We start from the raw sequence: 72,089 nt of genomic DNA, 5'->3' as shown, positions 1-72,089 counted from the left end.
TTACTCATTTTGTTTAATATCTAGTTTCTAACTGCACCGCAGCATTGGTTAAAGTAAAATTTAAAGACGTACTAATATAAATATTTTATGCCTACAGACCCAGTAAAGAATAACTTCGTGATACACTTCCAAAAAAATGAGGGAGCACAAAAAGACATTGCCCTTCACAGGAACTGCATACATAATTTTCTTTTCAAGTACTTGGTAATTTATTTCATTGAATAAATAGTGGTGCACCATTTTAATTACATAGAGATTAAGATGTGAATATTCATTTCCCTTATCTGCGTTGTTGTCATTAGTGTACTATTTTTTCTGCTTGAGCTTTGTCATGTTTAGGTATAAGTTATAGCATTTGCTGCGACTGTTTGCCATTCATAGTGCTGCTGAATGTCACTTTGCATTTCTAGGTTAAGCCAGTTTTATTACTGATTTATTTTTCTTGTTTGCTGCGCATTGCCTTATATTAGTTGTAATATTGCTACCTTTTTTTTTGCCAATTTCCATTTTTTTTATCATTCTATTTGTATTAATTGTTTTGTGCTGCTGCATTGCCTCATCCCTTAGTTTAGCCTCTGAGCTCAGTAGGTTTAAGTTAGCTTAAGAGGGGGTAGACTAAATAAGAAACTAACTATGAGGAATTGGAAGAAATGCATTGACAAGTTACAAGAAAATGATTTGGCCAAAAAAGTAGTGTACAGTGGAGGAAAACTATTTTTGAAAGAGGATGTGAACAAAATACAGAAAGCATGCTTGAATATGATATTTTTGGTGGAAACAAATGTTGAGATAAGACGAAAGATCTACAGAATGACGTTTTGGGTTGGACTGTAGTACCAAATGTTACACTGAAAACAAACCCTGTCCTTTCCCTTTCTATTATTCCGCTATGTGTTTGTGTACTCTTGTATATTTGTGTTCTTCCTGTCTTTATGTGTTTAGCTAATAATATCTACATTGTAGAATTTTTCTGATGTTTAGACATTATTTATTCTCTTTTATTTTAATGCTAATGTGTGAAGTTGATGTTTCAATAATTATTCTGATTTTTTATGTATGTACTTATGTCATAATTCCTGTAACACTGCTGTATATGTTATTTCGATTCTTTTGTAAAGCCAGTATTACTGCAAATGTTATCTGTACTATTATGTTCTTTAATGGTATATTTTGTATCTTTGTTATTGTATTCTCATGTTATAAAATTGCAATTGACACCTGTTCATCAAATTAAGTAACTTGTAAGTTACATTTCACTGCACACATTTCTGTTGGTCATAGTATATGGACAATATGTGAGAAGTAGGGACTGTTAGTGTTTGCACGTGTGTTAATAATTCAGCAAGGGACTGGTTAACAGCATTGCTGGTTCTAAGGACAATTCCTAAAACTTTGTGAGTGGACAAGTGGTGGGTTATGGACTTGCTATGTTATCCGCAAGACTCTTCAATGGTGATTGTGCGCCTGCACAGTCAAACAGATGGCTGCTGGCCATCTCTACAAGGACTACAGTGGGTCTACACCTTTGATGACCCACCAATACCATTATTTCTACAAGGACTGCAGTTGGTCTGCACCTCTGGTGGCCCACCAATACCGTAATCTCTACCAGGACTACAATGGGTCTACTCTGTGACGACCTACCTAACAATATTCTTTAAAACTTCGACTGACTCTGCTGTGGGTTTGCTCTGTTGTGGCCCATTACCTGTCTGCATGTCAAGAGTCAGCACTGTCTTTCCGTTGGAAGGACAACGCTACTTCGTCAAGACTGCATGGAAATCCACTACTTCCGTGTGCATTTTCTTTTACTACTCAGACTTTGAGAAAAACACTGCAATTTTACTTTGATGAATGATCATGACCGTCTTTATGGACTGTGAGAAAATTTTAGCTTTTGACCAACATTGTATCGATAAGTGTGTGCATTTCATTTCTTTGTTATTGTAATTATGAAAAAAAATTTCAAATCTGTATTGGCCACTGCCCAAAACAACTTGTAAATTTTTTTGTGGGGAGTATGGGGGCTATGTAAGTAAGCTGTATAGGTTTTTTTTATTGGTAACGCCGCCGCCACGTAGCGATCTGTATGAAAATCACTGGCTGTGCCGTGTGCAGTCTGTGGCTGGTTGGCATTGTTGTAATACTCGCCATTGTAGTGTTGAGCACCGGCAGCTGGATGCTAACAGCGCGTAGCGTTGCGCAGTTAGAGGTGAGCCGCCAGCAGAGGTGGACGAGGGGAGAGAGATGGCGGAGTTTTGAAATTTGTAAGAATTGGTGTCACGAACTGATTTATATATTATGACTATTAAGGTAAATACATTGTCTGTTCTGTATCAAAATCTTTCATTTGCTAACTATGCCTGTCAGTAGTTAGTGCCTTCAGAAGTTTGAATATTTTATTTAGCTGGCAGTAGTTGTGCTCGCTGTATTGCAGTAGCTTGAGTAACGAAGATTTTTGTGAGGTAACTGATTTGTGAAACGTATAGGTTAATGTTAGTCAGGGCCATTCTTTCGTAGGGATTTTTGAAAGTCAGATTGCGTTGCGCTAAAAACTATTGTGTGTCAGTTTAAGCACAGTCGTGTAAAATTTTTCTAAGGGGACGTTTCACTCCTTACCAGCAACAGGTCCCAGGTTCAAACTAGTTAATTCCCTAAAAAACACGCTCAAAGCGTCGTTGCGCGAAAGTGGTAGGGAGACACGATATAGAACAAACAGACACCACCATGAATGTTTAGAATGCTCTTCATACTACTGTAGTACGATTCTGGCTCCGAGACAAGGACAGTTATATTGTTGGAAGATGACGGCACCGTCTGGGAAGACATCAAGCATGAAGGGATGCGATTGGATCGCAGCTGAAATGTCTTCAATTACTACCACAGGTCCCACGCAAGCGCAGGAGAACGTTTTCCGTAACATAATACTGCTTCCACTAGACTGCGCTCTTGGCGTGGGGCTTTTTTGGAGCCGCCGTTCACCTCGATGATGGCTTTCTCGACGATGGCGTTTGTGGAGACGTAAGTAGAGCTGGCGTAGCAAGAAACATGATTCATCCGAGGAGCAGACACGTTTCCAATGATCTACGGTCGAATCCCGGGGGTCCCATGCCCACCGCAGTCGTAACTGACGATGTCGTTGGGTCTCCATGGGAACAGGTAGGGGTCTTCTGCTGCGGAATTCCATGGTCAACAGTGTACCGTGAACAGTCTGCTCCGAAACACATGTGTGTGCCCCAGCGTTGTGCTCTTTCGGCAGAATACCACAAATCAACACCTACACTACTTAACAGCGCGGACAAGCCTCCGAACCCCAAGTTCTGTGACAAGTTCTGGATGTCTAACCACACAGCGCGCAGTAGAAGTTTCACTGTTCTTTTACTGCTTTCCCTAGAAGCTCACGACAATAGCCAGTTTCGCCGTTTTCGATATACTCGTTCACAGGATCGACGTAATAATAACTTGCCTTTGTCAGAGTCGCTTATGTCAGTTACCGCAGTGGATTTCCCCACTTGCAGCCCACATCTTCGCTAGAGTGATCTCCCATTCCCTCTGCTTCGCTTACACACTTTTGCTACCGCCTCACGTGGAAACAACGCTACCAGGCGACATCAAACGTCGTGGTGAGCAGTGGTCATAATGTTTTGGGTGTTCAGTGTAGAACCGCCTGTTTTGTAGCACACAGTGCACAAATGTCGAAAATGCAAAATCCTTGGTCACCTGGAAAACCTTATAATTGAGTCTACTGTGGTTAGTAGTTTCATAGGCTACTCTCAGACCAATGAAATCCACATCAGTCAGCTGCTTTATTTCAAATCCATCTTAAAAATTTGCCCAGTGCATGAACGTGCTGTCCTAAAACCGGATTTTTCAGGCCTTAGGACCTTCTCTACAGCTTTGGATAGTCTATTGAGCACCTTTCTCTCTAGGGCTACCACTCTTGTTTTTCGCCAGAGCCTGGGGATCTCCATCGTGTTCATTCAGCTGCTCATTAGGTCCGTTAGTCACCTAAGTGCTTCTCGCCCAAAATATTTAATTTATTCGATCCGTCTGGTGAACATGTTCGACTCCGTTTATTAAAAGGTAACACTACGCACGAACTCTTCACATTCGGGCCTTTCTTTACATGACAGAGTTTTCGGTGAGCTTCAGCTCGTGAAGTTTAAGGCCATAGCTAGCCGTTTTCGGTGGGGAAAACTTCCCATTTCATCCGACCGCGCGGTGGCGGACATAATTAGCAAGCGACTTCCGTATGTTGGCCAACCGCGGGCGCCGTTCGCAGTTTCAGTACGACTTCTGCTACCGCAACCGCAGATTCAGCCATAGTAAAGACGGTGCACTCTGCGTGATCTCGAGTGACGGTTTGGAAGATTTAATTAACTTCCAGGGTAGTCAACGTGGAGTTCATTAAGATGTCTCTGGTGAAAAACAGAACTCGAGCCTCTAGTGGGAAACTAACTACTGACTGCTCTAAAACAATTCAGAATCAACTATTTGCTCATTACGAGTCCGAATTAATGCCCTTTTGTTATCACGTGACAAGAGAAGTCATGGCACTTGTTCCCTTCGTCTGCCTCCACACTTGGAATTACATGTCGTAGTTTTTGAGGTTTAATTCTATAGTAATGGAACTTTACTCGGTGTTACACGAAAGATCGAGAGGCCTCACCAATAGTAATCGTGTAAGCTGCTTGTAACGACCCGAATTTTATGTTCGTTCTTACTTAATGAAACGTATTATTGTATCACATACTTCGTCCAGTAGACATTCAATTTATTATATATGATGTTAGTATGATGCTGCAACCACAACTAGAGTTACGGCCACAAGTGATTGCAGATTAAAGTCCAGGCAACATCTTAGTAGCGCTTTCGCTAATGCGCACAGACGTAGTGAACCCTGAAGTTCGTGGCAGCCCCTCCATCACGGGATTTAGTGTGTCAGGTAAGGGTATGAACATTAAATCACGTACAACTCGAGCGGTCATTCCCACAGTCTGCCGTTATTCACGATCCTTTGTAGGTATTCGTATGTTTCGAGTAACATATGTCACAAGTTTCTGTATCTGACACTTAGTCTCAATAGAAATATTGGTACATGCTGATCATTTACATAACTACCGAGAGGACTAAACAGATTAAGTACAGAGTCGAAAAATGCGAAGTAAACATGGTTAAGTGGGGTTTCTCCGTGTATGTGGAGAAACACAAACGAATGAACATTTGCTCATGTGGCCACGGATGGAGCTCGTCTGCACAGAGAAAGATCTGTTTTTGTGTAATGGAAATGTCATTAACGCTGCAGAATTTTGAAGGAAGAGACCTTACATGTTCTCGCCTGGACACGGAAAACGGAGTAACTATTTTCATTACTGATTTTATTTAAATCTTGATCTACAACAAAACGTAACAATTTTTAACATACCACACACCTCTTTTAATATACAGAAATCAACTCATGGAGCAAACGTAGAATGATTTCTGTTTGTTGTAAAAACTGGCTTGTTTGTCTGCTAGCACCACTATTTCAGAAATGAGGGTGGACAATTGTTTTTTTACGACTGCGTACCTTGCTTCTGTCTGTGCAACAGTAAGGTACTGGAAACTAGAAATCTCTTTTTTTATAAATGTTACAATTTCAATTTAGGCTAGTTCTAGTATATATACTGCGAGGCTGGTATGAACACAGCTTTCTCATTCAGGTGCATACATCAGTTTCGAAGATGGACACCAGATGCTATCATTACGGCAAGTTCATTGAGTACTTTACGTCAAAGGGCGGATCTACTCAAGAAAAGTATTTTGTATGACAACAGTGAGTGGAAATACGCACGACCCTGATGCTTTTGACGCCTACGCAGCGATCACACCTAGAGAAAACCTACCTGAACTCTAGACTTTGAGAAGATATTTAAATATGCTATTTCCTGTTCGAACGTGTATTTACTCCAGGTTATTCTGAAGATTCAGGTCTACATAATATATCATGTCCTGTGGACTTTAATTTTATCCTGATGTATCCTACCGTGCACCACAAATTTAATAAACTGTGTTTTTTCCAAATTAAGTGAGAAATCATTTAGCGAAAACAAATTAATAATATTTCTGAATGTCCCATTTTATGTTCCTTCTATTGTTGTGATATACAGTACTGAAGCGTGGGGAACTTCAGTTTTAACTTGAACCCACAACCACGAAAACTGATTTAGCAGTCTAACATAATCTTTTGCTTGCTCTCAATTAAGTAACAACTAACCATTGACTGATTGTGTATTCAAAATCATAAATCTCAAATTATCCAAGACATTTCGTGATATGTGCAGTTAAAAGCCTTAAATTACGTAATATTTCAGCTAGAGACGTTCTGTCAACCTGATATTTTAATACAAGGCCGTTGATGGCATGTCCAGTGGACAGGCCCTTCTAGAGTCCAAAGTGTGGCTGATTGAGTCAGTTTCAGATATGTCCAGCTATCCTATATACAGTGTCCTTCCTAAAACTGTTGAGAAACAATAGTAAGATGAGTTTACAGAATATCAGTCCTAATACTTTTCTTATTCAGGAATAAGGAAATTGTATATTGAATCTCTCTGGAAAACCTTTCTTGAAAGAGATACATTAGACGTACGACTGAGTACAACCAATATATTTTGGGAACATGTTTTTAATATATTGCTTATAACGTTATCAATCACACAAGACTTTATTTAAGAGGGGTAAGTATTTTCCTGATCATCTTGGAAAAAAGATTAACATGAAATTGGTTTAAACTTTGGGCTACTACTTCTCAAATACACTGCAATGATCTTTTTTTCCGCTGACAGTACCGAGTTTTTCATTAGCTCCCATCTTCCATTACTAAACCACCTTATTCCTTCACAGACTCGCCAATTACGTTTCTAACTATTGTTCATTGTATTTTGATATTTTCAGAATTATTAATTTCCATAGCACAGAAGATTTATGTTTTTCAGTCGATTCACCCCAACAGATGCGAGACAAAACAACAAGTTAATGGCCTAAAGGTATTTTACAGAGCTGGAAAGAATAAACGAGCCAGTCCAAAAAGTATGACTCAAAGACAGAGTGAGTAAATACAGGATGGTCAGCAACAGTCTGAAACGTTAGTAAGGGTTTACAGGGTAGGAAGCGCAGGGAAATAATTGTTAAGAAGAAAATTCGGTAAGTGGCACCTTTTCGAGTTACTTAGCATTGAATTAGCAGACCAGGCTGTTGCGCGAGCACGTTCATGGGACCCGCCAGGTAGAATTAGTGTCAGTTGTTCTCCTAGCGTAGAGACAGCACACAATAAGGTCCTGTCTTTGTCTCGAGTTCGGTCCTTAGTACTGTCCCATGCCTAAGTTTTGTATCGCTCTCTCGTTCGGTGTTAGTAAACCAAACGAAGAGCATGACTGGCGACACCGTTTCTCGTGAGATGTTTGAATCTGCGCGCACAACGGCGTGATTGGCTAACTTCAGTGTTAATTATCTCGGAAATGACACAACGTTTCGACCTTATTTTCTAAACAATTATTTCTCAGCACAACCTACCATGCAATCTTGTGAACTGATACATCCCATATAACCCTTATTAAATGTACCAACTTTATTTAGTCTTGAAACAAACTGACATGATCAGTGTGCCAATACATCGGTTTTAATATAATTGCAGTACCAGCCTTTGCAGCTCAGTAGCTTATCTAATTTTTAAATTATAATGCAGTTTCCACAATGTCGTGTGCATTTGAACTATTTAGTTCCTTTTAAAATAATTCCATTATTACTCGTAATAACATGAGAATATTAGCCCCTACCTGTTTTATATGATCTGCGCATTTAGTGTGGGCAGTAATTATCAATTTATAATGGAAGTAAAGTTCCAAAGCAGTCAATTCATTGAGAGAATTGTGTTCTGAAGTGGTAGTTTCGTGTGCAGCTGATGTCTCGGATGATTTTGACGCTCGGAGAGAGGCGGCACGGGTTCAGTGATAGGAACGGCAGGCCCCTAGGTTCCCGAGTTCGTCGCTGCAGCTGTGCACACTGGAGATGAGCCGCGGCGACGCGTGCTGTTGCAGGTCTGCGATCACCGACTGGCACTCGCGTTCCATCCAGTCCAGCTTGGCCAGCAGGGACCTGCAGCAGCACGACTAACTGATCACGTTCCTTTCCACGTTCTTAGTCATCGACATTAAGCGCTACTGCATTAAACTCAACTCATTTGTCTATAAACGTACTCGACTGATTGACATATGGATGTAACCTTACAGTTAATGCAAGTTAGTGTAAGTTAAAGAGTGGGAGAAATAATTCCGTAATGTTCGAATACAGTGTTAGTGGTGTGCAGCTTGAAATTGTCACGTCGATTAAATATTTGGGCCCAACGTCGAAGAATAATAAGAAATGAACTAGCCGTTCAGGACGGTAAAGGAGAATCCGGTTTACTGGCAGAAATTTAGGAAAATGTAGCTCACCCAGACAGGAGACCACGTGGATAATACTAGTGTCACCGTCGTTGTGTATTGCTCGAGTGTTTGGAATTCCCACCAGGCGGGATCAATGGAAAGACATCGAACGACTTGAGTTGTTCTGCGAAATTTGTTAACGCTATATTGCTTCAACGTGCGAGTATTACAGAGATTGATCTGTGAACTCTAATGGGAATCCCTGCACGATTACGTTCATTTTGCGAAACACTTTTGAGAAGGGTTGGTGAACCGGCAGCTGAAACTGACCAATCAGTCTTACTGTGGCCAACTTAAATGTCGTATAAGGGCGACGAAGATAAGACAAATTAAGGCTGGTACCGAGGCACGTAGAGAATCGTTTCTCCCTGGCCCTATTCGCGAAGAACAGGAAAGGCAATAACTAATAGTCGTACAAGATACCATCCGACATCCACCGTAAGCTGACTTCCGTGGTATATACACTACTGGCCATTAAAATTGCTACACCACGAAGATAACGTGCTACAGACGCGAAATTTAACCGTCAGGAAGAAGATGCTGTGATATGAAATGATTAGGCATTTCAGAGCATTCACAAAAGTTTAGCGCCGGCGGCGACACTTACAACGTGCTGGCATGAGGAAAGTTTCCAACCGATTTCTCATACACAAACAGCAGTTGACCGGCGTTGCCTGGTGAAACGTCGTTGTGATGCCTAGTGTAAGGGGGAGAAATTCGTACCATCACGTTTCCGACTTTGATGAAGGTCGGATTGTAGAATATCGCGATTGCGGTTTATCGTATCGCGACATTGCGCGTTGGTCGAGATCGAATGACTGTTAAGAGAATATGGAATCGGTGGGCTCAGGAGGGTAATACGGAACGCCGTGTTGGATCCCAACGGCCTCGTATCACTAGCAGTCGAGATGACAGGCATCTTATCCGCATGGCTGTAACGGATCGTGCAGCCATGTCTCGATCCCTGAGTCAGCAGATGGGTACGTTTGCTAGTCAACAACCACCTGCACGAACAGTTGGACGACGTTTGCAGCAGCAGGGACTATCAGCTCGAAGACCATGGCTGCAGTACCCTTGACGCTGCATCCCAAAAAAAAAAAAAGTTCAAATGGCTCTGAGCACTATGGGACTTAACTTCTGAGGTCATCAGGCCCCTAGAAGTTAAAACTACTTAAACCTAAGTACATCACACACCTCCATGCCAGAAGTAGGATTCGAACCTGCGATCGTAGCGGTCTCGCGGTTCCAAACCGCTGGGCCACTGCGCCCGGCGCTGCATCACAGACAGGAGCGCCTGCGATGGTGTACTCAACGACGAACCTGGGTACACGAATGGCAAAACGTAATTTTTTCGGATGAATCCACGTTGTGTTTACAGCATCATGATGGTCGCATCCGTGTATGGCGACATCGCGGTAAACGCACATTGGAAGTGTGTATTCGTCATCGCCATACTGGCGTATCACCCAGCGTGACGGTATGGGGTGCCATTTGTTACACGTGTCGGTCACCTCTTGTTCGCATTGACGACACTTGGAACAGTGGACGTTACATTTCAGATGTGTTACGACCCGTGGCTCTACCTTTCATTCGATCCCTGCGAAACCCTACATTTCAGCAGGATAATGCACGATCGCATGTTGCAGGTCCTGAACGGGCCTTTCTGGATATAGAAAATGTTCGACTGCTGCCCTGGGCAGCCTATTGTCCAGATCTCTCACCAATTGAAAACGTCTGGTCAATGGTGGCTGAGCAATTGGCTTGTTACAATACGCCAGTCACTACTCTTGATGAACTGTGGTATCGTGTTGAAGCTGCATGGGCAGCTGTACCTGTACACGCCATCCAAGCTCTGTTTGACTCAATGCCAGGGCGCATCAAGGCCGTTGTTACGGCCAGAGGAGGTTGTTCTGGGTACTGATTTCTCAGGATCTATGCACCCAAATTGCGTGAAAATGTAATCACACGTCAATTCTAGCATATTTTTCCAATGAATACCCGTTTATCATCTGTATTTCTTCTTGGTGTAGAAATTTTAACGGCCAGTAGTGTATGTACATGTAGGTGTTGGTTGGTTGGTTGGTTTGGGGAAGGAGACCAGACAGCGTGGTCATCGGTCTCGGGATCCCGGTATTTGCCTGGAGTGATTTAGGGAAATCACGGAAAACCTAAATCAGGATGGCCGGACGCGGGATTGAACCGTCGTCCTCCCGAATGCGAGGCCAGTGTCTAACCACTGCGCCACCTCGCTCGGTCATGTAGGTGTAGTTGTTTTGAAAAGTAAGGAGACTTGCTATCATGTTAATCTGGGCTGCGATGTGATGGACCAGTTCTAAGAACACTTTCATTAAATGCACGTTCTCTGGTTTCAGTTTTCATTCAATAGGCAGTACCAAACTGCACGAGTAATTAACCCGTATTTTTCGGTGATCGGTAAACTGGAATGAACACTAAATTATTTTGGGGGTGACTTGAGAGTAATGCTCGTGGTCTCCTGGTAGCGTTCTCTCTTCTCGAGCACAGGTTCCCGGGTTCGATTCACTGTGGGGACGGGGATTTTCACCTGTCTCGAGATGACTGGGTGTTGTTATGTCGTCCTCATCATCGTCATTCATCACCATTACGGTCGGAGGAAGCCAATGGCAAACCACCTCCGCTAGGCCCTTGCCTAGTACGGCTGTGCGGGTCTCCCGCATCGTCCCCTACCCTCTGTCAAGGAGTATGGGACCTCATCATCATTAAAAGTAATTACATTGGAAGGTACATAAATCATTGTCTTATTTTAAAAATGGAAAAGAAGTTGAAGGGTTTGACATAAAATACCGAATTAGTACAGCCCACGATTGAAACAAATTATTTTATTACATACCAGCACCTAGCAGCTGCTTTTTGTATGTATAAGCTGCAGTGTCTAAATGTTATACGTTTTATCATTTTCTGATTCAGTAGCTATTTACTTGGAAAGTGATTTCGTTTTTTGCCCTCTCGACTAGGTTATGATCGCCACGAAATTCATATGTAAAGCAGATGCGTTTTAAATCATCTATTTTCATGACTCGCAGTATGTAGTTAGAGAGTTCTTACAGCCTACAGAGTGAGCGAAATCGATCAGAGTTATTGGCAAAGAATTATTAATTGAATTAGTTGTCGTACGTGTTACTACATCTCTATCAGCAGGTAAAAGATATCTTACTCTCAGATCTTCTGTAACGGAACAGGACCACACAGCTGGTTTTTCCTGTCAGAAAATAAGAAAAAGAGGAAGGCCATAGACACGCAACATACGAACTATTAATTAGTGGAATAATTATGTGTAGACTCTTTAAAACACATTTGAATATCTAATACTCCACAGGAATTAAAAGTTAGAAGAGAAACACAATCTAACGAGAAATAAATTTTCGTCCAGACCCTAGAGAGTCCTAACAAGTGAGTCGTGGCAAAACAGCTTGAGAAACATACAGGATATATTGTTGTTTGACATGAGGGATATGAGATTCGAATAAAAAGGGCATTGAAGAGTAATGTATAGACAACTCACAAAGCAATTAGGCGTAGTAACGACATATTTTCGTGCTTCAAGCCAGTTTCTACCAATAACATTTTATACATGACTGATTCCAAAGTAATGGAAACCAGTTCATGTTAACTAAAGATCGTGGCAACTGCTGCACTAACGATGTAACACCACCAACGTGAACATGTGTCTTGAAAGGGCTCCATCTGAAATCTGCAATCGAATAGGGAACCAAAGAGCGGCTCTCTGATGTTTTTTGCCTCTGAGAAGACACAGTGAAGTGCCCGGTGTGAGAAAAAGTAGTTCCTGTGGCTACCTTTGCAGGAGGGGCCGTGCTCACCTTCCCTGCGGCTTTTTGGTCTGAGACTAGGGGACACTACCTAGCGCTTGTGTTGGTTTCTCTGTAATGGCGCCATTAGGGTGACTCCAAGTGGAAAAAAAGGTATCCTTCTGTGCTGGCGTGTCTGCATCTCCGATCTGTATACAACTAATCCATTCTTTACTGATTTACACCATCTTATGCATTTCTTAAATTAATTTTTCGGCTGATATTAAAATTAATTCTCCTCCGCCTATGTGTACACAATATATCTGAAGATCCAGAAGGCAGCAAAAAATCAATATTGTAATAAAAATCTTCATATTAAGGTTAAGTATTCAGTCAGTCAGCCCATGATGGTGGCCACTGGATTAGTGATTTTGTATCCTACATTAATCCATGAGAGCAAATATTGTTAATCAAATAATTGAGCATTGTTTCTTTGTAAAGGACTGGCCAACACAGCCATTGAGACCTTCCGACGTGTAGACGACACTTCATGTAAAAAACTCACTTACATGCCTATAATGTGGGAAGTTTGCGGATATGACTTATTTATTATGGACGTTAGATATCGTTTGCTGTTCTACAGTCAATGAGCCCTGACCTTTGTAGTATGTGGCGGGAAGAGTCAGCAAGTTATGCAATATACTTCTCGTAGCATCTTCTCCATCATGTTTCTTCCCACTCCACTTTTCATGCATTATGTACCCTTGCTTTAAATTCAGGGATGTGCTTGGATGCACTGACATTGATGTAAATATGGGCCATTTTTATGGGAGGGAGTGGGAGGGTGTCCATGACCTCACGTTGTAGAATGCCTCGGCGCACCACTACTCACAGAAAGTTCTCCATCTCAACCGCTTTCTGCATTATAGTCGTAGGGTGAACGTTGCTCTGGTTCCATACAACTGGGATAGTGACATTTAATAGAGGGGTAACGACGACTATAATGGCCAGGATGTGTGAAGTGGTCACTTCGTTTTATTCCCTTGAGATTGTTGTAGACTAGTGCCGAACATTTCAAACTATTCAAAGAGGCTTACTTTGTTGTCACAGTCATTTTCTTAGCTACAGTTGCTCGTGCTCCTTTGTGGTGATATACTGTGAGTTTCCTTTACGTCTGATGTGAGGTAGGTGACGAATTCGTTTGCCTGTATTCTGTGAGAGTTGATTGCCACAACGCTGGTAAAACGATTTCTTTAGTCTCCAAAATCAGTCTTTACCTATCTGCCTGGATGCAGACAACATTTAGCTGAATGCTGTCCAGACGTGCATAGTCGTCAGTAGCCTAACAGGGATTTCACAGCAAGAGTAGAAATAAAATTTTGTTGGAACTGATTGGAACTAATCCAAGTGGAACACGTTCACTGGGTTTGCAACGGTTGCTGTCCCAACGTTAGAGGACCCCAGGCAATACATGACTCGGCTTTTAGACAACAGTGAGGAGCAGACCAACATTCTTCTGTAAAGAGGCTACAGGTAGTAGCTCTACCTAGATATGACCCACAAAGCTTTTCAGGCTACAAATTTTGCATACAGGGACGTTCTGAAGCCATATAGTTAAGTATTAGGCCAGCCAAGAGAACTGGCAGACTAAAAAAGCGGGAGCACATGCGGTCACCCGTATGGGGAAAATCACGTCGTCGATTGCTATAAAACCCTGGACTTCTCTCCACTCACTCTCAGAGGTACGCCATTCCATCTGCATCACGTATACCGCTCTGGTAGTTGCAGAATGCCTTGGTGAATACAATGAACTGCCTAGAGTCGCCACCATCTTGTAGTCCACTGCTACGACTCTGCAGCTGTCTGGTTGTGACGGAAAATTCAACTCTGCGAACCGCACACCTGCCACTGACAATGGTGACTGACTAAAGATGAGGGCCAGGCTGGCCTTCAATGAATGAAGAACCAATCTTCCAGTCTGCGAACTTTCCAGTTTGGAAGCGGGTGCCTGTACCGCCACTCCTGGGAAGCACAAGCCCTGTCTTATCGGCTGTAAGCTGGGGCCGACAGTTGGCCAGTCCTTTGTGTCGCTCTTGGATCTTCTGCCTACATGCCATTTTGGCTACCAGCAACAGTGGCATGCAGATTTCTGGGGAAAGCCTAAGTTCAGCTTCACTCAGCAAGAGCGCTGACGCTCTGGCAGACGTCGACATCCATGCCTGACTGCAGTGACCCGCTTGCCGTCAGAACCTCCTACGGTGGGGCGGCAGCACTGACCCCCAACAACGCCAGAGCCTGTGCCAGAGAATTCCTTGCCAGGTGCTGACGTGCTACTCTGCACTTTCGTGCAACGTGGGCTCAGCAAAGCAACTGCTAGGAAGCGCTGGGAGCAATATCGTGCGAATGTGAAACCACTTACTAACAAACGACTCTTAATAGAACGATGCATCATTAGCAGCCTCACGCTTCACAAGACTTCACCACCGTACCTTCGCTCGTCTGTCCTATGCTCACTTAGGAGGCCGCATCTAGTGGACACCTACAAATATGGTGTCAAGAAGTAGCTCTGGCACTCTGCATTGACGCCAGAATAACCTGCAGTTCTACATGTTGGGTGGCCGAGGTGCCGACATCGGCTGTTAATGCTGTAGAGGAGCCACACATGCACATCAGCAGTCATCGACAACTGTCATTATTCAGTGTTGTGAGTGATCAACATTTATTGACCTGTCTTCTTTCTGTTTTATATGGGGCCATGTTGAGTAGAAAGGATGTGCGTATTTGAACTTGAAAGTGACATTGTTTAGTCAACAGGAACCTGCAGACCTTTCACAGTTCAGGGGTAACTCTAAGGAAGAGTATTACAGCCGAATAGGCACCAGTATTCTAGTTTATCAGGGCACGAATTACCCTTACTAAGGCAGTGCCTGTAACATGGGAAACTTGTAGAATGTTTGACAGTGCAATGAGTCCCACTGGGCAATGATACATTGGAACTACTAATATCATTTTTTTAATTACTACTGTGTCGGTATACTAGGATCCCACTTCTTCTGTGTTATAAGTCGAAGAGGAGGTTACGCAACGATCAGAAATGCATGCAGTAGCTATGAGTGAAACTGTTGATGTTTTGAAACATGAGGTAGCCACATTAGTCCTGGATAAAACAGAACAAAGGTGGGCTAGAGAAGAAATTCAGAGAGAGCTAGAAGCATTATGGGCCACGACCAGATTGATGCAGTCACAGGAAGGGGAACCATAGTAAACATACCTGTCACATCCATTGAACCTATGAAAGGTAGTCTCATGACGCTCTTCTTCTGGGGAATCAACTGAGAACGTATCACACTTTCTGAACGATGTGAGGGAAGCAGCTCAGTTAGGAAATTGGTCTGATACGACATATCTGTCTACGGCTAAATTACGGATAACAGATGATGCTAAAACATATGCCACACACGATGAAACCTTTGGTGAAACGCAGGTATTTGACTACCTAACAGAGAGGCTTGCCTAGCGCTAGAGTGAGGAAAATAGTGCCAGATTTTTCACGCTGAAGCTCACTGAATTAACACAGAAACATAACGAGTCACTAGAGGCATCCTCTGACCGAATTCGTGAGATAATGTAGCAGACTGGGCTGAGGCAAATAGCGTCCTCTTGCAGGAAGCAGAAAATAGAGCCTTAGTTATGAGGGGTATTTCAGTAGACAATTCCTGACAGACGAGGATGGAAAATCCTAGTGATTTGTCCGCAGCTATCAGAACTGCAACATAGCTGGAGCAGACAGATATGGCGACTCGGAGACAAGGTGACCATGGTGTTTTCTCCTCTGAGGTTAAATCTTACAGATGTGGACGAGTGGACCATTTGAAGAAGCGATGCCGCTAGCTACAAAGCTGTGAATGTGGTTACGTTGGGCATAAGGTGCGTGACTGCAAAAGTAGAAAGCACAATAAGCGCAATGGAAAGAAGCATGCATTAACACAAATGGAGGTTCCTTGATCATCTTACCATAAAACAGTACACTGAAAGGACTGTACAGAGATGGATTGTTGTTTCGCTGATCATATAACTAATAATGAACATAAATTCTTGATAGACAGGGGTGCACATGTGTCAGTTGTTAGTCTTTACCTCGTAGATGGGAAGAGACTTTAGTCTCCGCAATATATCTTAGGTGGAGTGGGAAACAATGAGGTAAAATAAACGGAGACAACCCTACTCACTTTTAGCACTTGGGCTTAACGGTTTAAGGGGCACATGGAGATGTTCGCACATCTTTGTGAGAGGTATTGTGCAATTCTCGGACTCGATTTTCTGAATAAACATCGTGTTATGATTTATGTTTTGTGTATGATAGAACTCGGTGGAACTTTGTTTCCACTGGGAGACAGAGCTACTATTGAAATAATTTCGCACAGTGCAGTTTTCATGAAGGTGTCAGCAGCTAAACTGTCTACATGTACACTAAAAGCTAATTTGTGGCATAACATACCAGCAGGTACATGAAAACTGATCTGGTTTAGTGTAGGTATGTTCCTACTGATGAAAGTGTTATATGTGGTAGAACTGTCAGCCTGCAATAAAGAGCTAGACAAGCTGCACTGAATAGTGTACAGGAGAGTGGTATCTATTACAGAGAATTCATAGTTCCTGTGAGTTTGGACAGTTTTGCAGTGGACGAGGTTAGTCTGCCACAGACCATAGTGGTTGCCAGTTTGGGCATCTTAGAAGAAGACGATATTGATAGGTCGAGTAACAATTACAGCCATAAGCATACAATTAGCGGTTCTGCACTATGTGATAAAGTCAAACAAATGCAAGGATAGGATAGTGCAAGTATGGAAGCTTTATTGCTTAGATTTAAGGATTTGTTCAGTCAATTAGATCTGTTACCAGCGATGCATACAGCACATCATAGGATACCAACAGGAAGCAATGCTCTGGTATATAAGACATCATACAGGATCCCAAAGCATTTGCAACCTTTAATGGAGGAACTCACTGATCAGCAGTTGACTGATGAAATCACTGGCGAAAGTGATAGCCCTTATAGTGTACATATTCTCATTTTGCCCAGAAAGTTATCAGATGGCACCAGGAAATACAACCTGTAATGCGCTTATCGAATGTGAAATGCAAAGACCATCACTGACATGTATACACCATCCTGAATATTATGGAGACACTCGACAGTCTGGGTCAGTGTGAATTCTTCTAGACCATGGGTTTGAATGGTGACTACCATTAGCTTCAATCATTCCAGAATACTTGCCAAAGACAGCTTTTTCCACACCTTGGGAGCAATAAAAGTATTGTAGAATGAAGTTTGGACTGAAAAATACATTGGTTACATTTCAGAGACTTTTGGATAGAGTTTTTTAGGACTGAACTCTAAAAAAATGTATAATATAATTTTATCATCAAAGGATATGGAAGAATACATGAAACAATTGAAACGAATCTTTAAATGATAGCAGGCAGCACACCTAACACACGCTGCTGATAAGTGTCATTTCACTAGAAGGAAAGAAAACTCTCTGTGGTAAGTAATTAGCCAGGGAGGGATAGGAACTGATCCATGGCCTATATCACTTTTTTGTGGTTTCGTACTGCACAGACTACAAAACAGTTACAATCATTTTTAGACCTCTGTAATTATCAAGCCCTTAAGTTGTCTCCCAAGAAAAGTATTGAAATTAGAGTGTTCTAGTCATATGTTGCTACTTCCTAACTCTGAACAACAGTTCAGCTGTCCTGTGATGTTTTAGGTCACACCCACAGTTTATGATGGCTGCTGTGCAGAATTACAAAGTGTGGACTGCATGTGGTGGTTCCTGCATCATTCAGAAATGAAGTATTGCAACAGGCACATAATCGCCTGTTGGCAGATGATGTAAAACCTGGAATGACAGACAGAACAGTTTTGTTAGAGAACTGAGAGCAAGATGTTGAACAGTATGCGAAAGACTGTGTTTCATTTGTGCAAAGATCAGATGTTAGTCACCAGCAAATGTCGTTAAAAAGTTTATGAGAAGTGACAAAGACCTTTGTAGTGTTTTGGCTTGCATATTCTTGGACCATTTAATAGAATATCTGCGGCAAATAAGTGTATTCAAACGACGCTATATTATTTCTTCGTGTTTATAGCAATGATGACAATTCCAGTCTAACGAGTGAGTACAGCCACAGATGCAATGGTTGATAATTGGATACTAATATTTCCTATTCCTGATGCTAAAACTACAGATCAAGGTAACAATTTTATGTCAGATCTCTTGAATCAGTTGTGTCGATTGAAATCTTTCTAGTAGTCCTTTCAATCCAAAAGCATATGGCTATAACAAAAAGTTTCTCGTAAATTTTTTAAAATGCTAAGCCATTATGTAAATAGCATAATAATAGAGATACATATTTTCAAACATGACCTTCAACATGTAATGTGCTTATTATAGAAAGAATCCTTCTGTATTTGAGGTTGTGAGATCTAATTTATGTGCTGATGAGAATTAAGTATATAAATTTGTGAAGGATTTTGACAGGAAGACATATGAGCAAATACAAAGACAGTCAAATGTTAGGAAAAGAAAGGGCAATGTACAGTAAAATTGCTGCAGTATACAGTGGGTGAGTTGTCAGGAAGAAGACGAAGACATCAGTAGTTAAAAATGTTGAGGATTCACATAATATGCTATATGGATCAAGTCAATGTGGCTAGTTTCCTTTTGTCTGGTGCGTATATTTTGACTTAGTATTTCTGCACGATTGAGGTTACTATTGTTGCGTTTTTTGTTATACTAGGTATGTTAACAGCAAAACACTATTGTAGTATTCCATAGTATTTTATTATGCACCAGTGCTTTCAGAAGCTGGGGCGGATAAATAATAAGAAATTCCTTTGTCTCAGGTGATGTGCCAGCATACGCAGTCAGGAAAAATTTGACAGTTTTGTTGTTCTTACACCTTGGTCAGGGAGTTAATTACCAAACCAGCGTCTTTAATCTGGAATGGTGTTCCCAAATAACCTGATGTCCTCTTAACAAGTCGTTGGTGGGCACTGTGACTAACTTTGAATATGTGGAAGATGATAAATGAGGTGCACAGTTTAGAAGACAGCGTTTGGGAAATACAGAAGGAAGCAGAAGAAGAGGAAGTTCGGATGGAAGTCCAGGAGGAGTTCCATGGATTGTAAATCTCGTATGAGGAACTGAGTCATCAGTTGAAACAGGTAATGAACCTGGTGCCGAGGACACTGATTCTGAGAAAGAGAGACTGGACATACGCAGATGAAAAACTGTTGAAGACAGTGATCAGGACAGCAGATGACGAAAATATTCAGAATTTGATGAGCACACTAGGCCAGGTAGAAACAGCACTGGACACTACTAAAGCAAAGATACAATGGCATACCACCCAAATAGTGAACATGGAGCAGACTGTACTCAATAACACAAGCTAGGTGCAGAGAATGGCAACAGAACTAATAATGTAAACACAAAATAGCAAGCAGACTATGAATGAATATCTAAAAAGGGTATAGGGTCAACTGGATGTAACAAATGGGCAGGTGGCTGTAGCTAGACTGTTATGGAATTTGACAGACATTATCAATAATGCAAGACTGGAAACAGCAACGTAATGGGAGTCTGTCTTTCATGTCTTGCATGGGCAACTAAGTGCTACACACTATTGCTGTCACAGCAGTTCTTAGGAGGACTACAAGAAGGACAAAAGTATTTTATAACTGAGTTACGAGATACAGTGTAACCAACTGAGAGTAATTTAGCATTGTTTTACCACATGTGAGTTGCTGAAGTCAGGAGAGCTGGAGCGAGATCACGTGTGTCAACACGTTTTCTGGCAGTAGGCTTTAATACCTGGCATCAGTAATTTAAGGAAACAGGGAAACTTATGCACTGATGTACAAGGAAGGGTTAGGGTGTGCATAATTCTCTCCGTGTTCGTCACTGGATTCTAAAAACTATGCCATAGTGGGATGTAAGTCCTACACCACCACACATCCAACAATGACAAGACGTTTCCTTCCCACTAGTGCGATTTCACGACCGTGGGAATGGCAAAGGAAAAAAAAATAGGACCTTTATGGGAGCATCGCACGCACCATTATAACGTGCAAACTCGCTGAGTTTTTGGTCAACTTTCTAAGATGTTATCTCCCTCTATACTATTACTATTACATATTCCAGATTTTTCGTTTTATTGGGTAATTTGTCAATCATGAATACACCACGAAAGAAAGGGATCTTTAATTCTTTAACAAGCTTTTCTCTACCAAAATTACTTAATAGACTAAGATAGAATTCTATTATGTTTTGCAATTAGTTTTTTCTGTTTTCATTCCAGCATCAGGTTTATTTTCCATTGCTAATTTATGTCTTTTATGTTCTAATACTTCATCAGATTTCTTTTTATTTATAACTGGATTTGCAGTGGTTGCAGCACCACCAACTAGCGAACCAATAGTTGCCAAATTTGGTAATGTGGCCAGCAGTAATGGTAAAAAGCCACCTTCATGTTTTGCCACACCTGATCTTCTCTCTTTTTGTTAGGTATTCAACGTCTTTTATGATAGGAATACCTAGTGTAATGATTAGACTACCACCTGTTTTTGTCTTTTTATCTCTGTTTCTTGTTTGTGGATCAGTTAAAAAATTATCGATACTATTTTATTGTTCATTATTTTATGTAATTTTAAGTGATTTTGTCTTAGTCTTGCCTCTAGGTAGCAAAATATAACAATGCTGAAGTTATTCAGTTATATAGATAAAAAATTATAAGGATGAATATTTTCAGGTAGCAGTGAAATGATGCTACTGAAATTTTTTATGATCCCAACCATCAGCATCAACATCAAATCCCATACCTAATTTTCGTTTTCTATATATTATTCTTCTAACTGCTGTTGCTGATAATTTTTCAACAAGTGAAGCGTCTTTAGTATAGATACCCTCTCTTGCAGCTAACTGATGCTCTTCATCAGCTTGATGTCTAGATTTTAAAACATTATTATCTCAATATGCAATATTATATTGTTTGTACGCTTCATCTAGTGGATTAATCCTTTATCACCCTGTGTTAATTGTCCTTATAACTTAGCAAAAGGTGCAAAGTAGTGGTTCAACCACTTTTCAATGCGCTTCACCAGAGCTGGTTGTTTCTGAACTGTATAGCGGGTGGCATAGAGTATCGTATGGCATATCGTTATCGCTCAGTGAGAGACGTGCCTAAGGAGAAGAGGCCTACATCTTCAGACCTCGGAGATGTTAACGACGCATTACCCTCTTGTGGACACCAAGCATTCAATCAAAGTAGCGGCAGTCTGCCATGAACCAAACTTTCATAATTACTGTTATCGAAGACCTGCAAACCAGACAGACAAAAGTAGTAATTCTCACTCTGTTCCTTAACTTTTAACCACACAATATTTATTATCGCGGATATCACCGGTCATATCTACGGATATTCGCGTCGTGCAACTTCTAACCGTAATGATGTGACTCGACAGAATGTCTCACCATATTTAGAGATGAATAAAATTGTATTAATTGTTTCCTGCGACGGTAACTCACCCACTAACTGCGCCCTTGTCCTTCAAGATTTCTTTCAGCTGTTTCAGGAGCTTCATGACGCTGGGCTTGGTACTAGTGGGGGCTGGTTTCGCAGCAGGCGGCAAAGCAGCCAAAACCGCGCAGGAGCACTCCGGTGTCGTCGGCACCTGTGGCAGACGATTCGGAAGCTGAGCAGGGCGATGTTTCATACCGAGTACCAAGCGTAACTAATGGAGCAAGTTGAATACATTGTGATCGAAATGTATGATTACGGAACAATATTAAATACTATCCAACAGACAATATAACATACCTACGGTAACGGAAAGTGGAGCACATGTCCAACACATGACTGGTATTAGATGACTCAACTTCCATTCTATTGGAAACTGACGTCCGTCATCATTATTATGAAGTATGACACCGACGTCTATGAAAACACATTCTATACTGGTCATGGCATGGAAGCAAACAGCCTCCATATTCCATCTTGAGGAAACTTTTGCCGTGGCTGAAACACATGCTGTGTCAGTTCATTAAAACTGGTGGATGGCGGCAGGTATGAAAGTATATGTCATCCAGTCATATCCCAGGTATGCTCCGTGGGTAGCAAATCAGAGGACTTGGCAGGCACTGTGAGTTTTGCATTATCCTCATGAAATATGCCATTTGATATTCTGGTCATGGAAAATATTACAGCAACGTTTACCACTCTTGATACATACAGGTGAGCATTCAGCCTCTATTCAACGACCACCAAAGCAGTCCTGTTACCATATAACTCCCAACACCATGACACTTGAAGTTGGAGAGGTATGGATTTAGAGATTACCTGCTTCCTAAGACTTTTCAACAAGATGTCCGTGGATATGCTAGCGTCGACATGATCGCCTCGACGACAAACGACACTGATCGCTGAACACCATAGAATACGACTCAGTGTCCCACATGGGTCTGATTTTGCATCACGCAATTCTCTATTGTCTGTAGTAAGGGTTCAACGGTAAACATCTGTCTGTGCTTCAAAATCAGTCGAACAACGCTACGATCTGCTCGTGGTATGTTCCTTCTGGAAGAATCCGTGCCTACCCGTCTTCCAGTACTGTCGTTCTGAGTCTGTGGTTCGTCACTCTCTCCAATATAGACAGCTGTCTCTGTGACCTCTCGGTATGATGTTTCCAATGGCGATAAACTGCACATGCACTTCCTGTGAATATGTTGTGTTACGATCTGCACCTGATAATTTATAGCGGTGTTAGACACATCCAGTATCAGACATATATTCCTCTATCCCCAGGTATGGCTTTCTTCCATACGGAAAATAAACGCGCATAACAATGAGGCTTTTCATCAACATACCGCACACGCATGGAGATGCTGGAGCATCATTTCAGCAGCATTCCGCCAAGGAGTTCATTATGTAACATCTTCCATTTTCGTCATTGTAAACGTATCATCTTACTGTAACAAAATTAAATAACCTTCAGTAGTAACTTTTTTTTATTTATGCAAAGTGATATCAGATCAGTTATACAAATATTTCTAAGGCCACTCCGTAAAACGCAGCACGTGTATTTATATGGATAACTTTGTAGTTGTAAAGAACTTTACTGAAGACACATTTAACATGATCTGTGTACTTTGCAGCTTACAGTCCGAACCTTTGGAGGCAAGAATGTCGACAAATATGAACGAGATAGCGAATTAATTCTACAATGTCTTAGATGTAAAACTAAACTGAGTTCAGTCAGCACCTGTAGTCTTTTCTGGTTTGAGTAGTCTCAGTTTCTTTCTGTACCTCTGTACCAGGGTAATTGCTTCGAAACCTCTTATATCATGAGAGAACGGCGATACAACTTGTGTATGATGGTTTTCTCATGCATGAATACATTTTTAATAACGGGATGTAATATTCGGTTTTCTATTCGTTTATTCAGTTTCGAAGTCAGCGTGATCCACGATAGAATGAATGAAACGTTTGGTTCAGTTCTTAGACTGTAGGTGTAACGAGAACTTCTCAGGAATTTCTGATAAAACGTTTCTCACGCTAGAAAAATTACTGTAATATTCACAAATAGCTCTTCCTACAGATCCACGAGTATTCATGAAGTTTTCTTTATATGTTTCACTATATTTTCTTTTGTAGCAAAAGTGTAACAATAGTTTTCTCGTGACATTCATGTAAAGGTACCCTTAAACGAAAGTGAATCCCCAACATGTTTTATTACTTTATTTGGTACAAATTTATCTAGACCATACGTATGATGTGTTTCAAATTTAAGCAGAACTCTTTCACATTTTTGGGATATGAACTAAATATTCCTCTTAAGCAGATTGTTAGTGACCAAACTAAGGTACTCTCCTAATTGTCTTTATGTCCTTTTCTCCTTTGATGAAAATCGTCCCAACCGTGGCATCATAGTTGATAACTAACTTTTTGCGACTCGGTGAACGATCAGTTTTGTTTGTAAGCATGAGTTATGAAACATTTCTTTCTCATGTCAGGTGTCGGACTTGTTAAACACAGTAGTCCGATTGTCCTGCCAGAGTTCTCATAACTACTACTATCTATGACCTGAAATAACTGTGATGGCTTCCCACACCATGGTGTCAGTAGTAACAACGATGTGCCTCTCCCAGACCTGGAAAACTGGCGTCTCTCCCCAGGTCTTCACCATACTTGCTGACGATGGTTATCCAGGGTAAGGCAGAAACCGCAGTCCATTGCTGAATACAACGCGACGCCATTCATCACCAGTCTACGTTTCCCTGTGACGTCACCACTCCAAATGCAGCCACGGATTCTGTAGTGTTAACAGCAGCCCAGACATAGGATAGCAATTCTCTAGTCCGGCATCCGCTAGCCTCCGACCAATAGTGCAGGATGACACAAAATATTGCACGGAATCCATTAGTTGTTCTCGGATGGCAGGCGCGCAGATGTTTCAACGCTTGCCGTCCACACTGGCTTATCATATCTTTGATACTCTCTCATCTTTTTGGTGACCATACGAAAGGAGTTGCCCTTCTTTAAGCTTTTCAACGTGCCCTCTCCTATCTGGTAAGGATATTGCAAGTAGTAAGAGGATAGATAAGTGTACGCAGTCTCTTTAGTACATGTATTCTCCCAATGAAACCAAGTTTTTAGTTAGCCTTCCCAACAACATTTTCGATGTGATTCTACCAGTTTCAGTTGTTTGTATTTGTAGACCCTAGACATTTAAATATGTGTGATTGATAGCGTTACCGAAGGTTTTTTGGTAGGCCTACCACTCTTGAGAAGAGTCTCACACTTTCCATAGTTCAGTTTCAATATCCGATCATACAACCAAGTAAATACTTGTCCAAATTACGATGATGTTAATTTTTATTTTCCGATGGCTTTACCAGATATTAAAGTCGTCTGCAAACTATCTAAGAGAGCTGTTCAGAATGTTTTCTGATAGTTTACACATCATGCTTTACTATTATAGATACAAACGAAAGGAGTGAGTACAGGCAATGAAAGCACCATATAATCCTAAGAAAACCAGCTGCCCTCCGGAATTTTTCCCATCAGAACACCTGACTGCTATGTGGAGGAGCGAGGTTCAAATCCCGATACTTTCGGGGATTTTTCTTGATAGGACGACTGAACGAGGTCCACTCAGCCTCGTGATGCAAACTGAGGGGCAACTTGAGTAACGGTTGAGAAGCCTAATAAGCGGACAACGAAGGGACAACAGCACACACTGTCATAATGGGCCTACATATTGCATGCGAATGATGCCGTATTAGCACAGTCAATAGAGGCCGAAAATGATCGATAAGGAATCGGATTTGTGGAGTCAAATTATTGCCACGATCAGCATACTAAAAATCCAGGCAGTTAGGGTGTAAGTTTCGTGCTGGGGACGTATTTAAGAGGGGTAGGGCGTCAAATGGCCCGACTTGGAGCAGGAGAGGCACCACAGGACATTTTATTTTCTACTGTCTATACTTTTACAAATAAATTCACAAAACTTTGTCAGAATGACCAGGACGGATTCAGGATTCACACTCATAGCAGTGGAAGTGCAAAAACATAACAAAATAATTTTTTTAAATACGAATTTTCATCATTTTTTCACTTACTATTGGCTGCATTTGTTGCTATAAGTACATTTTTCTTCACAAGTAAGAGAGATTCTTTGATGAATTTTGCACAGCATACAAACCATACTTACATGTGTATGAAACTCTAGAATTTTCCAAATATATAAAAAACTATGGTAAAAATGAGATAATTAACTACAGAAGTTCTAAAAATAAAGTTTAAAACGTAACAACTCATTCATTTATTCTCAAATTAAACAGATTCTAGAGTTTCAGACACCTGTAAGTATGGTTTGTATGCTGTGCAAAATTCATCGAACAGCCTCTCTTACTTATGAAGAACAGTGTACCTATAGCAACAATTGCAGCCAATATTAAGTGAGAAAATGATGAAATTTCACATGTAAAAAAATCATTTTGTTATGTTTTTGAACTTCCGCTGCTAGGAGCGGGAATTGTAAATCCTTCCTGGTCATGCTGAAAAAGTTTTATGAATTTACCTGTAAAAGTATAGACAGTGGAAATTAAAATGTCCTGTGGTGCCTTTCCTGCTCCAAGTCGGCCCGTTTGACGTCCTAGCCCCCTTTAGAGTCCATTTTAAGGTGTTCTTGACTAACTCGAAAATGGCGGTTTCTGCCAAATATGTTTCCAAGCACAAAATTAACTACATTATATTTCCTACGGAAAAGATCATATTCGTGATTTCTCTATGAATCAATGTTTCCGCAAAGCAGTGAATGGAAAAATCGGAGATACTTAAAAACAGTTGTAATGGTTTAAAACTCATGTTTATTATTAAATGGAGCGGGTTAAGGGTAAGTATTAAGAGTGTTGTTTCATCTGTATCACCTAGGTGTAGTGGAACCTTGGTGGGGTGAGAGGGGGGGGGGGGGGGGTTGGTAGACACGTAAGGAACACAGCTTTCCGGATATGGTCATGCACTTCCATCCTTCACCTTCACAGATCTGCAAACTGGAGAGCAGGCCTGCGATTTCCCAATCTTCCTTCCACACTGTGCCACAAGTAGGAATTACAGGGTATTCCATAAAGTTGTACCGACCATTCTGCAGCTTTCCGTATGAACCACTGGCAACGAGGTGCGCAGATTCGCCTAAACACGTTAATACTGCGTACAACACATGTTTAGGCTATTTATAATATAACTTAAAGCAAGGAAAAAACCAACATACCGCGTAGGAATTAGTCGAATGGGACGGGAAACGGTAGATATGATGCACATGTACAGACAAACAAATTTCAGAAAAATTGTATGATTTGTTCCGGAGACAGAGCTACACAAATTAAGTAAGACAGTAACGCATTGGTCCACCTCTGGCCATTGAGCAAGCAGTTATTCGGGTTGTCATGGATTGACAGACCGGTTAAATGTCCTCGTGAGGGATATCTAGTCATATTATGTCCAATTGGCGAGTTAGATCGTCAAAATCCCGAGCTGGTTGATAGCTCTGCCCAAAATGTTCCAAACATTCTCACTTGGGGAGAGATACGGCGACTTCGCTGGCCAAGGTATTGTTTAGTTCAAATGGTTCAAATGGCTCTAAGCACTCTGAGACTTAACATCTGAGGTCATCAGTCCCCTAGAACTTAAAACTAAATGAAACCTAACTAACCTGAGAACAGCACACACACCCATGCCCGAGGCAGGATTTGAACCTGCGGTAGTAGCGGCAGCGCTGTTCCAGACTGAAGCGCCTAGAACCGCTCGGCCACAACGGGCAGACAAGGTAGTCTCTGGCAAGCGTGAAGACAAGAGGTAGCAAGTGCGAGCCGGGTTTTTTGCTCCTCGTGGCAACCTATCCTGGGCTGTAAGTTTCAGAAAGGTAATGCCCACCCGTACACGGCGAGAGTTTGTATTGCTTTTCTTCGAACTTGCCAAAGTCCACCTTGGACGGCAAAGTTGCCGTATCTCTCCCCAATTGAGAATTTTAGGAGCATTATGGACAAGGCCCTCCAGCCGGCCGGTGTGGCCGAGCGGTTCTAGGCGCGACAGTCAGGAACCACGCGACCGCTACGGTCGCAGGTTCAGATCCTGCCTCGGGCATGGATGTGTGTGATGTCCTTAGGTTAGTTAGGTTTAAGTAGTTCTAAGTTCTAGGAGGCTGATGACCTTAGAAGTTAAGTTCCATAGAGCTCAGAGCCATTTGAACCAAGGCCCTCCAGTTAGCTTGTAGTTTTGACGATCTAACGCGCCAGTTGGTCAGAATTTGGCACGATATCCCTCATGAGGTTATCCAACAACTGTATCAACCAATGGCAAGCAGAATAACTGTCTACGATCCTTACATAAGGGCCAGAGGTGGTTCAACGCGTTATTGACTTGCACATTGTGTGAAGCTCTTTCTCTTGAATAAACCACAAAACTTTTTTTTATCTTGTAATCATTTGTTTTTCTGTGCATGTACATAACATGTATCGATTTCCCTCCCATTCCAATAATTCCGTCATGGTGCCTCTTTTTTGTGTCTTAGATTGTACTAACACAGAAAACGTATATGGACAGTTTCCACGTAAATCTCTGCCCTCTGTTCTGTACTGGTAAAGGGAAAATTTATTCTCAGTTATCCTATAAGGTAGTTCTACTGTTCATATAAGAAAGAAGATTTCCCCGACCTCGAGCGCTGCTCGGTTTTCTGTTTACAGACAGACTGAATCTCCTCAATATTTCCTGTCCATTTCTCTTATGGAGTAGACAAAATAACTTCACCGTTCACATGTTTACGTTGTGGAGTAATATTCAGATTTTTAGTTCATGCTTTGAGCGCTTATTTGCGGTTATTAAGTTAATATTCATATATAATACGTTCCTATAAACGATGGCAAGCAAATTTATGATTTCTAAATGTCATGTTGTTAATGACCTATAAAGTTTTGTTTGGAAAGGAGTTGGATTGGTAAACATTTCACCTTGATACCGTCTATAGTTACCAGCGTATTACAAATCCATGTAACCGTGTTGTTCTCATTCTTGCGGAATTAATGAATGACCAGAAAGTTGCTGTGCTTCTCTCACCAAATGTCGTGTTGCCGGTAGGCTGCATAAGCCTTTCGGTTCAGGAATTGCTGATACTTGTATAGTGGACTGCTGTGAGTGGAGCCATTTACCATACATCAACAGTCTATCTTTCAAGGTATTTCGAATATGCAGTGGGACTGATCTTATTCAAATCTAGGGCAGTAATCCTTTGTAATGCAGGACCGAATATACGCCCCTGGGCCACTTCAGATGTTGGGAGCCCTGAGGCTGGAGAGGTGCATTTGTACCCTTCACGCTGCGAGAAGTATTCCAGCCACTGACAGCGATATTGTCGAATACTTATTGAGAGCATGTTATACTACGGGGAGCCTCTTCATTGTGGGAAACAGCTGACAGCTCCATCTTTATTACATAATAGCTCACTTAACAGATCAGTTTCCTCTTTAGCAGTGTACATCAATCTGCAAAGATTCTGTTCATTACGTCGTCAGTGGCTCATTACGTGCGCAGGGTAAGGGTTGACATAACATTGTGAAACCTAGTCTAGTTGCTTCTCGTGACGTACTGGGGTAAAGAGTTCCGGGGGGATTGGAAGGGGAGGGGGGGCGTGACCGAACTCCTGCCATCCAGTTTTGCAGATTTATGAAGCTGAAGGAAAGAAGTGCATGACCACAATCCAGCGACTTGCCTTCTTCACGCGTCTAACGGTCCACCCCAGCCCATCTCGCTCCCTCCCTTCCAGACCGTTGCACCCCCCCTCCCAGCAGAATGTAATTTACGAGTCCACTGCGTTTACATGTGGTATACATATTTAATATTTCTTCTTAACCCTCCCCACGCAACAATAAATATTACATTTATAGCGTTAAAACACTATTTTAAATAATCTGGGATTCTTAACCCCCTGCACCGTGGAAACTATTAGTCCAAGAAAAAACTGAAAAGGAGGTTTCTTTCAGGAAATTTAATATAGTTAAAGTTGGTAATGGAGACATTTTTTGCTAGAATCCACAGCTTTCGAGTTATTGAAAAAAATTTAAAAACTAATCTCTTTACGCCCCTGCCCCTCGCCCTTCCCTCCGCTTCCCCACCCCTATCCCTCACCATCACGTGCCACTGGTAAGGATTTTTGGTATGTTTTTCGTTCCACTGCTTCCTATCAACAAACAAAATTTCTCAACTACACGAATTATTTCCCCAGTGGAAGCACCCCACATTAATATCCAGTGATAGAACCCGCATACCTTTTATAAGATAGTGTATGTAATTCAGGAATAACTTCTCGAAAGGTGATGGCTTGATTCATTTGTTTAGTGAAGCGAAGCTGCAGGTTTTGCATATCACTGCAACTGAATGGCAATTTCAATTAACACATCTTCCGTAGGTGTGTCAGTTTGGCTTACCTGGTGACAAAAACGACTGTTACGTATTTATTACTGAGAAAAGAGATATATTGTTGATATGACAAACACAGTCGTGAATACTGTCTGCACAAGAACACTGTGTGCCGTTCTTGCAACAGGAGAGGACACCTGTCCGCCGTACGTAAGCGCCGTTGGCTGACAATATCAGAACATCTCCTGCCACTGCTAGCATCTGGCGGGTGTCCGCGCAGCTTCGCCAACTCCTGGTGAGGTATTAATTGCGCTCGACATCAATACTACCATAGCGAAGCTCCACGTCGATAGGGGTGCGGCAGTGTCTCCCATTATCACCGACTACTCTGAGCTTCTGGGCTCCACACCGTTCTAATCACCACAGCGGCCAGGGTCACCTCACACCCAACAAACGATGCAAGCCGTTGTGGCCGGAAGGTCGCTGCGTCACTTGTAGGTGTCATCATCTTTCTGGTGCTAGGCCAACTCTGAAATTCAAGGTTGTCATATGGCAGGAATACCTGTAAAGGACTCAGCTGGTTAAGGAAATCTTCGGAAAAAAGAAAAATCCCAAGGAATCAACATCCAAGTACAGTGGTTACGTATTTTCTGTACTTCAGCTTAAAAAATTATGAAATTGGTACGTAGGTGGTACAGAGGGATTGCACAAAAAAGATTTAAGTTCTGCGAGAGGTATAGAAGTGCCAGAACGAACTAGAGAGAGGTATGATGCGAAAATGCGATGCTCTTCATTCTTGTATCTTTTGGCAAGAACAAGTAGAAATATTACGGTGGTTGCATACTACGAAAACTTCTCAAAATTACTAAAAAGTTATAAAAACAAGAAGGAACATGCACAGATATCAGTAATTCTGACAGCAGACTTAAGGCTATATGAAATGTAATGAAACGAGAAACCAGAACAGTCAGACACAGAATAGTATAACATCACTATTGAACTGATCAATTTTGAATCACAGGTAGACAATGTATTTAATTATCATTTCTGAAATATAGTATAAATTATAGGGACGAACAGTTCAAGAGAAATATCACAGCAGCACGTTGAAAAAGCAGTCCTCATTAAATTCAGTCGTATGAATGTATCACCTGTTTCTTCTTCTGTAATTAAGAAAATTATATATTCTCTCAGAAATAAAATCTCAGCTGCTTTTGATGGTGTTTCCAACAGAATGCTAAAGATTTGTTCCTATATACTAATACCGGTCTTAATTGAAATATGTAATGCATCCCTTACTCAAGGTATTTCTTTCAGAGGCATTGAAATATGCCGTTGTCAAAGTCATGCTTAAAAAATGTGATAGGAGAGATGTTAATAAGTACCTATATGTTTCATAGTTGGCATCATTTACCAAAATTTTTGAAAAGGTGATAATTTCTGGAATAGTATCTCACCTGAGCAACAATAAAATCCTCAGAAAACAACAGTTTGAATTTCAGAAGAGTTGCTCTACTGAGAATACCATTTCCATGTTCATTCACCAAATTTTATAAGCATTAAAGACTATAACAAATATTTTCTGCGGCCTGTCTGAGGCATTTGACTATGTGAATCACATTATTCTCCTAGATAAACTGAAGTTTTATGTGATTGATGGTATAGCCAACCAAACGATAATATCATGTCCAGCCAAAAGGGTGCATAAAGCTGCACTTATTTATTCAAACAATGTAGTCTGGGGACATTCTTCAGACTGGGGAGAAATCACGTATGGGGTTACCCAAGGCTCAGTCTTAGGCCCACTATTGTTCATCATACATGTAATCCATCTTCCGTCTAATATACAAGAAGTAGAATTAGTTCTTTTTGCAGATGACACTAGTACAGTAATTAATCCATACATAAGCAGAACAAATGGTAAACAATGTTCTTAAAACTATATATATATATATATATATATATATATATATATATATATATATATATATATATATATATTTTGCAAATGGTCTCACCCTCAGTTTTAAAGACACGTCGTATTCAGTTTTGCACATCTAGGGGACTACACGAATGATACGTGGAACACATGGTGAGGAACTATTAAATAACGTGAAAACTTCAAAATCTTCCGTATCCATACTGATGGGAATTTGAAATGGAAAAAGCACATTTTAGAACTCCTAAAACAGCTTAGATCAGCCACATTTGAACCACCATTGGAGATACTTGGGAGAGATTAATTAGTGAGGTGATACACTTTTCGTGTATGGAATAATGTTCTGGGGTAACTCATCTTCAAGTAAGAAACTCTTCATTGCTCAAAAATGTGCTGTGGGAATCATTTGTGGTGCTTACCCACCATCATCTTGTAGACATTTTTTTAAGGCGTTGAGCATACTGACCACTGCTTCACATTGTATTCCCTGATGAAATTTGTTGTAAATATTTCATTGCAGTTCGATAGGAACAATGATGTAGATAATTACGAAAGTGGAAGGATAAATGGCATTCATTACTCCACGTTAAAGCTGTCTTTAGCACAAAACGGGGAGCACAGTGGTGAAAATAAAATTTTGGATCATTTACCCAGTGATATAAAATGTCTTACAAATAGAAAAATATTATTTGAAAAGAAACTGAGAAAGTTTCTCCTTCTATAAGATGGCAGAAGATCTGTTATTGGAATGTGGGCAGGAATTACTAATACATGTCTGTATAGTTTCTAGTAAAAATATCTTTTACATGTTCACCTTGTAGCCCTTAATTTGTGACGTGAATGTAAAATGACTAATTCCATATCATATCGTGCAAAATGTTCCATGAAACATGAAACTAGCTAGTATCGAAATTCAGAGATTCGGCACCCCTGTGGCTGAAGCCATGGGCAGTGTCTGTTCAAGAAAACGTGGGGTGTGATGGCCTAAAATCTCCCTAGTGAATAATCTCCAAAGGTAGGGACAAGTGCCCAATTCTACTTTAAGGATTACAGAACTGTTTAAAGTCTGTTCGTCTTCCTGCGTGTCTCGCTACAAACGAGGTGTCCTTGCTTTTTTGGTATAAATAATATTAACAGTTGTCGCGTGTACGGTGTTCGGTGTGCGTGGGGCTCTTTGTTGTTATTTCTCCTTCGCCGTAATGGGCCCCTCATACTTGGATGCCTCTGCTCAGAGTTCCCAAGCGTAGGAGAGGACCGGGTTAAGAGTTCGCACGAGTGGAAGGTAGAAAGCACGTGCGTACATCAGACTCATATAGCTGTGTCACTGGAAAAAAGCTAGTGATTAACTGAAGCCCATCGTTTCAGGAACAGCTGGCTCCAGTGATTCCGGCTGGATGGACCATCTGAGCAGTTCCTGCGGGGGCGGGGGGGGGGGCGGGGGTGGGACGGGGGGGGGGGAACTGTAATCGTGGAACCGTCAGGAAAAGCATTTACGTTTCTACTGTTTGTTCATCCAAATCAGTTCGCGCTTTTGGTGTTTCCTTGTGTATGTTTACTCCGACATTAACACTGGCAATCGCAGCGGTAGGTCACAACAGATCAGTGCAAAAAGTATGTTGAGCATTTACATAATAACCAGTAATTTGCCTATAGCGTCTAACATTTTTTGATTTTCTCTTTCTTCGGTTTTTAAATATTTAGGGTGACTAAATTTCCTAAGGATCCTGAAGGATACGTTGTAAGAGTAAAGTCTCTAATTACGATTTAATTGTCTTTCTCCTAATTACCATTGTTTCCGGGAAAATACTTTCACAACTGTAATGCATAGTCACCAAAATGTACAACAGAAAACACAAAGCAATTCAACAACCCTTAAATGCTAAAATACTGCCCCGTGTTTGCCGTTGCTGACGGAACGTCTCAGCATAGCGTCATCGTGCCGCTCCTTCATCCACATAGTGAAACGATACACGATATGCATATCGAACAATTCATCACCAAATTTCTCCATTCAACGGAATATCAAGCAGGAAGGTGAGGTGTAAAATGTCTGTTAAAATCGTCATCAACAAGTACCTCGGGAGAATATTTATTTAAAAAATCGAACAATATGCAATTATTTTGCTACGAACTATATGGGAGCGTGGGTCGCTTATTACAAAATTATTGGAGAACAACCTGGAACCACCACCGAAATTTTGTCAGTGGAGTTCGGGTTCCGCTGTATAAACTACCCTCTGTGTAATACAAAAGGAATTTCGCATACGTTACCTTGAACAACCTAGAAGCACGTTGTAATGATGATGGTCGTCGTGATGATGATGATGATAATGATGATGACGACGAAGAGGGTGATGAATCCGAACATAAGCTGGGATGAACGTCTTCGTTCATCGCTGGAAAAGTTATAAGAAATATCTGTTATCTTGACACTGCGATTGCTGCAAGTGACGCTGCTGGTAACTGCTACTGGTATCTCGAAATTTGGCACGCTGCTAGGACTCTTTTACCGGTCACTGATTCAAATTATTAAACTGCTGGCCCTTGCAAAGACAAAAAATAATAAAGAATTCAAGAGCATTCCATACAGTCAAAAACTAGTTATCACTTCCACACAGAATCACGCAGAAAATTACATTAATAGCAATTCGCAAGCTATTACTACAGCTGCTTCAAGAGATGCTAGAGGTTACTGGTGCTGATATCTCGAGACTTGGGGCACTATTGAGCAGGTAACGAATACTCCAATTGCGACTGTGCGATGGAAATGAGCAGGCCATTAATACCAGGGTTGATGAAAGACGGCGTTGGAGTCAAGCGGTTAACATTAGTGCAAGAAAAAAGAAATACACATGTAATTTGACGACCTACCAGAGTGCATAAAATGTCGTGTAGATAATGTTGCGGAGTTTGAAGAGTGAATTAAAGAACTTTTTTGGACAAAGAGAATCTTTGCAGAACTCTTAAATTTAATACTTTAGCATTATATAGAACTAGAATTAGCACTGTAAAGCAATGTAGGTTCGCCATTTTTCACTTAAATTAAATGTACGTCTCTGACTTATTTCCAGATCACAAAGACCGTTACCGGCGGGAGCAATGAAATAAGACCAATGTGAAAAGTTTTAGAACTCGTCCACTCTTTCGTCGCCCAGTGTCGTGGTTGATGATTGCGGTAACTATAGTGATTGTAATATCAAGGTCATAACTACTGTTACATTTTGAAACAGTTACTGTATTAAAATAAAGCACTCTTTCTCCATTGCTCTTAGGCAGCCGCTTGCAGTAATCCAGATTTATAGTGTTGAGAACAGCATATAAGACTGTCGCTTCTGTAAGTAATCCTACAATGTCTGTCTTGCTTTATTTGCTATTACAGTAAACTAATTTTTTGAATTGACTGTATATGCAGAATTATTGCACTGAAACCAACTTTCGTGTGCAAAATAACTTTATATTCATAATTCTTCAACTTGTGGTAATCGTTCTTGCAACAACTAGATGCAATACGTACAGCTGCCCAAAAGTTACATATAATTGCCTTTCTGCTCGACTACGTATTCCAGAGTTCAATGTATACCGGTTCACCGATTGAAAGTTCCTTATTTACTGGGTGTCAACTCATCAATGTAATGAAACACAGCTAAGGTGAATTATGAAAATACGAGAGACAAAGGGAAGATACAGATATGAAACAGTCAAATGAATGCCCACTATATAGTGAGAGTCAGTTGTCCCTACTGCTGGGTTTTATGCAACCCACAACACCTTTAAGTATCATGCGCAAGATATTCGTATTCTAGCGCTCGATACACGCAAACTGTTAGTTCTACACAAAAAATGAACAGGACATTTTTGTAGGAAATTCAATGTGCATGAATTCTGTAGAGGAAAGCGGACTAAACTTTCGCGTGTATTAACTGATATAATATGAGAATCTTGCATGTGGTATTTGAAGGCTTGTGGGCAGCATAAAACCCAGCAATATCGACAGTTGAGTCATCCTGTATAGCAACCAGCGCATCACGAGTCTAAATCTTCAAGGCCATCATCCACTCACACACAGGACACTAACATTTTCCACCCCCATCTCTCTAAAAGTTACACAGAGCTGTTTTTGAATGACGTATACACCGTCTTTTCTTCTGAACGAAGTTACTCTCTCCCTGCCATATCCTGTACAAATTCATAATGTTCCCACACATCCCAGAACATCTATGTTTGTCCAACATTTCACGTAGACTTGAACCACAACTTATCATTGTCACCTCCTTTCACAACAATCCTGGACCGCTTCCTCGAAAACATCGACACATTCCACATTCCTTACACCTCCAATACATTCTCTTCCCTTACCAGGGCTTTTTAACCCTGGTATGGTACCCTTCGTCGCTGCGACAAACATGCAAGGATGTTTATTGTACTGAGCCACAGTACCGCTGCCTAGCGTCGTGCGCGCTCATCTATGCTTCGAGTGATTAGTAGTCTAAGTGACCTTGACACGAGCAGTCGGCGGCACGCAGCCCCTGGTCAGTTTCCTTCAACAGTTTAGATGTCGGTTCGTCGATACGACGAATGAGTAGCAGTAAGAGAAGAAACCATATTCGCCAGAGCGACTAATGGGTAGCATTACAGAATAAAATTCCTTCTTTTATATGACGAAGGGGTAGCAGTAACAGCGCACATTTACTAGACGTAGTGTAGTTCCATTAGTAAATTCGTCACATATTTTGGTAGTAATAACAACACTCTTCATTTTAACTGTAGAACATGGCTTCGAGTAGAAGATGCTTCGATGATGACGAAGTTAGAGTACTTTTAGAAGAAGATTTGGGTGACGTGCTGTAGTCGGAGGAAGAGGACTCTGAAGATGAACATGTCAGAAGGGGCCGACCCTAACTATGAGTTGAGAGTCAGATGGAGATGAGACCAATCGTCGACCCATCGACCACATGTAACAGGAAATTGCAAATCACATCATTCAATCCTCAACCTAAACTTCTGAATCCATGCACAAAAACAAAAAAAAAAGCAGGGCATCATAAACAAGGGTATCTGAAAGTAACAGCTGAACCATTACATCACCTCTTGTGTCACATGAGAAGAGTGAAATTCTTAGTACCTGGAAAGGTGGTAGCTACAGCTGGAAGACAACACCTATCAAACAACCGGAAAAAACATCGAAGAGGAATGTGATTCACTTCACTCCAGGCCCTGCAGGTCACGCGAAAAATGCACAAAGTCCACGTCAGTGCTTTCATTTATTGTTTACTTCAAATATGTTGGACGCAATGATTACTTATACCAAAGATGAAATAAAAACACAACGTTCTCAATACAAAGATTCGCCTTGCTTCACAAAAGAAGTAACAAATGCTGAATTCGAGTGCTGCTATAAAGGACAATCGCATGTCAGCTGACGTTCTGTTTTATACAATTAAGTCCGGAGAAAGATATCGAGCCGCAGTGTCATCACCAAGATTCAAGTTTCTCATAAACTGCTTGAGATTCGATGACAAAGAAACGAGAGCAGAAAGGCAAGAGAAAGATTGGCCCTCTTTTCTACCATATGGGACCCACTCCTTATAAATTGTGAAAGGAACTACAGACCAAGCCCTTATGTTACTATTGACGAGCAGCTGATTGGATTTCGAGGCCATTGTCCTATTAAGATGTACCTTCCATAGAAACACAGTAAGTACGGGGTTAAAATTTTCATGATATGCAATCATTCAACAAGCTACATGCTCAGTGCTGAAACATACACCGGCAAAACAACGCTCCCAGAAGAAATTTCCTTTAGCAAATTCATCACTACTAAACTTGGGGAGCCTCGAAGCGGTTCTAACCGTAACTTGACGTGTGACAACTGGTTCAGTAGCATACCTCTTGCAAAGACCTTACTAGTCATGGAATAACTATGCTTCGGACAATAAAGAAAAATTTGCGAGATCCACCGAAGGATTTTACAGATCCCAAGTTCATGAATAGGGGCCACGGCTCAAGCTTCTTCTTGTTTTCCGAGGACATCACCACAGCTTCGTTCAAACCAACCACGAAAAATAAACTGGTTATTCTTATTTCTACGATGCATTATGACAACAGCATAAATGAAGAAACTGGCAAACGAAAAATTGTAACGAATTATAATTCAACAAAAGGAGCAATCGATACCTCGGACAAAGTGTGCGGTAATATGAATTGTGGTAGAAAAACTAAACATTGGCCCCTCTCCCTCTTCTATAACATGGTGAACATAGGTATTCACAACTCCTATGTCATCTGTGTTGCCAATCTTCCGAATAACCAAAGAGCACCTACATAGTTTGCATTCGCCATGACATTGGCTGACGAATTGGTGTCGCCTTGGATGCACATTCGACTGACACAACCAATCCCACGATTGCTCAACAGTATGATCTGCAGATGCCTGAATATGATGAAACCAGCTGATAACAGCCACCAACAACCTAGTCGTCTTGATGGCGATAGAAAAATATGTGCATACCGTCCTAACAAAAAACGAAGAATGACATAATCAATATGCGAAAAGTACAATAAAATATTTGTGGAGATCATAAACACATGCTTTGTGGAGATTGTTTGACTTCTTTGTGATCTCTGATATATATATATATATATATATATATATATATATATATATATATATATATATATATATATATATACTCCTGGAAATGGAAAAAAGAACACATTGCCACCGGTGTGTCAGACCCACCATACTTGCTCCGGACACTGCGAGAGGGCTGTACAACGGCGCAGCGGACACACCAGGAACCGCGGTGTTGGCCGTCGAATGGCGCTAGATGCGCAGCATTTGTGCACCGCCGCCGTCAGTGTCAGCCAGTTTGCCGTGGCATACGGAGCTCCATCGCAGTCTTTAACACTGGTAGCATGCCGCGACAGCGTGGACGTAAACCGTATGTACAGTTGACGGACTTTGAGCGAGGGCGTATAGTGGGCATGCGGGAGGCCAGGTGGACGTACCGCCGAATTGCTCAACACGTGGGGCGTGAGGTCTCCACAGTACATCGATGTTGTCGCCAGTGGTCGGCGGAAGGTGCACGTGCCCGTCGACCTGGGACCGGACCGCAGCGACGCACGGATGCACGCCAAGACCGTAGGATCCTACGCAGTGCCGTAGGGGACCGCACCGCCACTTCCCAGCAAATTAGGGACACTGTTGCTCCTGGGGTATCGGCGAGGACCATTCGCAACCGTCTCCATGAAGCTGGGCTACGGTCCCGCACACCTTTAGGCCGTCTTCCGCTCACGCCCCAACATCGTGCAGCCCGCCTCCGGTGGTGTCGCGACAGGCGTGAATAGAGGGACGAATGGAGACGTGTCGTCTTCAGCGATGAGAGTCGCTTCTGCCTTGGTGCCAATGATGGTCGTATGCGTGTTTTGTGCCGTGCAGGTGAACGCCACAATCAGGACTGCATACGCTCGAGGCACACAGGGCCAACACCCGGCATCATGGTGTGGGGAGCGATCTCCTACACTGGCCGTACACCTCTGGTGATCGTCGAGGGGACACTGGATAGTGCACGGTACATCCAAACCGTCATCGAACCCATCGTTCTACCATTCCTAGACCGGCAAGGGAACTTGCTGTTCCAACAGGACAATGCACGTCCGCATGTATCCCTTGCCACCCAACGTCCTCTAGAAGTTGTAAGTCAACTACCCTGGCCAGCAAGATCTCCGGATCTGTCCCCCATTGAGCATGTTTGGGACTGGATGAAGCGTCGTCTCACGCTGGTCCAACTGAGGCGCCAGGTGGAAATGGCATGGCAAGCCGTTCCACAGGACTACATCCAGCATCTCTACGATCGTCTCCATGGGAGAATAGCAGCCTGCATTGCTGCGAAAGGTGGATATACACTGTCCTAGTGCCGACATTGTGCATGCTCTGTTGCCTGTGTCTATGTGCCTGTGGTTCTGTCAGTGTGATCATGTGATGTATCTGACCCCACGAATGTGTCAATAAAGTTTCCCCTTCCTGGGACAATGGATTCACGGTGTTCTTATTTCAATCTCCAGGAGTGTATATACTAATTTACGGAGTACGTAAAGTACACGTTCAAAAGCACTCATTTTCTAGACTTCAATTCACGAACATGCATGGTGAGAAGCCCCTGAAGACTTTTTGTTTCTAAATCTCTATATAGTAATGTGTTAGTTTTATTCTTACAGTATTACTCTGATTGTTACAGTGGAATCTATTGTAATGCTTATTGTTACATAGTTATATTGTTCTTTTCTTACAGATTTTCAAGTGATTGTTGCCCAAAAGACAGAAGGAATTTAATTGTTTGCTCTTCCATTAATATACATCGAACCAAACCTACTTCTGGAATAGTTATTTACCTATATCCCCATAATAGTCCTCGTTTGAGCCCTAATTATTTTGAAATTTTTGTATGTTATTGATTGTAAACGAGTATTACATACATTCCGAGGCTCAAATCTACATAAACTGCTGTTTATGATGACGATACACATGAGAAGTTGTGGTGTTCTTCGAGTCGACGAATGGGTAGCAGTGACTGTCAAAAATTCTTGGGTAGCATTCCAGGATTAAACACATCTTTATTCTAGACCAGGCCTGGCAAAGCGTGTTTGCGAAATACTTCCCTAAAGTGAGTGCTTCCCCCTCCAACTCTAATGGGGCGATGTGGTCGCGGCCTGGCCGCAGCCTTTGGCTCATTTGTTTACCGGCACTCGAGTGGGGCAGCGTCTCTTTGACTTGGAAGTTGAGCTGCTGTCTCGTTAGTCCGCTTGTTCTTCGAGTTTTGTTCAGATTTACTTTCCTTAAAATCGGACTATCATTCAGGTTGTCACCGTGGCCATCGTTCTGCTATTGATACTGATACTACTGGGACTATTTTTCTATCGCGGTTAGAAACGAAAGAATGCTGAAAACCTTACTTTACATGCGGAGCGGAAGATAAAGTACTTTTGTGTACACCGTTATGATGAAAAATCTCCACGTTTACTATGGACGACGCATTTAAGTCAAAACAAAGATAGGAACCTTGGTTGACATTTATCTATGTTCCGTGAAGCAATATACGTACGTTACTCTTATGAGGAGCGATGGCCTTTTGTCAATAACTTGAAAAAAAGAGGTACAAGAACTAGCCGCAACCTAAAATCTTGAAGATAAAGCGTTTACGTGCATGGTATGTCGCATGTCTAAAATGAGAAACAGCTCAGATAAGGTTGAGCACCGGCTTACTAGTGAAACAATCTGCAATAGAAATAGCAAAAGCGTTTAGTTACAATGTTGGCGCTGTATACTTTAAAACAGCTTCTTTGATGTATAACACTGTGAGTTCTTGATGTTGGACACAGCATAATAAAAGAAACTAAACGAATTAATTGCAAACTGTTGGTGTTATTTTTTGTCTGTGGACGATAGTACTGATCGAACAGATATTAGTTAACTACTAATATTTTTTGTCGCAATAATGGGCGAGTTTTCTGTTCATGAAGAGCTACTCGCTTTAGTTCTAATGCTCATTTTGACATTTTTAATGTAGTTGAAAAGTCTTTTTCCAAAATTTGTGTTTTAAAAAAGTTTTTAGTCTAAATTTATGTTTTTAATAAGCACTCTTCACATTGTACTGATCACCTGCTGTGGTCGGTAACGAAAATGGCTTTGTCAGTCACTTAATGAAATATGGAATAAATTGCTTAATTTTTGAAACTTCCTGGCGGATTAAAACTGTGTGCCCGACCGAGACTCGAACTCGGGACCTTTGCCTTTCGCGGGCAAGTGCTCTACCAACTTTTTTTTTTATTTTCTTTTTCGTTTATTATCAGATTGACTTCGTATATTTCACGAGAATTCAGACAACCATAGTCAAATCATCATTTAATATTAGCTGCAAAAAGAAAAGCAACAAATTAGTTGAAACACAAATAAAACATTACTTCTGAAGGGGAAGACCAACCCGTTATCCCACCCGTGTAAATTTGGGGTGTATATATATACATGCAAAAGAGAAAAAAAAATACGAAAAAATACAACAAGGGAGGGGACTCAAGCTCAGGAAAGAAACAGGAATCACAGGGGAACTTAACCAACACCTTGACGGTTAAACACAAGAAAAAGCATATTCGCAAAAAGCGTTCGGTATTGTGGTAACCGCTGCCATTTCCAATGCGCAGTTGACAAATAATGGTGAAAAACGCGGGGATCTGGGTCATTACCGCCTTCAATGACGTAGTGGACATAGTAACCCAAGAGCCAGACAATCGTGTTCGTTTTCGTCTGAGGAAAATAAGAGATGTCCGGATGTAAGAAGATGTCGTCTGGGAATGCGGTTTCAGGCCCTCTAGTAAGAAAAGCTAATTGACGGCGGACCCAGAGCCAATGATCCCGTCCGCAAGCAACTAGCCTGTGAAGTAAGGTGTCAGTTTGATGACATTCCTGACACTGATCAGTCGGACGAAGGCCAATACGAAAAAGACGATCATCAGTAGGTATCAGACGGTAAATGACCTCCAATCTCCATCGGCAAAATGGGAAGACTAAGATGAGACCAGACCGTTTTCCATGACGTTGACGGGGAAGCAAGTTCAACAGAAGAAGGGAAACATGCTGTACCCCAACGGATTTGTAGCATGTTGGTAGTAATATGCGTCATAGAAAGTATATCAGCACCCAGAATACCGACAAGTACAAAGTATTCACGAATGTGCCGCAATTTAGGATTAATCCGTCCAACATCAACAGGAGGGGTCAGACTGGCCGGCCGGAGGCGGGAAAGTAAACGAGAGGTGACTGAATGCGGAGCCCGCGTACAGGTTAAAACATTGCGGCGGGCAAATAAGATGGACGTCTTCACTTTGATATCTGAAAGACCCAATCCTCCAAGCTTCCGAGGCCTGGCCACAACTTCATACCGGACACGGAAGACATGGCGGCGCCACAGAAATCGACCAGACAGCTGTTTCAGCCTGCGGGCCATCATCGCGGGAAGCGGGAAGACCTGCGCAACGTAGTATATTTTACTGAAGACATAGGTCTCTAAAACCCGTGCCTTGTGAAGGAGGCTAAGGGAACGGCGGTCATGTTCAAGGATCGCCCCGTGAACACGACTCGTAACCTCACGCCAATTTAGTGCCGCCATTTTGATCGGATTACGATCCACTATGATCCCCAAGGTCTTATGGCGATCGACAACCGTCGCCCAAGGAATGACGACATGATCAAAGCCTCTCAACGGCAGGAACGTGCATTTTCGATCATTAATGCGAGCACCAGCAAGACCACAAAATGAATCCAAGGTATCCTTAAGCCGCGGTATGTCCTCGGCATGTCGTACTAAAACCATGACGTCATCAGCGTATGCACGGACTGCAAAAATTTCCCCCAATATATTCCAGCCACGTAATTGCATGGTGAGATGGCGAAGTAAGGGCTCTAAGGATAGAACAAAAAGTGACATGGATAAGGGGCTTCCCTGGGGTAACCCCCGTCTGATCGATATCCGGGGGGTAGGGTGACCGTTCACAATCACCGAGACACTGATACCGGTAAGAAGATTAGTTAAGACTTGTCGAGCATCATTATTAAAGCCGACAGCGGTGAGCACTCTCGATAAAAAATCATGGCTGACGCGATCGAACGCTTTTTGGAAATCAAGGAAAAGCAAAGCCCCTGGGATATTAGCGGCAGCCGCCACCGAGATTATATCGCGACATTCGAGAACGGAAGTCAGTATCGTGCGTCCAGGCACACAGCTTTGGTAGGCGGCAATAATGGTATCGAGCAGCTTAGAGAGACGGATATTAATTGCTCGAGCGACAAGTTTATAATCAAAGTTAAGGAGAGTAATAGGACGGAGGGAATCAATTGCAGGTCGACCTGTGGATTTCGGGAGGAGGACCATTCTGCCTTCCTGAAAAGGAGCAGGAAGTGAGACTCCCCGCATCACTTCATTTACCATTGACGTTAAGGTGTCACCAATGAGCGGCCAAAATTGATCATAGAACTCCTTAGGAATACCATCTAATCCAGGCGACTTGCGGGACTGCGATCCTGCAACAACATCATATATGTCATCCTTCTGAAAGGGACGCAGAAAGGCGTCGTTTAATTGAGGAGTGACGACGCGAGGCAGCAAGGAGGTAAAGTCGTCAAGAGAGGTTTCCGCCGGGACATGAGTATCGTACAGATCAGTAAAATAGGTGTAAACGAAGTCAGAAATGTCACGGTGAGAGGTGAACATGCGGCTGTCGGCGGTTGTGAGGGAGGCAAGGCACTCACGTTTCCGGCGCGACCGTAAACGAACTAGATGGTAGAGTGACGTCAGTTCCTCTTGTAGAAGGGAACGTGGTTGAGACCACGTCCGCAGGCCCTCCATTTGAATGCGTTTGAGCTGCAGCAATTTGGCTTTGATGCGCTGTATATCAGTAACCCGTAGGGGAGCATGCGTAGCACTATCGTACAGTTGACGTAAGACAGAATAGTAAAATTCTTGCGTTCGTCGATCTTCTGCCACCTTCGCAGCCCCAAAACGCATGAGAGCCTTACGGATGTGTGGTTTTGCATACAGTGTCCACCATGCCACGATAGACGGGTACCAGTCCATAGTACGAGAACAACGAGTCCAAATGTCCTCCAGGACGATACCAAGGGAGGTATCTTGCAAATACGCGATATTGAGCATCCAAGGAGGACGAAACAATTTTACCGGTTGTCGCTCTTAATTAAACGTAACGGCTACAGCGCAATGATCAGTAAAACAGGCTGGTATCACATCAACAGCCAGAAGTTGCCCACACAAGGAATCGGAAAGGTAAAAGCGATCGAGGCGACTGCTAGACGTGGGAGTAAAGTAGGTATGTCGCACAAGTGTAGGATAGCGAGAAACCCACACATCACGCAGGTGCAAGGAGCGCACAAGGTCGTCGAGTTCTTTACTGAAATTAAAATTAGGAGACTGATCTACCGGCCGTAGAACACAATTGAAGTCCCCACCTAAAATTATCTTTGTCGGGGATTTACGAAGCAGGTAAATGACTTCTTCTTTATAGAAACTCGAACGTGCGGTAGTACAACCCGAACCAGAAGGGGCATAAAGAAGGAGTAAACTGAGATCATAAAACGTGCATCCGATCCCCCTTCCACTGTCGAGTACTTCGAAATTCATCAACGGAATGCCTTCTCTATAAAACAAGGCAGTGCCCGTAGAAAGTTCGGAAGCGACATTAAAAAACGTCGAGAACCCAGGAATGGAAAACTGGTCGAATAGGACTTCCTGTAAAAAAACAACATCTGCCCCAGACTGATAGATAAACTGTCGCAAAGCGGCGAGCCGAAGCTCAGAACATATTCTGTTAATATTCAGAGTAAGAAATGTATATGCTTGAATGGAACTTCAACCCAGAAAGAAGAACAAAGATCGGTAGAGAGCCGTCAGCTGACGGAGCAACATACAAGTAATCATACCAGAAAGAAGCGCTGAACCACAGAGAGAAAAACTACGAAACAGAACCCTCATCTTCCCACTGCTTTTTCTTCGGCCGTGAAGCGGCTCTCTGTGGCTGTTTACGGATTCGACTGCGGCTCCGCGGTGCCGACGCTGCAGCGTTCGGCTGCGTGGGAGCATCATGTAGACATTCCGTGTCAGATTGCGGGAGAGAGGCCTCTACATCCCACTCGTCCGCAGACATGGGTTCACGGTGGGACAGTTGGTGAATAACAACGGGATCCACTGGCTCTGGAGAATCAATCAGTTGTTTGATGGGAGGAGGCTGTGACCCAGAGGGGGCGACAGAAATTCCAGAAGGGGGATGCGAAACAGAGTCAATAGGAGAAGTGTCAGAGAGAACCGGAGAAGACACGTGGCAACCAGAAGCAGGTTCCGTCACGGGCGTCTCCGAAGAGGCTGCCGCGGCAGCAGGAACAACGTCAGATAAGGTGTCAGGGAGCTTCTGCAAAAGCGTGATAGCACCTGTGGCGTCCTCATCCACGATTTCCGACTGAGAAAGAGAGTCCTTTACCGGAGGCCCATCGGAAGGGCGAGCCAATAAGGAAGATTCATCAGCCGCATCATCCTGTGTTCGCCGACGCTTGTTGTGAGAAATCAGCGCGGGCACATCGGATTTAAGGGCAGCAACATCCCTACGCAAGGACAACGGGGGAAAATCACGGCCGTTGTCGGGCAACGGATGACTGCGTCCCTCAGTAACAGTGAGCGATTCAGTCCGAGATCCTTGCGGGAGAAGATCAGCTAAAGTCAATTTTTTTACACTGTTCGTATGTAGGTTTTAATGCCACCACACGCCGCGGACAATTAGTACGGAAATGACCAGTTTCATTACAATAATAACATGTTCCTTCCTGGCCACTGTACGTGATATGGACCCTATAACCACATACCTGTAGGTGAGAAGGAATAGGTTTTTTGACCACCATTTCCACCGACCGAATATCACTATATACCTGTAAGCGGTGCTGAGCAGACCAGCGTTCCTTTCGAATATGGCGTACGTCCCCATAAGGAAGCAAAACGGACTTCAGAAAACAGTCGTCAACCTCGGGCGGAAGGTTAAATACCCGAACATTCGTATATATCACTTCTGCATTTGCCAAGAGAACCATACTAGTGGAACCATCACGGTGCGTAAAGGGTACCTGAGAACCATGACGAGAAAGTAGCCTATCAACCTGGAGCGGGTCAAGAAACTTAACAAAAAACACATATAGTTCGCTGTCGAAATATGCGGTATGCACCTGATCAGTAGTGACCTTAACTGTATCGACTAACCAGTCATGTATCTCCAAAGAATCGGGCTGGACGTGACGCGTGGATTTGTCAAAGGTAAAACTGACTGTACCTGTACGCGGAACTTTCGTGGGAACCATGGTGGACATCACGGCGAGAGACGACGCCGCGACAGGAAGGGCCGCACGAACACCAAACACCAGCCGACAACCAGCGATGCGACGCGCACGGAGACCAACACGGCACTAAACTGACAGGAGGAAAACACGCTGCGCTACGGTAGAGGCGGAACTAAGAGCACAACCTAGTCGCCCGACGCGCGAAGCGAGAATGACCAACTGAGCTACCGAAGCACGACTCACGCCCGGTCCTCACAGCTTTAGTTCTGCCAGTATCCGTCTCCTATCTTCCAAACTTTACAGAAGCTCCTCTGCGAAACATGCAGAACTAGCACTCCTGAAAGAAAGGATACTGTGGAGACATGGCTTAGCCACAGCCTGAGGGATGTTTCCAGAATGAGGCAAAGGTCCCGAGTTCGAGTCTCGGTCGGGCACACAGTTTTAATCCGCCAGGAAGTTTCATATCAGCGCTCACTCCGCTGCAGAGTGAAAATCTCATTCTGGAAACATCCCCCAGCTGAGTTGGTAGAGCACTTGCCCGCGAAAGGCAAAGGTCCCGAGTTCGAGTCTCGGTCGGGCACACAGTTTTAATCCGCCAGGAAGTTTCATATCAGCGCACACTCCGCTGCAGAGTGAAAATCTCATTCTGTTTAATTTTTCATTGCATTATTCGCTAGGAAGCACAGTGTAGGAAAAATATCAGATTGCTATTCCTAATGAAAGATGCAACGAAAAGTACGAATATAATACACCGAGTAAATACATCACTGTCTCATCGATTGTTTAAACAGTTTTTGGGAGAAGTTGACGCCAAATAGAAAGAAACACCTCTTCATTTCAAAATTCTTTGTTTGCGTTCAGGAAAATGTTAAATTTGTTTTTATTTTTTCATTTCTTAGACCTAGAATATTAATTTCCAAGAAGTTGTAATTCACAAATGCTTTAAATAATACGAATTTCAGTTTGCAAGGAAAGGAACGCTCTATTTGTGATACGTTTGCGGGTATTAATGGATTCCGGTGTGAACTTGTGATGTTTAAATTGCAACTGAACAAGGAAAATTTGTGTTATTTTCCGAGTTTCTGTGAACTGAAACACAAATACATGGAAGTAAAATTTTCAAGATTTACTACTATTATCTGTAAAATCTCCAGTGAGTTTCATACTCGTTTTAAACATTTTTATTGTATAGAGACAGATATCGTGGTCTTTAATAAACCAACGAAAACTAGTTTTGGAAGTTTGTAAATTACCCGAAATCATTCATTCGTGCAACCAGAACATAAACAGATGCTGACTTTTTTATTTTTGCCATAAAATCGACACACAAAAACCACAGTATTCGCTCAAAAAAGAAACCTTTCTTATGATCAACATACTTCTGTGAAAAGACATGTTTTTCAATTAAGAACATTAAATTTTCTGAAATTAACAGAGTCTGAGGGGAATGTCCAGCGAGCCACGAGATGCCTCGTCTGTTCTAGGCCGTTGAAACCTGCTTGGTGATTTAGCGTACGTCCAACCTGCCATACGTTTCTCATCCCAAATGAAGGTTCCAACTCATCCTTAGTTTCAGTACCTCCTATCCATTACACATTCCACTCGTAACTTCTTATATACTTATTTCTCTGTCCTAATGTACATAGGTGGTGATGCAGAGACCGCTGCAAAAATAGGCGGTTCCTGAGGTCGATGACGACCGAGTTCATGAAGCAAACGGTTAACCAAAAAGAAGTCCACGGCGTAGCAAAGTCGTGTGAAGCGTATTAAAACAGTCCAGAGAGCAATTTCTATCACAAACATAGCACAGGCATGGTCCGTAACTCTATTGATCAGTGGCGTGTAACTAAAGGCTTCAAATGGGGCCCAGGAGAAATACGCACCCCGCAACGAACTCGGACGTCACACTAGTCACCTTGTCGGCCATACTTTGCGAACTCTCGTCTCCATGCAGGGCCCGTGGGAAATTAATGTGTCAGTGAAAAAGTACTCACCAAAGAATTTTGTCGTGTGCATTTAAATGCACAGATAAGAATTATTAAACTCGTCTGAAATAGTTACTCGCTCCCCGCCGGAGACAGCCGCTGGCACTCATGAGGCCTGCTGTGATGTACGCTCTAGAGTCTGTCTTTCTCGTGGGCCCAGCGAGAGACTGGTTAGCAAAGCCGGGAGGCGGTGTTTAACGGCCTACTCGGTCCAGCGGCCGGCTACTCATGAAGTGCTCACAGCTGCGGCAGTGGTTCGCACAGGAGCAACCTGTGCCCAGAATGTGTAGCCCGAGTGTATCTGACTTGTTCTCCCTGTCTATGCACGGGGTGGGCGTGGAATCCGAACTTCTGTCGTGTACTAAACTTTCTATTATTATTTCTTAAGAGATGTACTCCCTATACAACATCTGCATAAAGAAAAAGACTTACCTACTACATATAACTTCTGTAATGTACATGCACTTGAACTTGCCTGCTTTATTCAAGCTGTGTCCCCCTCTACAATTATCCCTATACTTCCCTCCATTACCAAACTAACGATACATTGATGTATCAGACTGTGTGCCTCAACTTACTTCTTCTTTCAATCAAGTCATGCTATAAATTTCTTTTTTCTCCAATTCGAATCAGTACCTCCTCATTATTTATTAGAATTACTCATCTCATCTTCAGCACTCTTCTGTGGTGCCACACTCCTAAAGCCTCTATTTTTTTTCTTTTCTAGGCTGCTCATCATCCAAAACCCACTTAGGTACTGTGCTACACTCCGTACGAAAACCTTCGCAAAAGACATTTTAGTTTTAGCTTACAATATATCCCAAAAATTTTCTCTTTTTTAGAAACACTTTTCTTACTGTTGTCTGTCTGCATTTTATCTTCTCCTCTTCCATTATAATCAGTTACTGTTCTGCTCAAACAAAAAAACTCATCTACTACTTTGTAATGTTTCCTAAGCCCCTTAGCATCGCCTGATTTAATTAGATTACGTTCTAATATCCTTGCTTTGCTTTTGTTGGTGTTCATCTTGTTTTGTTGATGTTCATTTTATAACCTCTTGTCAAGATACTATCCATTCTGTTCAACTGCTCCTTCAAGTTCTTTGCTGTCTCCAAACGAAATACAATCCCATCAGCAAACCTCAAAACTTCTATTTTTCTCCCTGAACTTTCATTTACTTTCCTAATTTCTCCTTGTTTTCCTTCAAAGTTTGCTCAGTGTGCAGGTTTAATTATACTGGAGACAGGCTACAGCTCTGTCTCATTCCCTTCCCAAAAACTGCACCCATCCGTATCCCTCGACTCTTATTAATGCAGTCTGGTTTCTGTACAACTTGTAAAAATTGTTTTGCTCCTCGTATTTTATCCCTGCTATATTCAGAATTTCAAAGAGTGTATTGCAGTCAACATTGTCAAAATGTCTCAAAACCCACAAAAGTATAAATTTGGATTTGCATTGCGTGTCACTAAATTTCTCTGAATCCCAAACTGATCATTCCTGAGATCAGCTTCTACCATTTTTCCCATTCTTTCTTAAATAATTCGTGTCAGTATTTTGCAACTATGACTTATTAAACTGATCGTTCGGTAATAATCACACTTATCAGCATCTGCTTTCCTTGGAATTGAAATTATAAGCCTGCATACATCTTGAAGACGAGGGTATTTTGCTCTTATATTCCTCAAACTAGGTGGAGTAGTTTTGTCATTCTGAAGGATAGTCGTCTACACCAGGAGCCTTATTTCAACTTATGGCATTTAGTATTCTGTCAAGTTCTTCTAGCAGTAGTATTCTGTCAAGTTCTCCTCGCAGTATCATACCTCTCATCTCATATTCATTTACTTCCTCTTCCTTTTCCATAATACTGTCTTCATTAGGTCGTTTCCCTCACATGGATTTTTCACACATTCCTTCCAACTCTCAGCTTTCCCTACTTTATTTAGTGTCGGCTTGCCATCTGAGCTCTTGATATTAATACAGGAGTTTTTCTTTTCTTGAAATGTCTCTTTAATTTTCCTCTAGGCGGCGTTCATCTTTCCTCTAGAGTTGAGCATGCTAACCCAGCCTTGCTTTGTCCTCTTGCCATTACTCCTAAGCCGTTTGCACTTCCGTTCAATGTCATTTTTAGATATCTGCATTCCTTTTGCCTTCTTCATTCGCTGCATTTTATATATTCTCCTTCCGACAGTTAATTCAAGTTCTTCTGTGTTATCAAAGGGTTTTTATTACACCTTGTGTTCTATTCTATTTCATCCTCTACTTCCCTCACTAATTCATCCCTCAATGCTACCTATTTGTCTTTTATTATATTCATTTCACTTGTTTCAGCCGAGAGTTGCCCAATGCTCCCTTGGGGCCTCTCAAACCTCTGGTTCTTCTAAACTATACAGGCCTCATCTCCTTAATTTCCTAACTTTTTGCAATCTCTTCGGTTTTAATCTGTAGTTCATACCAGTAATTTACTGTCAGAGTCCACATCTGCCCCTGGAAGTGTTTCATGTTTACAATCTCGTTTCAAAGTTTGTGACTTTCCAGTCTGATATCCTGCAGTGTCTCTAGGTCTCTTCGACTTACACTCCTTTCTTATATGATTCTAAAACCAAGTGTTAGTGATGATTAAATTATACCATGTGCAAAAGTGCACGAGAGGACATCAGCTTTTATTTCTCTCCCCCCCGCCCCTCCCCCTGTCTTCAGTCCACATACACCACCGGCCGCGGTGACCGAGCAGTTCTAGGCGCTCAGTCCGGAACCGCGCGACTGCTACGGTCGCAGGTTCGAATCCTGCCTCGGGCATGGATGTGTGTGATATCCTTAGGTTAGTTAGGTTTAAGTAGTTCTAAGTTCTAGGGGACTGATGACTTCAGATGTTAAGTCCCATAGTGCTCAGAGCCATTTGAATCATCCACATACACCAACGATTTTTTTTCACTTTCTTTTCCTGCTATCAAATTCCAGTCCACCGTTACAATCGCATTTTCGTCTCCATTAATAATTTGAATAATTTTTTTATCTCATCATACACTCTTTCGGTCTCATCGTCTGTGCAGCTAGTGGGAATATAAACTTGTACTACCGTTGCAGGTGTTGGCGTCGTATCTGCATTGGCTAGGATGAAGCGTCCACTAAGCAGTTGAAGATAACTTATCCACTTTTCTGTTTCCTTATTCATTATTAGACCTACTCCGACCAACTCCTGCATTACCACTATCTGATTTTGAATTTATAACTCGGTACTCACACGACCAGGAGACTTGTTTTTCCAGTATCTTCACTTCGTTATGTCCCTCTATATCTATCTTCTATCTATCAATAAACGTTTTTAATTTCTCGAACCTACCTGTCCGATTAAGGGAGTTGATATTCCACGTCAGACCTGTAAAAAGTTAGTTTAGTTTCTCCTGCTGGTGACATTCTCCCAAGTAGTCTCCGCCCGCAGTTTCAGATGAATACTGTTTTACCTCAGGAATATTTTAGGCAAAAGGATGCTACTATCAATTATCCATACAGTAGAGCTGCATGCTCTTGGGAAAAATAACAGGTGTAGTTTCCCTTTGCTTACAGGCAACTACCATAGCACGGCTAATGTTACAAGGCTAAATCAGTCATTTATCCAGTCTGTTGACACTCAGACTATTGAAAAGGCTGCTGCCTCTCTTCAGGAACCACTGGTTGGGTTGCCCTCACCACAGATACCTCTACATTATTATTGGACCAACTGTACGGTTACCTAAATCACTGAGGAACGCAAAGACACTTTCTGATCAAAAGTATCGCCCACCCTTATGTTACGAAACCGATCACTAGATGTCACAATAGGCGGATCCGTCAGTATAAGAGGTGGCAATATTGTGTTGTCATTACAGAAACAGTAACAGCAGGAATTGGTAGGGTAGAAGAGCTCAGTGGCCTCGAATGTAGAATGCTCATTGTACGAGGGTTCTCCAGAAAGTAAGTTCCGATCGGTCGCGAAATGAACACCACCTTGAAAACCCGATGAAACTTTGTACAGATGTGTTCGGTAGTGTCTCTATGATGACCGTCGATCGCATCAAGACGCTCTTTTCAGTTGTGAGCGCACTGTGAGCGGCTAAAGGTGCCTAGAACAACGATGTCTCCCGCCAAGTAGGAGGGCGGTCTGAGAGGCTTCGCCTTAAGGAATGCAACCCACCTAACACAACTGTCGCACGCTACCTTCTTCATGGCAATTCTCAGCCGCACACTGCAGGGGCACTAAAGACGCTCCTGCAGCCTTTTCGAGGGGAAGTGTTCAATCACCCACAGCACAGCCCTATTTGGCTCGTCCTGAGTATCATTTCTGTTGACATGAAACGCTTGGGCGCAGGCTAAGCGCTATAGACCAGCGTAGAAAGTTATCGGAAAGCACAAGGGGCCTGACGATGGTGCTGGAAATTTGGTATAACGCTCCGACAAATTTCCAAGTCGGAGCGGCGACTATGTAGATAAGTAACTGGGAACTGTAACTAACTCTTGTAAAAACATTTTCACTTTGGTTTCCATTTAACGACCGATCGGAACTTACTTTCTAGACAACCATCGTATATCATCTGAGTAACAAATCGATCTGAGAAAAACTCTTCTGAAACTGCCCAAATAGACTGTTGCTGATGTTACTGTTAAGTGGGAACTCGAAGGAACAACCATGGTTAAACCTGTAATGTCGCACTCGACGACGCAAGGAAACACTATCAAGAATGAAACAAGTTTATTGAACAAAAATTCTGCTTCAACGGTAATGAAATAATGGTTAAGAACACAATAACAAGAGTAACACAATAGATACAAAGGTACTGGCACAGACAGTGAAAAGGCTGAAGATGACAGTTGAGATTGGCCTAGCGCCTAGCGCCGAGGTCAGTTGTCGGAGATTATGTTCACTGTGAAAACACTGGCGCAAATGAACACTTGCTGGACGCTAAGTTCGGCAATGGGCAATCGATGGATGCTAATTTCGTGGCCTGTAATTCTGAGTCAGAGGATGGCAAGTGTTCTGTGTAAGGGTCCCTGAGCTATCACTTACATTTTGGGACCGAAAGCCACAACATCCATTTCAGAGTAATGTTATTAATGAGGAACTCAATGTGCTGCTGCAGAAGCTAACGTTCCTGGATATCAGCTGGCTTGAGAGTCTGGAAAAAAGAATGACGACTTCTGACAGCAGCCTTTGTCTCTAACGATGGACTTCGAGAGCAGTCCTGTTTGAGGGGGTCAGTAGCGCCCTTCGCTTGGACTAGGAGAGGCTCTCGTAGCCTGATTACCTCTTTCTGTGCTTGCGCTGTCTTATACGAGATGTGATTGTGAAATAGAGGGATTATTGCTGTAAAGCATTTCATTTCAAAAACATACATATTTAGTTACTGCCATCCTCAATACACTCCTCTACCCCTACAATACTCCATGCGAATCTCTTATTGACGAAAACAGCGCTGGAATCCGCGTGCCGCTTTTCCTTTCATTGCTTTAACGGACAGAAATTTTGTTCCTTTTTAATGTAAGCTTGATCTTAGATAAAAGTCACATGGTGCCAGGTTAGGCGAATAAAGTGCGTGGCCTAACACAGGATGCTGTACTTCGTTAGAAACCTCTTAACAAACAGTGCGGAGTGTGCCGTTGCGTTGTCTATATGCAGAACCCAAGACTTGTCTCCGCACAATTCGGGCCTTTTCTTATTTTTTCACAGAGATGAGAAAGCAACTGAAGGCAGTAACTTTGATTAATAGTTTGACCCTCAGGAACCCAGCGAAGATACACAATATTCCACGGATACCGAGGAACAATCATCAGAGATTTGTATCTTGGTTTGGTCATTCGACCTCTCGCTCTCGGTAAAGTGCAGGTATTGGTGCTTAGTTTCTGGATTACAAGACAAAAACCAAGATTCGCCGCATTTTATCACTTTTTCCAAGATAGTAGGATCATTTTCAATGGTATTGAAGGCGTCAGTGCAAATATTTTTCTTTTCGTTCGATCGCAAGAATTTTCGGCACCAGTTTCGCACAAACTTTTCTTTCTTCACGTTTAAATGGTTTCATAAAATTTGCTTTACGCGTTCTTTTTCAGCTCCTACTGTTTCAGCAATCTCTTAAATACTTAACTGACATCTGACAGAATCAGATTGCCTACTTTTTATATACTTTCTCCCGTTTTTGTTGAAGTACCTTCAGCGTCTTCTTAGCCATCGGGAATAAGCTTAAACCGATCAAAAAGTCCTGTATGTGATAAGCAGTGTTCGCCATGGACTTGGTTTGGTAAAAACTAGGTTTCGGTATCACTTTTTCCAAGTTTAATGAGGAACTTCCGCGACAATTCGTTGCCCAATTATTACAGTTATAATTTTTCGGAAAAAAAACAAAATAACGGCTCTTACACATACGAAGGCCACGGTCACACTGATTTGTCTACACACACCAGAGACGTCTCATCCGACCGACAAGGCTTGACACTTCATAACTGTTGGTCATTCGTCTTTGGTGCATGCGTACTTATTCCGTGACTGCATCATTCCCGTTATCTTAGAGCCACAACTCGTATAGCTGTCTGCGATGGAATATTTTTGGAACTACACTCAAGCACCAAAGAAACTGGTATAGGCATGCGTTTTCAAATACATCTACATCTACATGACTACTCTGCAATTCACATTTAAGTGCTTGGCAGAGGGTTCATCGAACCACAATCATACTATCTCTCTACTATTCCACTCCCGAACAGCGCGCGGGAAAAACGAACACCTAAACCTTTCTGTTCGAGCTCTTATTTCTCTTATTTTATTTTGATGATCATTCCTACCTATGTAGTTTGGGCTCAACAAAATATTTTCGCATTCGGAAGAGAAAGTTGGTGACTGAAATTTCGTAAAAAGGTCTCGCCGCGACGAAAAACGTCTATGCTGTAATGACTTCCATCCCAACTCGTGTATCATATCTGCCATACTCTCTCCCCTATAACGCGATAATACAAAACGAGCTGCCCTTTTTTGCACCCTTTCCATGTCCTCCGTCAATCCCACCTGGTAAGGATCCCACACCGCGCAGCAATATTTTAACAGAGTACGAACGAGTGCAGTGTAAGCTGTCTCTTTAGTGGACTTGTTGCATCTTCTAAGTGTCCTGCCAATGAAACGCAACCTTTGGCTCGCCTTCCCGACAATATTATCTATGTGGTCCTTCCAACTGAAGTTGTTCGTAATTTTAACACCCAGGTACTTAGTTGAATTGACAGCCTTGAGAATTGTACTATTTATCGAGTAATCGAATTCCAACGGATTTCTTTTGGAACTCATGTGGATCATCTCACACTTTTCGTTATTTAGCGTCAACTGCCACCTGACACACCATACAGCAATCTTTTCTAAATCGCTTTGCAGCTGATACTGGTCTTCGGATGACCTTACTAGACGGTAAATTACAGCATCATCTGCGAACAGTCTAAGAGAACTGCTCAGATTGTCACCCAGGTCATTTATATAGATCAGGAACAGTAGAGGTCCCAGGACGCTTCCCTGGGGAACACCTGATATCACTTCAGTTTTACTCGATGATTTGCCGTCTATTACTACGAACTGCGACCTTCCTGACAGGAAATCACGAATCCAGTCGCACAACTGAGACGATACCCCATAGCTCCGCAGCTTGATTAGAAGTCGCTTGTGAGGAACGGTGTCAAAAGCTTTCCGGAAATCTAGAAATACGGAATCAATTTGAGATCCCCTGTCGATAGCGGCCATTACTTCGTGCGAATAAAGAGCTAGCTGCGTTGCACAAGAGCGATGTTTTCTGAAGCCATGCTGATTACGTGTCAATAGATCGTTCCCTTCGAGGTGATTCATAATGTTTGAATACAGTATATGCTTCAAAACCCTACTGCAAACCGACGTCAATGATATAGGTCTGTAGTTAAATGGATTACTCCTACTACCCTTCTTGAACACTGGTGCGACCTGCGCAATTTTCCAATCTGTAGGTACAGATCTATCGGTGAGCGAGCGGTTGTATATGAGTGCTAAGTAGGGAGCTATAGTATCAGCGTAATCTGAAAGGAACCTAATCGGTATACAATCTGGACCTGAAGACTTGCCCGTATCAAGCGATTTGAGTTGATTCGCAACCCCTAAGGTATCTACTTCTAAGAGACTCATGCTACAGATGTTCGTGTTTCAAATTCTGGAATATTCCAATCGTCTTCCCTGGTGAAGGAATTTCGGAAAACTGCGTTCAATAACTCCGCTTTAGCGGCACAGTCGTCGATAACACTACCATCGGCACTGCGCAGCGAAGGTATTGACTGCGTCTTGCCGCTTGTGTACTTTACATACGACCAGAATTTCTTCGGATTTTCTACCAAATTTCGAGACAATGTTTCGTTGTGGAACCTATTAAAGGCATCTCGCATCGAAGTACGTGCCAAATTTCGCGGGTCTGTAAATTTTAGGCCATCTTCAGGATTTCGCGTTCTTCTGAACTTCGCATGCTTTTTCCGTTGCCTCTGCAACAGCGTTCGGACCTTTTTTGTGTACCACGGGGGATCCGCTCCATCTCTTACCAATTTATGAGGTATGAATATCTCAATTGCTGTTGCTACTATATCTTTGAATTTGAGCCACATCTCGTCTACACTCGCATAGTCAGTTCGGAAGGAATGGAAATTGTCTTTTAGGAAGGCTTCTAGTGGCACTTTATCCGCTTTTTTAAATAAAATTATTTTGCGTTTGTTTCTGATGGATTTTGGAGGTATGTAAACAGGAACAATACGGCGCTGTGGTCGCCAACGCCTATCTAAGACAGCAAGTGTCTGGAACAGTTGTTACATCGGTTACTGCTGCTACAATGGCAGGTTATCAGGAATTAATTGAGTTTGAACGTGGTGTTATTGTCGGAGCACGAGTGATGGGACACAAAATTTTCTAGGTAGCGATGGAACCATTTCACGAGTGTACCCTGAATATCAGGAATCCGGTAAAACGTAAAATTACCGACATAGCTGCAGCCGGAGAAAGTTTCTGCAAGAACGGGACCAACGACAACTGAAGAGACACGTTCAACGCGACAGAAGTGCAACCCTATCGCAAATTGCTGCAGATTGTAATTCTGGGCCTTTAACAAGTGTCAGCCTGCGAGGCATTCAACGACACATCATCGATATGGGCATTCGGAGCAGAAGGCCCACTCGTATACCCTTGATAACTGTAGTACACAAAGCTTTACGCCTCGCCTTGGCCCGTCAACACCGACATTGGACTGCTGTTGACTGGAAACATGTTACCTTGTCGGACGAGTTTCGTTTCAAAATGTATGGAGCGAGTGGATGAGTACAGGTATGGAGACAACCTCGTGAATTCATGGACCCTGCATGTCAACAGGGGACCGTTCAAGCTGGTGGAGACTCTGAATGGTGTGGGGCGTGTGAAGTTGGAGTGATACGGGACCCCTGATACTTCTGGATACGACTCTGACAGGTGACACATGCGTAAGCATCCTGTCTTATCACCTGCATCCACTCATGTTCATTCCGACATGCGTGGGAAATTCCAGCAGGACAATTCGACACCCCACACCTCCAGAATTGCTATTTGAGTGACTCCAGGGACACACTTTCGCGTTTAAACACTTCCGCTGGCCATTTAACTCCCCAGACGTGAATATTATTGAGCATATCTGGCATGCCTTGGAGCCCTGCAGGATTCATGGCGCCACTTCCCACCAGCACTAATCCAGACTTTACTCAAGTCCATGCTACGTCGTTCTGGGGCACTTCCGCGTGCTCGTGACGTCCTACCCAATATTAGGCAGATGTGCCAGTTTCTTTGTCTCTTCGAAGTATTTCCCTGTCATGCAGGGACACAAGTAGGTCCCTCGTTGGCGGTAATCATAGCTGGCGCCGACTTCGCCTCCTAGTGGCTGGTCTCGACGGCGCTGGGTCGTACTTTTGGTGCTGAAGCGTGCAGGGGTTGTGGTGACTGTACTCGTTGTGAAGCTGGCCGAAGGGTTGCCGACCTATTAGGCGAGAGCTTCTGACATGGTAAAATCAAGACTAGGAGGAGATTGATTATGTGTGACGGACAAATAGCGTCGAGAATTGAGGAGTGTGGCTGAAACAAGGCTCCCATGGGCGACCATCAGTCCAGCTAGCATGATGACTGGCTTAAGAGGCAAAATGACAGGGTAAGAAAGACGAGCAGCTCATGGTAAGCGGTACATTTCCGTAATCTGTGCTAAGTGACATTCGGAGTTGTGTAATGGGCAACGCCACTGGGCAGTGTATGACAGAAAACGAGTGATTTAGAGTGATATCTCACGCTATATTCTATGACAATCCGATGGAAGAGTCTGAGTTTGGAGAATCGCTGAAGAACGCTGCCTACCATTACGTGCAGTGCAGACATTGAATTACAGAAGATATGGAATGTCAGTGTCTTTTTTTGTGATTAGGCCTGGTTCCACTTTTGTGCTTAAGATAAATGTGGAAACATATGAATCCATTTTACGGCATTATGTAGTGCCTACAGTAGAGGAACTGTTCGGAGCCGATGATTGTCTACAACAGTATGACACTGCGGCCTGTCATAAGCCAGAAACCGCGAGACAGTGTTTTGTGTACCACAACATTCCAGAAATGGACTGGCCGGTTCAGGGTCTTGAACTGAACACAGTGAAATACCTTTGGAATGAGTTAGAATGACAACCTCACACCAAAAATGAGCGTTCAACATCAGTATCTTCCCTGGTTTCGGTTCTGGGGAAGACTGGGCTGCGATTCGCTCAAGACGTTCAGACACCTCAGTGGAAGTGCTACCAGCAGAGTTCAAGCCGCCAAAACGAGAAGGGTGGCCACATCCCATATTTATATTGATTAATAGGTGTCCGGATACTTTTGCTACGACAGAATAAGTAAAATCACAGTAAAACATCTACCACTATTTGAAACTCTTCGTGGAAGACGTGTGGCAGATCTGGCGACTGCTTCTCGGTAAGTTGTTGCAGCCTTTAGTCCGAAGCATGCTTTCGTGCAAACATCTACACTAACTATCCAGTGTGTGCGTGCCTTTTAATCTCTGCGAATTACTGTAATTCGGTTCTAAACGGGGTAGTAGCAGCAATAGGCAGCACGGGTGGCTGACTAGTGGGATAAGGATATCATGTAGAACAAAGCGGGAATTATATCAAAATGTTAGAAGAAGCCACAATCAAGCTACAGTAGCCCATTACAAACAGTATTGTAAGGAGCTTAAAAATGTTATTAGGAAGGCAAAGAATATGTGGTATACAAATAGAATAACTAATGCACAGGATAAGATTAAAACCATATGGTCAATTTTCAAGGAAGTGTCTGGTCAGCAGTACAATGTCGACGATAAAAGTAAGTTCGTAGTAAAAATATTCCTGTTACTGATAAATCAGATATACATATAGTATTTAACAATCATTTTCTGAGCATTGATGGTGATTTAAATAAAAATTTAGTTTCTACTGGGAATCATATAACTCTCTTGTCAAATGCCTTTCCGAGACTGATGTCTGAAATACTCCTCTGTGATACAGTCTAGGGGGAGATTCAGTCAATAATTAAATCACTAAAGATAAAGTTTCAGATGGTTCCAATGGCTCTGAACACTATGGGACTTAACATCTGAGGTCATCAGTCTCCTAGAACTTAGAACTACTTAAACCTAAATAACCTAAGGACATCGCACACATCCTTGCCCGAGGCAGCATTCGAACTTGCGACCGTAACGGTCGCACGGTTCCGGACTGAAGCGCCTAGAACCGCTCGGCCACCGCCACCGGCGAAGAGAAAGGACTCTCATGGATGTGATGGAGTGCCTAGGAGAATGTTAAACTACTGTGCTGCACATGTTAGTACTGCATTTAGCCCTATTTGTAACTTTTCCTTTAGAAATAGTCAGTTTCCTGTACGATTAAAGTACTCAATAGTAAAGCCTCTTTATAAAAAGGGAGGAAGGGATAATTTAGACAATTTCAGACCTATTTCTATACCATCAGTGTTTGCTAAAGTTATTGAAAAGGCTGTACATGTAATAATAATTGATCATTTTATATCACACGATTTGCTATCAAATGTGCAGTTCGGCGTTAGAAGTCGTTTAACAACTAAAACTGCTAATAAAACATTTTGAGGTTTCAAGCCGCGTCATGTGGTTTACTGCCCACGAGCTTTCGACAGAGATCTCCTCTGCCATTATCAAGTGGATGACTGTCGTTTTCTTGTCATTGCTGTTGACGGGTCTCACAAGCAGTGTCATCCAAGCCTCAAAGGAAGAAGACCTCTGAAGAAGACACCAAGCAGGTTGCATCCTTACCGTTTTGTGGTTCGACAACAGGGAAGATTAGTCGGATCCTGAAGAGGCATAAAATAGACACAATTTTCAGGCCTCCGGCAAAGATCCGGCAACCAATTAAATCTGTGAAAGACGATGTAGGCCTCAGAACGCCAGAAATTTACAAGATACGTTGTGGATGTGGGCACTTCTACGTCGGCCAGACTGTTCGCACTATAGAACAGCGCCGCATAGAACATGAAAGGTGTTACCGTATGCGTTATCCGGAAAAGTCAGCTGTAGCAGAACATGTTCTGGAAAACGGCCACCGAATTGCATTCGATTAGACATCTATTATCAGACGGACTAATGGCTTCACGGATAGCATGATAAACGAGGCCATAGAGATTAGAATTTCTGACACCTTCAATAGAGACTGTGGATTGCAGCTCAGTACAGCGTGGGATCCGGTGTTGAGGTAGTTGAAGCGGGCACGGCGGGCGCGCGGCCAAAACATTACCACATATGGTGCGGAACCGAGCACCGGTGACGTCACGAGCGACGGCGCGGCTATATAAGCACGGCCATGGCAACCAAACGACAGTCGCCCACTTGACAATGGCAGAGGAAATCTCTGCCAAATGCTCGTGGGCGGTAAACCACTTGACGCGGCTCGAAACCCGAGAATGCTTTAGAAACGGATACCGCCGCGTAAGCATGCATTCGTACATAAGTAAAAATGTTGTATTCTCTTTTCTATGTGAGGTACTGGATGGGTTAAACAAAAGGTTTCGAACGCTAGGCATATTTTTTGATTTAACTGAGGCGTTTGATTGTGTTGATCACAAAATATTGCTCCAGAAGTTGGACCATTAGCGAATACTGGAAGTAGTTCACAACTGTTTCACCTCTATCTTTAGCAACAGACAGCAGATGATCATTATTCACATTGTAGAGAATGTCTTTGATGTGGGGTCCGAGTGGGGTACAGTCAAGTGGTGGGTACCCCAGGGACCAGTTTCGGGGCCACTCCTATTCCTTATGTATATAAATAGAGGTATGGCAGGTAACTGTAAAATATTTCTGTTTCTTGGTAGTAAAGGATGTTGTGTGCAACAGTGGTTCGGTTTCAAATAGTGCAGTTCATCACCTACGTTCATGGCTTGCAGAAAATAAACTAATGCTAAATCACGGCAAGACTCAGTTTTCAGAGTTTCTAACACACAATTCAACAAAACCTGAGGTTATAATTTTACAGAATGGGCATATGATTAGTGAAACTGAGCAGTTCGAATTTCTAGATGTTCAGATAGATAGTTAACTGTCGTGGAAAGCCCACGTTCAGGATCTTGTTTAAAGGATCCTGCAACCCCGGGTAAATTTGAAGCTCCATCGACAGGCAACAAGCGGAAAGGAGACGAAGAGCGCAGCGGCAAAAGAAGTTACAAGGAGATCACCGCCAGGGCGAGAATCACTCATCAGGATTGGGAGTATGCAGGACCGATGACCCGGACTAGGTCGACGTAACACAGAGACGCTGTTCAGTTAAGGAGAGAGCAATGTCACAGAAGAAGCTGAGTAGCACCGTGGCGTAGTGGTTATGATACTAAACTGTTGCATGGAGTGTCGTGAGTTCGGAACTCACCTGAATTGTACAATTTTAATTTCTATACTCGGTTCGAGTACATTGTAGAAGTATCCACAAAAGACATGAATCATTGTACTGGAATGTTCTGTAGCTGTATATATCCTGTAAGGTTCTATCCGAAGGCAGTCCGCTCCACGCTCTTGTATGTGCAAGTGCTGAATAAACCTTCGTTAAGTGAAATTAGTGTTCCTCATTCATCTAATTACACCTTCTTCTACGTGACGATATGTTGAAAATATTGCAATTTCTCTTAAACTAGGTGATCGACTTTTAGAGAATGAAAAGTTATTGTATTTACCTCTTTTAGACCTTCGACACCTGCAGCAGCAATCAATATCTAGTGCAACCAAAATTACGAATTCTTAAACAGTTCAAGCAACATCTCTGGCTAGCAGGTCAGCTGAATAACCCTGCATAAATCATATAGTCGATAGCATTAAGCTACGAAAGAATGCCTGCGGACGATAGTGTTGTCTGTAGGACGGCTGCAACACCAGCCATTTTAACCTGAACGAGCATATGTGTATCACACTGTGCGTAAATTGTTGAGGAAATCGATTACTGTTCAATTACACTGTCAGCGATAAATCACTGTAAACAATAAGAACCATAAAATATCAGACATTTTCAGCGGGTGGATTGCATAAAGAGGTTGCTGGAAAGGAAACGCAGGTTCAGTTTCGTTGGAGGAATCGGTAATTTCCAAAATGACTAGCAAGCTACACATTTTGACAGCGCAGTGTATATATATATATATATATATATACACTCCTGGAAATGTAAAAAAGAACACATTGACACCGGTGTGTCAGACCCACCATACTTGCTCCGGACACTGCGAGAGGGCTGTACAAGCAATGATCACACGCACGGCACAGCGGACACACCAGGAACCGCGGTGTTGGCCGTCGAATGGCGCTAGCTGCGCAGCATTTGTGCACCGCCGCCGTCAGTGTCAGCCAGTTTGCCGTGGCATACGGAGCTCCATCACAGTCTTTAACACTGGTAGCATGCCGCGACAGCGTGGACGTGAACCGTATGTGCAGTTGACGGACTTTGAGCGAGGGCGTATAGTGGGCATGCGGAAGGCCGGTTGGACGTACTGCCGAATTGCTCAACACGTGGGGCGTGAGGTCTCCACAGTACATCGATGTTGTCGCCAGTGGTCGGCGGAAGGTGCACGTGCCCGTCGACCTGGGACCGGACCGCAGCGACGCACGGATGCACGCCAAGACCGTAGGATCCTACGCAGTGCCGTAGCGGACCGCACCGCCACTTCCCAGCAAATTAGGGATACTGTTGCTCCTGGGGTATCGGCGAGGACCATTCGCAACCGTCTCCATGAAGCTGGGCTACGGTCCTGCACACCGTTAGGCCGTCTTCCGCTCACGCCCCAACATCGTGCAGCCCGCCTCCAGTGGTGTCGCGACAGGCGTGAATGGAGGGACGAATGGAGACGTGTCGTCTTCAGCGATGAGAGTCGCTTCTGCCTTGGTGCCAATGATGGTCGTATGCGTGTTTGGCGCCGTGCAGGTGAGCGCCACAATCAGGACTGCATACGACCGAGGCACCTAGGGCCAACACCCGGCATCATGGTGTGGGGAGCGATCTCCTACACTGGCCGTACACCTCTGGTGATCGTCGAGGAGACACTGAATAGTGCACGGTACATCCAAACCGTCATCGAACCCATCGTTCTACCATTCCTAGACCGGCAAGGGAACTTGCTGTTCCAACAGGACAATGCACGTCCGCATGTATCCCGTGCCACCCAACGTGCTCTAGAAGGTGTAAGTCAACTATCCGGGCCAGCAAGATCTTCGGATCTGTCCCCCATTGAGCATGTTTGGGACTGGATGAAGCGTCGTCTCACGCGGTCTGCACGTCCAGCACGAACGCTGGTCCAACTGAGGCGCCTGTGGAAATGGCATGGCAAGCCATTCCACAGGACTACATCCAGCATCTCTACGATCGTCTCCATGGGAGAATAGCAGCCTGCATTGCTGCTAAAGGTGGATATACACTGTACTAGTACCGACATTGTGCATGCTCTGTTGCCTGTGTCTATGTGCCTGTGGTTCTGTCAGTGTGATCATGTGATGTATCTGACCCCAGGAATGTGTCAATAAAGTTTCATTGTCCCAGGAAGGGGAAACTTTATTGACACATTCCTGGGGTCAGATATATATATATATTCAAAAATGACCGGTATATTTGAAACGGCAATAAAAACTAAACGAGCAGCGATAGAAATACACCGTTTGTTGCAATATGCTTGGGAGAACAGTACATTTGCAGGCGGACAATTTTTCGAAATTACAGTAGTTACCGTTTCGACTTGTATTAATTTCGCATGGAACGGAAATCAAGTCCATGCTTCTTGACAGAGCATAGGGAAACGATGCGGGAGACTCGCACCTCCGTACTAGGCATGGTCCGAATGCAGGTGGTCTGCCGTTGTTGTCCTCCGACCGTAATGGGGATGGATGATGATGATGAAGACGTCACAACAACCCCCATTCATATCGGGGTAAGTGAAAATTCCTGACCCCGCCGGTAATCGAACCAGGGGCCCCGTGCTCGGAAAGCGACATCTCTACCGCGAGACCACTAGCGGCGGACTACTTTCCCCTAATGTGAGTTAATTGCAAGATTGAGCACTATGCAAGAGTCTTTACAGTTATTTTGGGAATACCAGCTGCTGACAACTCATGACATTAGCAATTGCATCGATTGTAGGAGGGAGCCGTGTGTCTAATTCGGTGCAAAAACGAATGATGTTGACTTCCCATTCCAAATACATTATAGCAAAGGGCACAAGCGGACAACGGTAAGGAACACGTATAGTTTGATTCACGCAAGTTCGATTCAGCAGAGTATCAGTTTGGTTTATTATTGGGTTAGGAAATGTACATTGGATAGCATAGCTTCAGAAACTAATTATTCACTGACACCGTCGGCGATTATTATGGTTTCTGCTGTGTGGTATGCTATGTAATTGTGCCTAATGGTAGTGGTCCTGTAGGTAGTGAAAATGAGATGGTGGAAATAGATGAATCTCACATCAGAACTCAAAAACACCGGAAAGAACGAAATAGAACATATATGAGTTATTGGGGGTATAGAAAGGAAGACTCGAAAGTGTTTCATAGTGAAAATGTATTTGAGGGATAAACGAACTAAAGTTCCTCTTATTAAGTACTTCATCTTGCCTGGAACGAGAGTAATTACCGATGGTTGTAAATCACACAATATTTTGAAGAAAGAAGAATTTGACAACGAATTTTGAACCATTCTATGGAATTCGTGTCTTCTGAATATGTCGGTCCACCGGCAGGACATCGAGCGTTTTTATGGTTATTACTGTTTCTAGTGATTTATCGCCAGTAGTGTAATTGAATAGTAATGGATTTCCTCGACTATTTGTGCACAGTGTGTTACACTTATGCACGTTCAGGGTGAACTGGCTCTTCCTGCACCAGTCGCCGGTTTTCTTCAGCATTTCGTTACTATCCTGTGGCGTTGCAGCCTTCCTACAGAAAACGCTATCGTTCGCACTCATTCTTTCGGAGCTTAATGCTATCGACTAGATGATTTACATAGGATTATTCAGCTGAGCTGCTTGACGGAGATGTTGCTTGAACTGCTTAAGATTTCATAACTTCGTTTGTACTCGATACTAATTGCTGATGGTGGTGTCAAAGGTCTAAAAGAGTCGAATACAATGGATTTTCAGTCTCTAAAATCCTATTGCCAGTTAGAGAAATTCCAATATTTAGGACATATCATTTATTTGTTTTGAACATGCGAGTCATTTCCGTCTTATGGGGAAGTTCCTCGGGTGAGATTATCGGGGCGCTCTAGCTCAACGCAGGAAAATGAGTACAAAAGTGGAGTAGTGGAGGAATCATACGTAAAAAGAGATAGCTATTAAGGAGGCCGAGGCAGACATATATTTTTGGATACCCGTAATTTCACAATTTGCGATAGATGACAAATATGGTAAGTTAAATTACATTTAATGTTATCATTGTAGAATATTGATGTTTTCTCGCTGTAATAAAAGTATATATCATTCATCTTTTGCCATTGTGGTTATCAATGGCGCGTAAAAAGATCGATATCTGACGCCGTGACAGTCACGTATTCAAGCGTTCGATATGCATCGCTGCAAGAGCTTGGAAATTTAATTCACTCACGAAAGAAGTGACTTATTAAAACATTGGGTTCCACCAACTCTTGGGCATTGCTCATCAGTCTGGGACCCTCGCCGGGTTCGATTAATGAAAACGCGGACAAGATGCCAAGAAGATCGGCGCGTTTTTTAGTAAACGCGAGAGCGTTACCGAAATGTGTAAGGAACCTCTGTGGCAGGTACTACAAGAGAGGTGGTATGCATCACAGGAAGAGATTCCAAGTGCGTACATACCAAGAAAAGACAGACAAGATATCCTCATCCCCACGAAATGATCACCACGAGACAGCATCACATAAATTATAGCTCATTCGGAGCGTTAATGGCAGTCGTTGTTCCTGCACTATTCGCGAATCCAGCAGACAAGAGAAGGTCCAGAATTAATACCTGCAACACGCTGTGAGGTGGCTTCCGCAGTACAGACGTAGATGGAGCTGTACCACGGATGATGTTACATGTTTTGTCCCAGTACTTAAACTTTTCATACACTGTCGCCATTCGTCCAGTATTTTACACATTTTAACAATAACGTGTGGTAAGAGAAAATTCGAGTGGTAAACAAGTTTTCATTAAAGTCATGAACTTGTAGCTGTCGCTAATTTGGGGAAACACTGTAATTCAGAGTGTACCTGCATCACGGAAGAGTCTCCCGTTGTACGTCGATCAGCAGAATGCACTGCGTACCTGCGTGTGCTGGGTGCGTATGAGCCTGCGCGCGCGCGACGACTGCTCCTCGTCAGCGCCTGCGCCGTCGCCAGCGCTACCAGCGGCTCCTGTCTTCGGCATGACTTCGTTGCGCCGTCTTCCGCTCACTTACGTACAGCGCCCGTTTCCGCAGCAACCTCACCCTATGTGTCAACAATCCGCAGGGCCTTTTCCATCCAGAGACAACCTACAACAGATGGAGTCCGTGTATAATCTTCTAATTTCGCTATATACAGCGTGGTCCATTGATAGTGACGGGGCCAAATATCTCACGAAATAGGCGTCAAACGAAAAAACTACAAGGAACGAAACCAGAGGAAAGGAGGAAACCAGATGGCGCTATGGTTGGCGCGCTAGATGGCGCTGCCATAGTTCAAATGGATATCAACTCCGCTTTTGTTAATAGGAACCCGCATTTTTATTACATATTCGTGTAGTACGTAAAGAAATATGAATGTTTTATTTGGACCACTTTTTTCTCTTTGTGATAGATGGCGCTGTAATAGTCACAAACGTATGGCTCACAATTTTAAACGAACAGTTGGTAACAGGTAGGTTTTTTAAATTAAAATATCAAACGTAGGTACGTTTGAACATTTTATTTTGGTTGTTTCAATACGATCCATGTACCTTTGTGAACTTATCATTTCTGAGAACGCATGCTGTTACAGCGTGATTACTCGTAAATACCACGTTAATGCTATAAATGCTCAAAAAGATGTCCGTCAACCTCAATGGATTTGGCAATACGTGTAACGACATTCCTCTCAACAGCGAGTAGTTCGCCTTCCGTAACGTTCGCACATGCATTGACAATGCGCTGACGCATGTTGTCAGGCGTTGTCGGTGGATCACGATAGCAAATATTCTGCAACTTTCCCCACAGAAAGAAATCCGGGGACGTTAAATCCAGTGAAACTGAAGGCCAATCCACCTGTCATGAAATATGCTATTCAACGCCACTTCCACCGCATGCTAGCTATGTGCCGGTCATCTATCATGTTGGAAGTACATCGCCATCCTGTCATGCAATGAAACATCTTGTAGTAACATTGATAGAACATTACGGAGGAAATTTGCATACATTACACCATTTAGATTGCCGTCGATAAAATGGGGCCATTTATCGTTCCTCCCATAATGCCGCACCAAACATTAACCCGACAAGGTCACTGATGTTCCACTTGTCGCAGCCATCGTGGATTTTCCGTTGCCCAGTAGTGCATATTACTCCGGCTATGTTGCCGCTGTTGGTGAATGACGCTTCGTCGTTAAATAGAACGTGTGTACAAAATTTTTCATCGTCCCGTAATTTCTCTTTTGCCCAGTGGCAGAACAGTACACGACGTTCAAAGTCGTCGCCACGCAATTCCTCGTGCTTAGAAATATGGTACGGGTGCAGTCGACGTTGATGTAGCATTCTCAACACCTACGTTTTTGAGATTCCCGATTCTGGCGCAATTTGTCTGCTACTGATGTGCTGATTACCCGCTACAGCAGCTGAAACACCTAGTTGGGCATCATCATTTGTTGCAGGTTGTGGTTGACGTTTCACATGTGGCTGAATACTTCCTGTTTCCTTAAATAACGTAACTATCCGGCGAACGGTTCGGAGACTTGGATAATGTCGTCCAGGACACCGAGCAGCATACATAGCACACGTCCGTTGAGCATTTTGATCACAATAGCCATACATCAGAACAATATCGACCTTTTCTGCAATTGGTAAACGGTCCATTTTAACCCGGGTAATGTATCACAGCGCCATCTATCACAAAGCGAAAAAAGTAGTCCAAGTAAAACATCCATATTTCTTCACGTACTGCACGAACATGTAAAACGGGAGTTCCTGTTTTAAAAAAACGCGGTTGTATGCGTTTGAACTATGGCAGCGCCATCTAGCGGGCCAACAATAGCGTCATCTAGTTTCCTCCTTCAAGCCAGACGTGTTTCGTTCTTTGTAGTTTTTTGTTTTGATGCTTATGTCTTGAGTTATTTGTCCTGGTCTCTATCAATGGACCACCCTGTATACATGTATGGACGGATGAGTTTAGTTTTGGCGCTAAACGTCGGGGTCGTCAGTACCCGTCCTCAATATAAAGGTACGTTTAGCTATAATCATTAAAATTATAAATGACGACTACATATACTGTCCAGTCACATTAGTGAGACCACGAGTCAAAGCCTGAATAACCACTTTTTTCAGCGCGATGAGCTACGAGACGTGCAGGAAGCGGGCCATTGAGGTTCTGGAACGTACCGACAACGATAAAGAGCCATGCCGACTCTAGCGCCGTGCCCAACAGCGTTAGATTTCTCGGTTGAGAATCCGTAGCGTGTACAGGCTTATAGAGGTGGTCTCATGGATTCTCGACTTGGTTTAAATCCAAAGAGTTTGATAACCAGCGGAGCACGGTAAAGTCATCCTGGTGCTCTTCGAACTCCCTGCGTGCGCTGTGAGACACCTTGCATTGTCCTGCTGGGGCATGTCATCGTGCCGACGAAGCACAAACTGCGTGGAAATGGATACTTGTGTTGGATAGATGGATAGATATGTTGATTCATTGTCCCTTCCAGAATGACGAACTCACCCAGGGAACGCCACAATAACATTCGCAAGGCCGTAACGTTCCTTCTTCTGTCTGGATCCTCCCGAAGATTTTTGCCGGGTATTTGCTTCCAGAAGTTTCACGCCATACACGTCAACGGCCATATGTCCGATGGAGAATATTTACATCTTCACATATATCCATACTCCGCAAGCCTCCTGACGGTGTGTGGCGGAGGGAACCTTGAGTACCTCTATCGCTTCTCCTTTCTATTCCAGTCTCGTATTGTTCGTGGAAAGAAGGATTGGCGGTATGCTTCTGTTTGGGCTCTAGTCTCTCTAATTTTATCCTCATGTTCTCTTCGAGAGATATACGTAGGGGGGGGGGGGGGGGGGGGGGAGCAATATACTGCTTGACTCTTCAGTGAAGGTATGTTCTCGAAACCTTAAACTAAGCCGAGCTACTGAGCGTCTCTCCTTTAGAGTCTTCCACTGAAGATGATACATCTGAAATGACCACCTGTCGCCATACAGTGGACTTACATTTGCAGTATCGGTGTGCAAATTCCAACCTTCGTCGCCCATGAACTACAGTCATAATGGGTGCTTGAACCAACAGTAGCCTACAGAGTCCCAAATGCAGCAACGTTCGTTCAACAGTCGTTGAGGAGATAATGTTGGTAGCCCCGTCGTTCATCTGAGCCGTCAACTGCCCAACAGCTGCTGGTCTATTTGCCCAACCACTTATCCGCAGGCGACGTTGACCACTGTCATTTATGGCCCGTAGCGCACCACAGCTGCCTCAGTACGGGTTTTGGAGAGCGCCATTTTGCCATATAAAATATATCCTAACCACGACGGCGGCACTCGAGCAGTTTACAAAAGTAGACATTTCGGAACTGCTTCCAATTTTGGCCCTAAAATCAATGATGGTTCCCTTTTGGACTTCTTTCAAATAGCTCCGGACCGTTGTCAACGACCCCCGACACATTCTGTATTCTCTCACTGCTAGTGCTTCCACCTGCCTTCTGTGAGTGGCTATTGCACGTTGACGTCGAGCGTAGACGTTGATCACATTAATGTGAGCGTGTATCTACAAACCCAATCGCTCAAATATTGCACATTATTTTACCGGTATGTCACACTGTACTGATGATATGATTCTTAAGTGAGTGAATTTTAAGTGATTGATTGCGTAGTTAGTAAGATGAACCAATCATCCTGAGACACGCTGAAATATCTTCCCAGTCAGATTAGGAAGAAGCACCAACGAGACACGATACTCCGCTTCAAAATGGTTCAAATGGCTCTGAGCACTATGGGACTTAACATCTGTGGTAATCAGTCCCCTAGAACTTAGAACTACTTAAACCTAACTAACCTAATGACATCACAGACATCCATGCCCGAGGCAGGGTTCGAACCTGCGACCGTAGTGGTCACGCGGTTCCAGACTGTAGCGCCTAGAACCGCACGGCCACTATTGTGATGTAATCCAGCGTGGTACAAGTAATGAGAACACCAGAGGGTGAGAAGTAACAACGAATGCTTGTGTACTTTACATCTGTAACATCTGTTCAAATGACTGTATAGCGCTTCATACTCCCAGCTAGGGTGCTTGCGGCCAGATAAGTTACGCGACTGCATCACTCTATGTTTACTTCATC

The sequence above is a fragment of the Schistocerca gregaria genome, chromosome 1 (assembly GCF_023897955.1).
Source record: "Schistocerca gregaria isolate iqSchGreg1 chromosome 1, iqSchGreg1.2, whole genome shotgun sequence".
In the NCBI taxonomy this organism is placed as follows: domain Eukaryota; kingdom Metazoa; phylum Arthropoda; class Insecta; order Orthoptera; family Acrididae; genus Schistocerca; species Schistocerca gregaria.
This window is presented reverse-complemented; position numbering follows the sequence as displayed.